Consider the following 72,089-nt stretch of genomic DNA (forward strand, 5'->3'; position numbering starts at 1 on the left):
TCTACTGTGATTTGATAGTTGTATTGTTGCTATCTACTGCAGGGTTCGGCAGGCAGTTGGTGGTCGCGGGCAAAATTTCAAGTTTACAAAGTCTTCGCGAGCCGCAGTTTTAGTTTTAGTTACATTTGATTAATGTATTAGTTTTAGTTTTAGTCACACTAGAGAAAAGTTTTACTTTTGTTCACCTTATCATTTTAAATGACATTTAGCTATGCATAGATGCCTATTTAGATTAATATTTATTAGAATAAAATTTTCTTTGACTAATATACTTAAGTGTTAATAAACTAAGCACTTTCATAAGCACTTAAAAAGTTAAGCTTAAGACTTTTGTAATTTTACTTACAACCTAACTCTCTATAAATTCAAACTTGAAAGACAATTTATGGGTTACTTTTATATATTTGTTATATTATCAACCCCTTTTTCATGTTTCTAAGAGTATTTACTTCAAAAAAAAAGTTTTTGCGTGTTAAATAGTTTACATTTATTAAAAAATTTAGTAATTAGTTAACTTTATAAAATTAATACCTGTTTGTACTCCAGAAAGCTAGAACAAATTATTTAACATAATTATTCCTGGAAAACTTAAATAAATTATCTTATTAGTAACTCTAACTAGTCTTTTACATGGTTGCCACTTAAAAAGCAAATATGTCTGAGTTATATCAAACCAGCCTAATTTTATTTAAAATTGAAAAAGCTAATAAATCGTTTTAATCAAGCGTAAATACCTAATAAAAATATCATCATCATCAAAAAGTACACTAAGTGTAAGAAAACAATAAAAACTACAACTAGTAAATTATACTACAGTCATAAAAACTGTTCTGGAGTTAAAGAATTTCTTTAAAGTGTTTGAAATAAAATTTTCACACACACCTGAGTTTTCAAGCTTTTAAAACAGCTTGTTTATGTAGCAACCCAGTTAAAACAAAGTTCACAACATAAAAAAAATAAAGAAAGTTATTAAAAGTAAATAAATTACATGCCATAAAATAAAAGTCAGCTGGAATGGACAATTAAGTTTCTTAAACAATTTTAACAAAAGTATAAAACTTTATTGAGTCATTAGCGAAATAGAAAAACTTATTTTTTATTTAGCATTATAGCAATTCTTTATCTGCAATAAGAATATTGCATTAAAAAATATTAATCGTAAAATATAAGTAAGTTAGGACTTATTGCGAGAAACGATAAAAAAACAAATCATTTAAGTCAGTTCCAACAAAGTACAAGATTATCTTCAGTTACTACAGAATTATCAGAAAAAATTGTTAAGGCAAGTTATAAGGTAGCAAAATTTATTATTTAAAATGAGATACCATTTATAATTAAAAACTTTTTTTAAAGATTTTATGTTGGCAGTAATGAAAAACTTTTGTTTATTTCTTCAATGACAACAAAAAGTCGTATTTAGGAAATACATTAAGGTTATAAAATCGCATAAATCAAATTAGGACTTTAATCAATATGTTAACATGAGAGCACTGATAGAAAAATTATTGCTCATGTGACAATTTTTATAAGAGATGTTTTTACTAATTTTGACATTTTAGTAGAATTTCTTGGTTTAGTTCCAACACGAAGCACAATAATCGGTGAAATTTTACAAGTAAAGGTGCAATGCACCAATACAAAGTTTTTAGAAGTACAATTCCTTCTTTTATTTTTAGTATAAAGTTTAATTAAAGTTTAAAAAAGTGTCTTAAAATATATCAATATTAAAAAACACTGTTAAGCTACATAAATATATTTTCAAATAAAGAAATGTTTATTTGCTAAATTTTTTGTGTCAAATAGAAATTTCATTACTTTACATGTAAAAATTGTTTGAAGTTCAAAGTTTTTTCAAAAATTCTCGAATTCAAGTTTTTTACCAGAAATTTAAAGCATAAATTTTCAAGTTCAAAGCTTTTCCGGTATTCAATTTTTTTGGCAACACTGATTGTTCACAACTAAATGTACACAATAAAATAAATAATATTTTGAATTAAATCAGCTGCATAACTTAAAATTTAACATATGTTATAACTCAAACTAACACTGTGGATTGAGCAAAACTTACATCATAAGTTTAATTTGCCACTTTTTCAAGCAAAAAAGCCAGCCTGAGTCAACAAAAACATTCCTGATTTTTTGTATACAAAAAACAATTCTAACCAAAATATTATAAAAAGACTTAATTGGCCTGAGATTTGAAGTCTTAAAATAGTGATAGTCTAAGAGTGTGTCAATGTTTAGTTGTTTATTTGCTTGAATTTGAACTATTTTGATTAACAATTTACAAACTTGATAAATTTACCATCCCTAAACCTAGTTTATATTAAACAGCAAATGTGTGTATTAATATGCAAGGCATAAAAGTTAACTTACTTTAAAAACAACGTTTGAAAAATAAAAATGTATACCTAAAAAAAACTACATTATTTTATGTCATATATACTGTTTTTAATGTGTCTGTACAAATTTATATATTACATGTAGAAACAACAATGTCAGAAAACTATGCATAAAATAATCTTAAACTAACTAAAGTATTGAATAAAAAGTGGTTTAAAGTATGAGCATCTTTTTAAGTTGGTGTGCATATAAATTAATTTAAGTGCAAAGAAAACTTCTAAAAAATTAAAATGTGTAAAAACAAAAATTAAATAAACCTTATTTCTTATTACTATGTTATTTTAAATGTTTTTACACTAAAATATAACATTTACAAATAAAAAGTCTATAAAAGAAACTTAGGTTTGAAAAATATTGAAAAAGAATATTTAAGCTATAAAGAAATGACACTTTAGTTAATTACTGTGCATTACTTTTGTACAAAATGAAAAACATTTGCATTTAGTTTATTTAATAAATAAGTATTATAAAATTAATTTATTAAATTAAAGCATTCTTTAAACTCTTTTTTCAAATAATTACTTGCTGTTGTAAAAAAGAAAATTTTATGAAACTCAGAAAAAAATATCCTGTTAAAATTTTAATCTGTCTTTTTCACATTTTAAACTAAAGCAGTAATTTCTTTTAATTATTTTTAAATGTTATACAGAGACTTAAAACCAAACTAATTAAATTAAATTGAATTACCGAAAAAAAATTAATTTGAAATATATTTTTGCTCAGCGGGCCACATTTACATGCTCGCGGGCCACAAAATTTTCTTCCGCGGGCCGTATTCCATTCAAAAAAATAACGTGCTCGCGGGCCGCAGATTTACCCTTCGCGGGCCGCAATTGGCCCGCGGGCCGCAGTTTGCCGATCCCTGATCTACTGTAATGTGATAGTTATAATATTGATGTCTACTGTGATGTGATAGTTGTATTGTTACAATCTACTATGATGTGATAGTTGTATTGTTGCAATCTACTATGATGTGATAGTTGTTTTGTTACAATCTACTGTGATGTGATAGTTTTATTGTTACAATCTACTGTGATGTGATAGTTGTATTATTGCAATCTACTGTGATGTGATATTTGCATTGTTACAATCTACTGTGATGTGATAGTTGCATTGTTGCAATCTACTATGATGTGATAGTTGTATTGTTGTAGTTTACAGTGAAGTGATAGTTGTAGATTTTAATATAGAGGACTGTTATCTGTTGGTTGTAGACACCGTTATGTTGCAGACATCTATTAAGTGACAGTTTTAGACTCCATAATCCTATGAAAAAAATTAAATAAAGATTCTCTTTCAAATCGTTAACATTCTTTTGGATAGTAACAAATGAAGTATTTGACCTTTTTATTAAACTTTTCTACGCAACAGTTGGTTATCAGGTCATTATAAGCAGTGAGAGTACATTAAGCAGTTAATGTTTGTTAGCTTTAATCATTGTTTATAACAGTTCTTATATTAAAAAAATATTTTTGATTTAAAAATAGTTTTTCTATTTTTTCTTGTTTACTAATCTTACAAAATTTTATTTTTGTTTAAGTTTTAGAACTGATTAGTTTTAATATAAAAATTTGAAAATTTTGTCTAATAACAAAATCCTTTTTATTTCAATCTACAGGTTAAAAATAAATAAAAATAATTGAAACATAGTGGGCAATTTAGTACAACAAGTAGTATTTCAAGTAGCCGGCCAACCAGTAGGCAAAGAAGTAGGCCTATGCATAGTTTTGAAAAAGTATAAGTTAAAGATTTTGATAATACAGATAGTTATTGTATGTTACCGACTAAATGAAGAAAAAATCGGTTTATTAAAAAGACTTTAAAAAAAAACAATTAAGTAAGGTTAGAGTTTTTATATTAAACAAAAAATACACAATAGTCTAAATACTAATTTAACAGTTAAGTTTTATTTAAGCAAGATATAGTTTTTTATTATGTTACGTGTTTAGTTAAACTTTTACAAAAGAGTTCGAGAAAACATAAATAGATAATTTTTGTCGCGCGAAAATGACAATTATTGCAAAATGTTATTTGAGTTTAGGCTTTTCGATAGTACCTTGAAATTGCCTAATATCGACCAACGTAAGGAGATATATATATATATATGTAAACTTAAAACAACTGAAGAAAGTACTAAGTCTGTATAGAGTTGCTTTTAAGGTTGATTTCTCAAATTTAATAACAACTGAGATGAGATAGTTGTAGACTTCGTAATATTACGGACAACTGTTGTCATTACTTGGAATCATGTTTGTTTATACTTTTGTGACTTTTTTGACTTTTATCTGTTAAAAATTCTTTAGAACTTTTTTTTTTGAAAATCAAATCTTAGATTTAATAAAAGATTTCTTTAAATCTACTGTTAATAGTCATGCACTATTCAATTAAAATGCCTTAATTTGGTGTAATTAATTACTAATATTAAAAAAGAAACTGCTTCAAACAGTAGGAACCCTTGTATAAGTCAAGTTTATTAGTCTTACTTGCAAATTTTTCAGTGACTACTTTTTTTAGAAAATAATGCAATTTTTATAAATTTAAACTAGGATCTTTTATCCACCTTCATTTCGAACTACAAAGCTTGGTTAATACAACATTGATAAAAAAACCTGTCACAATTGCAGTAAGATAGATAATTCAAATGAAGTTTTTATATTAATGCTTTAATTTAAGAGTAGTTTATTATATTTTTAGAAAGAGTTAAAAAATAACATTTTTTAACGTTTTATTTCAACATATCTATTGCGATCTACTGTGATGTGATTTGTTGTGTCATTGCAAATTGCTGTGATGTGATAGTTGTATCGTTGCTATCTACTGTGATGTGATAATTGTAACATTGCTGTCTACTGTGATGTGATAGTTGTATCGTTGCGATCAACTGTGTTGTGACAGTTGTATCATTGCAATTCACTGTGATGTGATAGTTGTAGTGCTGAAGTCTACTTTGATGTGATAGTTGTAGTGTTGAAGTCTACTGTGATGTGATAGTTGTAGTGTTGCGGTCTACTGTGATGTAAAAGTTGTATTGTTTCAATCTACTGTGATGTGATAGTTGTATCATTACAATCTACTGTGATGTGATAGTTGTATTGTTGCGATCTACTGTGATGTGATAGTTGTATCATTGCAATTCACTGTGATGTGATAGTTGTACCGTTTGGATCTACTGTGATAGTTGTATTGTTGCAATCTACTGTGACTTGATAGTTGCATTGTTGCAATAAGCTGTGATGTTATAGGTGTAGATTCTTAGTGTAGAAAACAACTTTAATGTGTTATTTGTATATACCATTATGTTGCAAACAACTGTTAAGTGATAGTTTTAGATTTCATAGTATTGCGGACAACTGAGATCAAGCATCTGTTTCAAATCGTTAAAATTTTCAATGATTTAATGAACTACTTTTTAAACTGAACAATTTTTTGAATTAGAACTAGGATTTTTTATCTAAATCCATTTCAAACTACAAAGCTTGTTTAGCACAACATTGAAAAAATAAAACCTTCATACAATTACAGTAAGATAAACAATTTTACTGTAGAACACCAACTTAGTATTAATGTTTTAATTCAAAGTTAGTTAATTTTTTTATACAAAAAAGTATTAAATAACTTTGTCTTAAGGTTTCAGTTCAACTTTTATCTCAGTTCAAGCAGTTTACTTATTTCTAGGAAAAATTAGTAATTTGTTAACCTAGAGCAGGATTTACCAAACTTTTTTTTTGAAAAGTCTCCTTCAAGAAAATTAAGAAAGCTAAGGCCCTCTCCAACAGTATTTCTCAAAAAGTTACCATAAAACGGCCTACGACCCTTTTTTTGTGTAAGTTTCAAGATATGTCCTTTTTTCTCCCCCTTTTACGGCTTGTGGTACCATAAATTTCCTAACTTTTTTTTGGGAAGTTTCGAATACAATTTTCAAAACTACTTTTAAAAATGCATAAGATCTGTTTCTGATGTTCGTCATTAACTCCAAATGAATATAGTGTAAGTTTCAAATAATGACCTCATGGCCCCCTCTTTAGCCTTTTGCTGCTTATTTCCCTTTTAATTTCTATAATGGTCCCCAAGGGGGTCATTTGACTTAGTTAGGGAAACCATGATATATAGTAAGAGTTTAAGTAATAATAATCAATTGACTCTGATTGTAATTAGTTTCAATCCAAAATGGTGAGCTTTAAATAATAATAGCAAAAAAAAAATAATGTGTAGTTGTACTATAGATACTTTTTTTTTCAAAAAAATGTATTCTGAAAAGGTTAATCAGTTTTCATTATATTTTATTGAAGTTTAGTTTGATACGGTTGATACATCAATTCATATAAATAAAATATAATAAATTTTTAAAAGATAGTTTTTAAAAACTTTTGAGAAAAGATGTTTAATCTTTATTTGCTAAGGCTATCGATTAAAAAAAGAATTGCTAATTGAAAAAGTTAAAAGTTGTTAACACTTTGTTGTACACTTTGACACTTGAAAAATTTAAGTTTAAATAAAATCTAGCAATAATTTCAATTTTTTATTCAGTTTAGTGTACATATAATTTATTTTTCATTTAATTAAAGTACACATTTTTTGAAAAGGTTTAAGGCCACTGGTTTTATGAATATTAATATATATGTATACACCATTAGCTGATAAATTTAAAACACTGCTGTACTTCGCAGATCTAACAAAATAAAATAATATTCAGAAAGTATTACGAGATTAAAATCAGTTAATCATTCAGTTTAATTGTTAAATATGCTTTTGGTTTTTGTAAACTTTTGTCCGTTTTATGTAAACTTTCAATGACTGAGTAAAAAACCCTGTTTCGTTTTTTAAGTTGTTAGTGTCGTCTTTTTAAGCAAACTAAAAACATAACCTACCTTTTTACATTATAAATTTAACGTCTATCAAACTAATTTAAGAACGAAAAAACTGATCAAGTGATAATAACTCAAAAACTTAGCAAATTCTAAATTTAAAGTTATTTAATCGTACATGTGGAAATAATAACTTCAAGAATTTACCGGAGAAAGCATTGCTAAAAGTTATTTTATTTAACTTACAATTGAGATAGGTAGTATATGAGACTTACTTTTTATTTAACGCCTTGTACAGTTATAAAAATAAAAAGATACCGTAAAACCAAAAAAAAATTGATAAAAAATTAGCTTTTTACTAACTTTCATTCCTACTTAATAAAACAAAATATTTTTTTAAAGTACCATTTGTTGTGAAACTTTTTGTTAATAATAGTTTTCCTGTTAAATTATTTAACTTAAGTTAGACTAAACAAACTTTTTAAACTGTTTATCAATTAGTTTTTAAGTTAAAATTTTTTATTTAACAACTTTGTTGCAACTTATTTATATTTTACAATCTTTAATCTATTTGAATATGCATTTTAAGCTACTTAAATAGTTTATTAAAGATTGAAATAAATTTTTTGTCGCTATATTTTCGTAAGTTTTGTAAATATTTAATGAAAAATATTTTGTAACTTAACTTATTTTATAAAAATTCCGTAGAATCCTGCTAGTTTTAGCTCAGGTAAATTTCATTAGCTTTATAAAATAGGCACTTTTTACTGCATTAATAAAAGTTATCTAAATTATTTTATGATTAAAGTACATTTATAGGTAAGAATGTAAAAACAAATAAATAAATGTATAATGTTTATCTAAGTAATTTTGCTTCAGAAACGAAATTAATTGAAGGTTTACTTATTGATTTTATGTTTTACAGAAAAAAAACAAAAACCTTTAAGCTAAATATGAATAAATATAAGTAAAATATGTTGAGTATTGTTTTAAATTATTCAACTAACATGGCAGATCAAAAATATTTCTGAAGTATGTAAGTCTAAAAGATATTTTTTCTTTAGAGTATTTGTTTTACTAATATATATTTTGAGAATAAAAACATTAAACAATATTAACTGATTTTCTACTAGTAAAAGCACAATTTAAAAATAAATTCATACTTTTAAACATTGCTTCAAAGCTAGTTGCTTTCTTGTTTATATTAACTTTTGTATAAGAAACAGCAGTGAAAAGTTTGTTCACAATGAATTTGCTACAACATGGCTTTTTTCTACAAGACTTGACAAAAAAAATTAAACAAACTAAATTCAGTTCAAAAATACTGCTGTAATAAACTTTTTGGGACTATTCAGACTGCAGCTCCTGTTTGCAGGGACCTATCTAGTTGTGTTAACAAATAAATAGATGTAAAATTATTAACAAATAAGTTGTACTTATATTCTGAACTCTAAACAAAAACTTGGTAAAATTTTACTTTACGATGTAAAAATTTCAAACAAATTTCTTCTACAACGAAAAATAGCTTCTTTTAAGCTTTTAACTAAATCCTTGCTGTTTTGTAAAACTTTTTTTTAATGTTTATCGGGGTTTTGTTAACCTTTATAAAACTTTTCATCTAAAGGTTTCAAAAATTATCAATCAAAAGCTTTTCTAAACTCTTTAACATATTAATATGAATATACATAAATTATTAAATATGTTAAAAATCCAATAAAACGAGTTTTGACATTTTAAACAGCAATTTCTTTAACCATATTGAGTTTCATTAGTACTATGTACATCAATAAACGTTAGCTTTAAAAAAAAAATTAAAAAAATATATTTTTTTAAAGTTTTTGAAAAATATTCTGTGTAGGTTTGTATGACTTTGTTTATTATAAACAGTTTTTTTTTATTTATCGTTTTGCAATTTTCAACAAAATGTTACGACAGCCAAGAAAATTTTATTTGGTTTTCAGAACAAATTTTTTCTAAACAGCCAAATTAGTTAGAATGTTACTTTAAAATACTTCATTTACTTTGATCATTTTCATTTTATGTATGTATTTTAGATTAAAATTAATTGAAAACGGTCGAACTGAAATAGTTGATTAGACTTTTGCTATATAAATACTTAAACAAAAACTTTTGCCTAACAGTTCACATCGACACTTTAGGAATATTATGATAAATAAAATAATTTAGATTACCCTCATTAAATACTGTAATAATTTTACTTAGGTCATTTCACTAATGTAAAGAATTTTTTATTTATACCTCAATTATAGACTAAAGTGTTCTGTCAATAAGTTATTTTATTAACTAAAATTTTTTTAGCTGTACTTATTAAAGGTTTTATATGAATTAAAATTTAAAATTTATAGTTGCTGTTAGTATTATCTTATAAATATTAGGACTACATATACATAACTATTCAGTTTAAGAAGCTGTTCTTAAATATATTAAAAAATTAATATCTTAAGCATATAAAAATAGTAATAAATTGATTTTTCTAGCATCAATCTTATTAGCTAGACCCTCATAAGCTTTTTTTTAGTTTGTTTTACATTATAACAAATGAAATTTTTAATTATTGTAACATTTGAGTTGTCATTTAAGCCATGTTAAGGTATAAACAAACAGGTTACATGACAATTCAAATTCGGACAATTCAAATTCCGACAACTCAAATTCATAAAAAAATAATTAGAAGACTATATCTCAAAAAATAATTGAAATTTTAGAAAAATAAAAAATGCTTATGTAGACCTTATTAATATCTACAAGCCACTTTTTATTTTTTGCAAAATCTTAAATACTTTTTAAGATATTTTAAAGCTACTAAAAATAACTATGTTTTTTTACTTTATTTAAACTATATACCAAAAAATATTCAATGTTTTGCAAAAAGAAAAAAATTGCTTGAAGATATTAATTGGACTTACATATGTATTTTTTATATTTGACAAATATACATTACTTTTTTAGTTGTGGCCCTTTCAATTTTTTTTTAAGAATTTGAATTGTCGGAATTTCAATTGTCCGAATTTGAATAGTCGTGCACCCAAACAAGCATTGTCATTATTTCTAATTTATTTGGTAAAACTGAGTATTTAACTGTTACTACTTTTGTTAGTAAATATTTGTTGTCTAACAAAGTGTAAAATAATTATCTATCTAAACTTTTAAAATATCAATTTTTTATAAATTATATTTTATCTAGTAGGTTGTAAAATTTTTTTAGTTAAAATTTTTTTTTAAATGTTTATAATTTGATACAGTAGGTTGTTTAGTTGACATAAAAAATGGCTCGCACCAAAAAAACTGCAAGGAAATCAACTGGAGGAAAAGCTCCCCGCAGACAAAACGGAGGTGGAAACAGTGCAACAGTGATGAGGGCAGCACGCAAGAGTGCTCCGGGAAGCGTATCAAAGCCTCGCCGTTACCGCCCAGGAACAGTGGCTCTTCGCGAGATCCGTCGTTATTAGAAGTCCACTAAGCTTTTGATCTGCAAGCTGCCGTTCCAACGTCTCGTACGCGAAATCGCTCAAGAATTTAAGACCGATTTGCGCTTCAAAAGCAGCGCGGTCCTTGCTCTTCAAGAAGCTGCTGAAGCTTACTTGGTCGGACTTTGAAGACACTAACTTGTGTGCCACCGATGCCAAGAGAGTGACCGTCATGCCGAAAGACATCCAACTCGCTCGTCGAATCCGTGTGCTTAATGACTTTTAAAGCAGTGGTACTGATCAGTGGCGTAGCGTGGTATTTTGGTCAAGGGGTGCGCAAATTTTTATATCAAAAAATCCCCTAAATCCCCTTTTGGGCCGCAAATTTTTCGGGGTCAATTTTCTTGGAAATTTAAAAAACTACTAAAAATCTATCTCCTACTTCATTTTTCAAGCAATCTTCTTCAAATTTTAGAAAATGTTCCTTGCATTACAAGAAAAAAACGTTACTTATGAATTTAGATAATTAAAATAAATAAACATTTTATAAAAATAATTAAAAAAAAAAGTCTTTTTTTTTTCAAAAAATAAAAAAATATTACCACAGATTTTTAAATTCTTAAGTAATGTATTTTTTTTAATGTATATAGATTAAACTCTTAAAGTTTGACGAAGATTGCTTGAAAAATGTATGAGGAGGTAGATTTTAAACAAATTAGCTTTTTTTCGCTAATTTAGTTTTCCCTTCCATAGGTAACCTACTATGCGGCCCGACTTTGACTGGTCATATTTCAAAAAATAATTCATATTTTTTAAAACAATAAAAAGCATCTTAAAGCTTAAATAAAATCTTAAAAATAAGATCAATTTCTAAAAAAACATGGCTTACCCCCCCTATGGCCCTAAACTACAAATAAATGGTCAACTAAGTATAACAATTAATACCTCAAAACATTTTCTCTTTGCAATTTCTAAATAATGTTCAATATCTATTTTATATCAACAAAAAAGAATTGTATTAAACTCAAAATAACTCATACTTTTAGTTTGTTGCAGCTTTTAATATACTATCTTTATCTTTTATATAAAAGTGTTAAATCTTCAGTATTAAAATTGAAAGTTTTAAATTTTTTAATTTTTTTGTAGAATAAATCTAAAGAGCTAGTTTTTTTTTGACTTCTACATTTTTACCTATATTACAATATAAAACTGTAAAAATAAATCTTAACAAATGAAGAAAATCTGAAATATAAACAAAATTAAAAATAAAAATTTTATACCTTTTGAACTGCAGTCTTGATTAATAGCAATATCTGGTGTTGGTCTGCTATTTTTCAATTAAAGCTATTGAACTTCAAATATTTTTCCTATCTGACAAATTTTTAGACTTGCAACAATCCATACAATATTTTCTAAATAATAATCTAAAAATTAATAAAAACAAACGTTTACTTTTTCATTAGTATTATAAAACATGTTTTACAAAAAAAACAAAAAACAATTAACTTTAAAGATATCAGGATTGCCTTGCCACTCTTTCAGTCAAAATAAATGTCCTGAGTTAGTTTAAAAATATCATGTGTTATCATAAGCATTTTAAATTATTTTAGAGAATTTTTTATTGTTTTTAAACTAATAGAAACTAAGCTTTATAACAAAGCTTTTAAAACCACTAAATCTACCCCAAGTAAATAAAATAACAGTTCTATCCTTAGTCAGCCTGAGCTTAAAAAAACTTAAAACATTCTGAGTTATCCTGATTTTTACTGAGTCATTCTAAAGTTTTCCAAAACTTCATAAAATCCTGAGTTATCCTGAGTGTGTGGAAAGATTTTACTAAATGTTTCTGATACAAAACAAAATGTTTAAAATATAATTTTTTAAGGTCAACTTTTTAAATGCTTTTGAAAATTCACAAGAAATATAACTTTTCACTTATCTTAAAATCAGTTTTTCTAAGATCTTTAGGGAATAGCATTTTTTTAAATACTACAAACAGTTTGTAAAAAGAAAAATTTTTTAAATACCATTTAAAATTTGATTTAAAACTAAATAAATATAAACTTAAAATTAATCAATTATGTCTTTTAGACTATAAATTGATTGTAAAAATTCTGTTTTACAAGTTGCTATAAATTTATTCATGATGTGACTAAATAAATTTTAAAATAACTTGCTACAAAAATTGATTATTTTTTAAACTTTATGGCTGATATAACAACAAAGTTTGATTTGTTTGTTATCTTATTAAAAAAAGAAACTACTTTTAATAACAATTTTAAGTTTAGATCATTTAAACAATACTTTTTGTTTAGTGAGATTAAAACTGTAATCACAGTATGAACTATTTATTTATTATTTATTTTTATTTAATTTTTTCTTTTTCAGTTGTTTGTTTTTTTTAATTATGTTGTTAATATTTTTTATTCTTACTATCAATTTATTTTTATTTATAAGCAGTTGTTTATTGCTATTTTTACAACAATTTGTTTATTCTTGAATCATTATCTTTATAAAACAGGTTTAGCTTCATGGTTTGTTAACAAAATGTTAGCATTTTTCCTTTTAAAATATCTGTCATAAGGTTATACTACTGCGGTGCACTAACAAGTTGCGTACTGTTTGAGTCTAAATTCTTATGAAGTTAATGAAGTTATAAAATTTTTCCTTATGGAGTTTTTCATCAACATTGGTGCGCATTTGAAATTACGCACCGAATCAGTATACTGGGTAATTTTCCTAACTTGTCACTAATTGGTATTAGAAATTTCGTTTTACTTTTCGAATACTAGAAAAATATAGTTGAAAAAAGGCAAATTAAGCAGAAAAATAAAAACAATAAAGGATTAAAATATTGCATTTTTTTTACTTTTTTTTTTTTGGGTGACACGCATGCGCCAGCCTCCCTCCCTACGCTACGCCCCTGGTACTGATGTGTTATAATTTTAAGCAGTTCTTTTTCTATTAATTTTTTTGAACATTTCTAACACTGCATGATTCATGAATACTTTATAAGCTCCTTTAGTTGTACTATAAGCTTGCTGTCTTTTCATAATAAATATGTTCAAAGACTATTTGTGTTTTATTATTTTACTTGTTTTCTAAAATGTTCAGTGATTACCTGAAAACCGTAAACTTTTTTGTTAACGCAGTTTTAAAAGTAAATTTTAGCTAAAGCCTTCTAATATTACCGCTGGGTTCTTCAAATGTAATTTGAAACAAAAATAATAATTTGTATTATTTAATGTTTAATGAAGCTTGTACTTTTGAAAAATTGTTTACAAGTTCACTTTCAAGCATGTTTGTTTTGGCACATACCTTGCACATTAAATTGATTAAAATTTCTCCGACTGGGAGATTAAAATTTTTCATCAGCTATTCAATTCCTTGCCCATCTAAGATCAAGCATAGTTTAAGAATAGGATTTTTACTCTATACTATGCAACACAAGTTAAATCTTGGTTGGCAAGGATCAAATTATAGGAAAAATAAGTTTATACACGTAGACAAATTTTTGTTTAAAAGCCTTTCACATATATTAAAAGCTTAAATGGAAACTTGTTTTGGTGAAAAAAAGTGGGAAAGTGCACAAGCTGATCGAGATTCTGCGCTCTTGTTTGGTTACGCACTCTCGTTTGATCCAAAATAAGAAATCAGCTAATATATTTGCTTCGTCTCTCTTGTTATTTACGCACTTTTAATGTGGACACAATGTGTGTAGATTCGCGAGAGATGACTGAACGTGAAATGTTATTACATTTGAGAAAGTCCTAAAAACGCTTTAAAAAATAATTAGCTTCTAATTTAAATAAGTTATTACATTTGAAACAAAATATTAAAACGCATTGAAAATCATAAAACTTTCGATATATAGGAAATGCTTACAATTATTTAATCTAATATATTTGTTTAAATGTAGTTTTATTTCAAAACATTTATAGAATCAGTCCTACATTATTCAGCTCTTGAACCATATTATGTCTTAATTTGACTTCGTAGCGCAATGTAATCTTTTGAAACGCTTACTTGTGTACTTTGTTTGTTTATAAGTTTCTCCTTACAAACTTTTCCAGTTCAGAAAGACTATAAAGATAAATTAAGCTGTATATCGATCATTTTCATTATTAAAGTTGAAGTAATCTCAAGTTTTTTAGTCGACAAACCAGTTAAATTTTAGTGAATTTTTATTATGTCCACATATTAGTATGCATTTTAAACCATTTGAATAGTTTATAAAATTAAAACAACAAGGATGATTTAGTTTTGCACTTGTTTTAATAATCATTCCTTTATAAATAATCAAAGGTTTTTTTAAATGGTCCTTTAGTTTAAATAACACTGAGTTTTTACTAGTGAGTTTTATACACTATGTAAAAGAATGGTATTTATTTAGCTTGGTAGATATTTTGTTTAATTTAATAAGATAAATGCTAATTGTGTAAGTTTTTATTTGTAAAAGTACAGAAAATTCTGATTAAGTTTTTATTTACTAAAGATTTCTACAGTTGTTTAAAAATTGTAGTGTTTTGAAATGAATGTTTATTATTTAGAACGGCAATCAAAACTCTTTAAACTGATTTTTATAAGAATACAATCTTTGTGTAGTTGATTTAAATTTTTGTGTAAGGTAATTTCCTGATGTGGGTAGATTTTGAGCCACCCCCCGAAACCACGCATCGCCACTGGTTGCAACTAAAAATGTAGTTTCTAGTAGAACATCTACTGAGTGAACCTTGTTAGACTGTTTCAACGTTTTTTATTTTGTTTTATGTCTTAGTGCTGTGTTTGTACAAAAAGTAGTTATAATTTATTTTTAAACTTTGCTACGTTATATTTTATAACCTTTAATTAATAATATTATTATAAAAAATTATCTTTACAATGCTTTGGTGCCAGTAACTGCAATGACACGACGTTTATAAATCTCCGAAGTATAAGTCTCTAAAATTTGTTGTTGAAACGAAATACTTTGTTGTTTTTTTTTGTTTTTAGCTTTAAGTAGAATCTTTAAATTTCCTGTACTTGAGATAAAGTCAAAACGCTTTTTTGGCGCCATCGAACTGAGGTAATTTTATCGAAACAAGTTTTGGATATGATATTTGTCTAAGCAGGGGTCTGTTATGACTTTTTTAAAGTTTCTTGTGCGTCCCCTTAAAAAAACTAAAAGAAATGTAACAAAAAAAGTTATTTGAAATAGATTACATAAAAATGTGCAAATTAAGTATTTTATTCACATCAAGGTTTCGGTGACAAAAATCGTGACCTCTTCAAGTAAAATAAAATAGTAAACTGACTGAAATAGTTTACTTAAAATTTATATCCATTTTAGCTATTTGCTATTAAGTATAGTTTTTTTTTAACTACGTAGTTTATAAAGTATTTTTCTATAAAACAGTATCAAGAATTTTTATAACTTTGTAACGAGTATATTAAAAAATGAAAATTTTGAATCAAAATTACTTAGTAAAAAATAATTTTAATAACTAGTTTTGAATGATTTTACACCTCCACTCGGTTCCTTTTCAAAAAACAAAACCATTCGCATATCATTTCAGTTTTGCAACATTGGAAACACCGTAGTTTTACAGTTATACTTTTTATCAAGTTAAACAAATGTTTACGTCAGCAGCTAGTTTGTTTTCATATTTCAATTTATTAGTTATTTAGAATTTATTTTTGGTTTAAGTATCTTGACTGCGACCGTTTGACTAGGTTATTTGTTTACTTGCATTGTATTTTTTATACTAAAAAGACAAGTTAATAGTTAAGTTTGATTAGTACTTTGTTTTTAGTTAAAACTGCTATTCATGTTCCACAACTTAAGGCAAAATGTTCATGTTAATATTAACAAGACTATACGCTTATGTTTAAATTATTTACTAAAAGTTAAAGAACTGGGTAACTTTTTAAGATTCTTCATTCTGTTTTAAGTCATTTTCAAGTTATTTTGTAGTTTAAAAACTTATATGTTCCTAAAAAAGTTTTTATTATTTATGTAATAGACAGTTATGTATTTTTGCAAAGATTTCTTTATTAAAAGGAACCAAAAAAAACTCTATAGCAGAAAACAAAAATTGTGCAATTTAACTGAAAAATGTCTAGACACGCCCCTGGTTTTAATTAATTAAAATTTGTAAGATACATATTCTACTAGCAACTTTAAGATGTTAAGTTTAAACTTATTTGATAATTTTTAAATATATTTTTATAGAAAAAACAAAAATTAATCTGTGTTAGTATGCATTTTTATTCATACAAATCTAAAATATAGTACAAATTAAATTTCTTTGACAAAAATTCTTATGAAACAAATTAAGCAAATATAAAACTAAAAAACCTAAAAATTTTACCAGTTTATTTTTATACATGCACACCAATGCAGACATGGTATAATCAAGATGGCAGTTAAATACAGCTGTTTTAATTGTAAACACGCGCTTTAAAGCTCTATAGTAAATTGAGAGAAATTTGGAGAAATAAAAGAAAGTAAAGTGAAAAGTGAGTGGTACGCTGGAGCGCGCTCGAGTTATTCTCTTCATTTAAGAACTTTACAAATAGACGCAAAGTTTTAGCGCAAAAGTGAGAGAGCTAGAAGAAAAAAGAAATTTATAAGCCAAAATCGTACGCTTGAGTAATTCACTTAATTTTAAAACTTTAATAATGCATGTTAATTTTTTAAGTTTTAACTAACTTTCACGTCTTGTCTTATATTTCTTAAAGTCAAAATTTTTTTTTGTTCCTGCAAAAATTTTATTAAAGTGAAAAACTACATAAGTGTTTAATTTACAATTTACTTACTTATTTTAACATTTTTTTTTCTTATGAAAATTTTTATCAAAAATTTATTTGTTTATATACCTTAAATTTTTATTAAATGAAAAAAAAAAAGGTCAGTTTAACTGGTTTGTTAAAGATTTAAGCTTAATTTACTTTTTTAAACTAAATTAAAAATATTTTCTGCTATAAGTTTTATAACAATCTAATTATACTAAAGCTTTTGCAGTAAGAATATTCGCAGCTAAAAATGTTAACTTAGTGAAAAGATATTTTATTAGATAATAATGACTATGATATAAAGCAAAGACTGAAATTGTACATTTAAAGGAATTCATGTTAAACTACTTTAATTTGTTTCATAAAATAAAACTTTATTTAAGAGAAAAAAAATCTAAAAGGTTACTAGTATTACTTATTTCATTTATCTTTAAGTTTTAAACCATTTTCAATGTTTAATTTGTAAGTATAGTTAACTAAAAAGTAATTTATTTTTGTAAGTTGCTTATGTACTTCTAGGTTTATTCATTTAATTCAAGTTTCAAAGTTTGTGAAAAAATAAAAACTAGGATATATTGTAATTAAAAAAATTATACAAACCTTCGACACTACAAAATATTATACTAATACAAGCTATATACTCTACATACTTTTTTGATATATATATAAAGAGCTTGGATTAATTTTATATGTTTATTAATAAAAGAACAAGTGCATAACATAAGGGCAGTTTACAGCACTATGACTTAAACTAATTTGTATTGCAATAACTAGCAGTTATGGCAATTAAAAAAAAATCTATATTGGTAAATAAAGAAAATTGTTTAAAAAAAAAGCTGAATTGAAGTAAAAATGTTTTGTTTAAAAACCTAAAATTTTATATAAAAATTTTAAAAAATACAAAAGTTAATACGGAAATTTAAAATAACAATTTTAAGTATTAAAAAATACTTAATAAAAACTAAGAAAATGAGAAATTTTAAAGTTTGTTAGGCAAAAGAAATTTAGCATAATACTCATATGATAAAAAATTAGCGCGATTAACGGTTGGATTATTATTGAACTTATTATTGTTACTACAAAATATGTAAAAAAGTACAAATAGTCTAAAAAATTTTAGCAATTAATGTACAAAACTTTGTAAATAAACAAATTTGAAATTTTTGAATAAAATACAGTCACAACAAATTTAAACAGTAGAATGCTTTAACAGTCACTCAAGTAAAAGTGTTTTTAAAATAGTGAATTGACTTTAAATGAAAAGCATTTTTTTTTTAAATTAACTGCTTTTTAACACGCAAAAATTTTGTTGAAATTTTATATTACATTGTTTGCTGCAAACATTGTCAAGTTTGAAGGTTTAAATTTGCTGTACTCTTCGTTTGTCAAGATTTCATTGACATCTTGGCTTCTTGGTTTGTACAAACTAGACTTACCAACTTCTTCTATCAATGTATCTGAAAGTGTAAATTTGTCACAGCATAACTCCATTCTTTTGCAGGTTGATCTGAGAAAAATAGAAATTATTATAATTTTGGGTAATAATTGGCTTAAGAATGTAAAAAGTAATTGTAGGAATTTTTTATTACTAATGTTTGAATTGAACCTTTGAATGAAAAAGAGTAATTTATAAACCATACATTGAGTTATAATTTTGTACTTTACCAATATTATATTTATGATAAAAATATTCAACAAACAGATTAACACTATACTTTACTTTATCTAAAAAGACAACAACCTATATAATATTTAAATAATAAGCAAACGCCAAGCTTTTTAACCTTGTACAAATAGTTTTAATTAGAATAAAAAATTTAAAAAACTACCTAAACTAAAATTTATTAAAAAAGTTCTAGTAACTTTTACTAGTGATATACATTATTGAATTTTACTGATAATATACCGATAAATTTAGCAAAAAAATGTTTCAATTCTTATTATGCATTTATTCTTCCCTTATATTTAAAATAAAAGAAAAAAAATTATATAAAACAAATCGTTGTAATACAAAATATTAATTTAATTGGATTACATTAAAAAAAAACAAGTTATTAATAGGGCCTTTATGTCTCCTATAATAAAATATGTTTTTTAAAAGTAAAAATCAAAATGATAAGGTTTGTTGAATAATAACAAAACAAAATTCAAAAATTTCTTGTTTCAAGGATCCGGGTACACAAAAAGACCTCTCGGTCATCGAGTTGCATACCCAACTTTAACTAAAATTAAATAATCTAAATAATGATTAAAAACTTTAAAGCTTAAATTACACATTAAAATTTCATTTCTATGAAATAAATAGGTTAAAATAAAAAGACATAAATCCAAATACATTAAATTTTTACTTACCTAATAATCATTAAGGAGTTTAACAAAATATGGCCCATACTGTTACATAGATTGTCTACTGTTTTTCGAGATATTCATCAAGGAAAAGTCTCGCTCGATTTGCGCGTTACTAAAAGGTATCGTTTGTAGTTTCATCATTAACTCCTTAAGTTCTTGGTATTCAACGCGAACACTGCTCCAAAAGTTAACGTTTGTTGATTTATCTGTTAAGAATAAACTGATAACTTTTTATGTACATAATCAATTGTAAGTGTACTCTTATTTGTTTTAAATCATGTTTTTATTTTATCAGAACTTAGTTTTCGGTAGATTTACAATGTTTACTAAATTACAAAACTTGTTTAACATTAACAATGAAAATTTTAATTTATATTTAAGTAGTAGGTTACTATTGTTATTTTCCTTTAGCTAACCGATACTTGTTTGATGACGTCCATGCAAACTTTTGTATTGAAGTGAGATAGTATCTCTGTGGTTTCCTTCAAACAATTTTTTAATTTTTGGATGTTCTAAAAACTTCTCAATATCCGGCATCCGTCTATTTAAGGCCTTTAAAAAATTATAAGTTTTAATGATATTTAAATAAAATATTTTATTTTTTGAAGATATATTTAATACCAACTAACATCGTTTACAACTTCATACTGAGCCATAAATTCAAGATTTTGCAGCATTCTTTTTTCCAATTCAATTATAAACACTACAACAAAACTTTGAAAAATATTTTTTACCTGTATTAAAACAATTAATTATAAAAATGTTGGAATTATAGGAAAATTAGTTACAGATTAGAACCGTAGCGTGTCATTAACAGAAATTTTTTCACGTGTAATACACAACATTAAGTAAATTACTTAAGTAAAGTATGAGAATTTACTGAAAAAAAAAAAACGATTATGTAAAAAAAAAAACACAGTTATTATAATAACTTGAATTTTGACTTAAAATTTTTTCAAGTAAAGTAAAAACAATTTCAGAAATTATTCTCATTAAACAAATCCTATTTAAAAAAAATCAATTAAGTTTAGTTGTTAATAAACCCAATTGACTAAACAACGTGAATTTTAATTAGTTTAACCTCTGCCTTCTTACTAATGGATAAATTTGCATAAACTTCGTTTACTTCTACATGAAAGATAGGTTCTTCCAAAAGGTTAGCTACAAAAAAAAATGTAAATTTTAGTAACTACAACTTAATTTATATAGTAAAATAATAATTTAACAATTAATTTAATAAAAAAATAAAATATTGATAATAATTACTTATATCGTTTACTCTGTATAAAATCCAACCTAAATTTGAATCTACTAAACCTTTAACAAAATGTTAGTAATGTTTTGTTATAAGAACGTTATTGTACGTTTGTTTGCGTTACTAATTAAAAAATAATGTTTATTTACGCCAAAATGTTGTAGATATAAAATCAAACGAAACTTTATTATTAATAGCCTAAAATTAAAAATTATTCTTAGTTGCCTTGTGATCTAAATTAAGCTTACTTGAATTTGGTTGGTAAATGAGGTCTTTTAGATGCTGTATAAGTTTTGTTATTGCTAATCCAAACTTAAAAGGTTCTACTTTACTTTTTTGTAGAAGAATATTAACAGAATTTACCTGATGAATAAAAATAATTAATTATTACACTGTAAAAATTTAGTCTTGCTTTACATTTAATACTTACAGCTAAACTTGGCATGACTACAAAATAAGTAATTAAAAATAAACATTTAAAATCAAATTAGAATGATTGAAATTAGTTATGTTATAGTGCTTAGGGTGTTAATTCATTATTAAGCTGATAATAGGTCTTAGAAACTAACTTTCTCTAAAATTTTGCCCATAAATTTAAAAACAAAATTTAATCTATTGCTATTTAGTATTTTTCGAATACTTTCAGCATGTAAATCGTTTCTTCTTCTTTCTGGCTAATATACAAACAAATGTTATAGGTAAGAATAAAAATTTCGATAACAAACATCATTATAGTTAATAAACACTAATACTTATAAAACAAGGCTCATTAACAAAGAAAGTTTTGTTTAAAAAGATATATATTCTTATTAAATCTATGTTAATTAATTTGTGCTTTTAAACATTTATTATATATCTTCTGATTATATATTTGATTTAATAAAATGTTACCTTAGTAAACATATGATTACTAAGTTTCAGGGCAGATTGAATTTTAAATTTATAGATATTTGTAAAAATATAATTGTAAAAATGCTAAATAATTTAAAACAGGATTGTTTTAAGTTTTATACTAATAATTTTTCTAATTATTAAAGCGTCTTGAAGTTTATAGTAATAGTTTAATACCTACTTCATTAAAAAAAGCTTTGAGTACTTCCCAATTCAATAAAATTCTTTCAATGCATGGAAAGTGTGATATCCATCTAGTTTTGCTTAAGGCTTTAAATTTTAACGGAATTTCACCCGTCATACACACACCTAAATTTTCAAAGTCACTTCTTCTTGTGTTAGATAACTTGAAGTAGTTGAACGTTTTCTTAATAAGCTCCTCAACCTTATTTAATTTAAAAGTATACACACTTTTATTCAACAACAATGGTTTTTTTTAATACAACATATTAAAATATAATAAAATATCATAAATAAATATAAAAAAACAACTTTGTAACTTGAATAAATGCAGCTTACTAAAATTCTCATTCAACAACTGAATTAATAATTTATATAAAATAGTTTTAATACTTACTTCATTAGGTATTGTAGCTTTGGTTGCATTTAAACATGCATTTTGCAAAGCATGATTTGTACAGGATATTGTTATAAGCCTGGGATTATCTTTTTTCAGAATTTGTCCTACTCCATTCTTAACTCCTGTCATGGAAGCAGCTCCGTCTGTACCTAAAAATATATTTACTAAGTTAAAAAAAAAAAAAAAATATTTTTCTTAAATTATAAGACCAGTTTGTGCTTAAATTTATACTTTTCTTAAACAATTGAATAAAATCAAATTAAGTCTATTAATAAAGATAGATCATTGTAAGATATTAAAACTAGTTTATAAAAGTTAGCAAGAATACACAGAGAATAGCTGAAATAAACAAAAATTAACTTACTATTAATATCTAAATTTAAAATTAAAAACACGTTAGTAGTACATATTTAATAAATACATAACTAGAATACAAAAATGAAAAAAACAGTAACAGTTCATATATACTTACATATTGAAACTACATTTTTTAACTGAACATTATACATCTTTAAGACTCTTTTGAATGCGTTAGCAATAGATAACGCTGATTTGTCTCTTCCAAGGTCTTCGAGGTGTAAAAATGTAGATACTGAAGTTTTCTTTATTTTGCTTAGATAACAAATACTAACACCTGCATGGTTGCCACTGATCAAGCTGAGAAAAATTTCCTGACTTTTCCTGACTTTTTCCTGACTTTTTACCAAAATTTTCCTGACTTTTCTAAACAAATTCTTAAATTAAACTTATTCTAAAATACATAATCTAACACTTGAAACTATATAAAGCTTTCAATATAATTTTAATACAGGTTAAAAACAACAGTTTTTTTGCTGAATTCTATCATCAAACTTCTAGTACATCACTTAGACCATATGTGTATGTTTGATGTTTGTAATAAACAGCTCTATCAGCAAAATACTTGTATTATTACCTTAAAACACAGCTTGTCTAAAAAAGGCACAATTTTTTAGCATTTCCTAGCATAAATGTAACTAGATAAACAAACGACATATAAGGAACTTTTAAAATTAAATTTAAAACGAACTTTTACAACTAAAATCTTAAAACAATAACGAACTTTTACAGTTAAAACATTGAAACAATAAAGAACTTAATCAAATACTTTTTATAAATGTATGTACTAAAATTTATTTTCTCAGTTTTTTATTAGCACTTCAATCTCTTCATCTATTGAAGATATGGTTTCCTTTATCTAACTGCATTCCGTTTTATTTTCTTGGCAGTTAAAATAATTTGCCTCATTTTATTTAAATCGCTCTCATCTGCTGCCCCTACACTTGTTGAAGAGAATCTTTTCTCTAAAACAAGCCACAACTTGTGGACTTCATTTCTTATCTTTTCGCACTCATTTATTTTTACTTTCATTTATAAAATATTTCTTCTTATCATTTAGTATAAAATTTGTGACAAATAAATATACTCTTATATACTTTAAAAACTTAAGTTACTCTACAAAAAATACAAATTAACTTAATATTGGCATATACCTCTCTTATAACTTATTTTATAAATTTAAACAATTTTGAAAAAATTATAAAGAGGTAAAGTATACACCTTTAACATGTTACATAAAATACTTAACTAATTGCTTAATTATACAGAACTCAATTATTTACTTAAACAAAAAACACTTTGATTCTAAAATTATTCTAGATTAACTTTTTGTAAATATCACAGTTTCACTATGGAAGTGTCCTTGCTACAGATCATCAATACTAAAAAGCTTACAAAATCTGCTTGTTCAAGTAGGGTACTTGTTCAATATGGTAATAGAAAATTTTTGCAGTTTTGTAAAGGATATTTAACTAATTTATACCAGATGAATGCATTAGAAATAAAATTAAATATTTTTGTAAATTTCTAGGAAAAGTTTGGAATTTTTTTCTGACTTTAAAGGACTTTTAATTAGTTTTTATTATTTTAAGGCTTTGGAAAACAAGAAATTTTATAAATTTTAACTGACAAATCTGACTTATTTTTTTAATTTTATCAAATTTCCTGACTTTTCCTGACTTTTTTTCAAAACCCCCCATTTTTTCCTGACTTTTGTCTTTTTTTTTTATTTTTCCTGACTTTTCCTGATTTCCTGACTTTTCCTGACCGAGTGGCAACCCTGCACCTGTGATTCAAACATAAAGCTTTCTAATTTTTTTTGTTATAAGTTTAATAACTGTAAAATTTTGAATGAAAAGAACTTATAATCTGTATACTTTGGAATAAAAAAAAATACAAATGTTTTAAAATTATCTGTTGGTAACTACTACTCATGCTTTTTTAAATAGATATCTAAGAAAGTTAAAAAATACCAAATATAGTCGAACTTTTAAGTACATAAAATCTGTGAAATTAAAGGACTACCACTTTGTTCTAGTTAAACAACTGAAGGTAGTAGAACAAAAGTTTAAGAAAGTATAGCTTTAATTGTAATTACAACCGCTGTATATAAAAGGAAAACTGTTATAATTATTTGAACATAAACTGCTTCCGGTTAACCACTCGGTATTTTTAAAATTTTTTCCAGGTTTTCTAAATTTCTTCCAAGTTTTTAAAATTACACATATTAAGGTCTGTTTAAAGTTAATAGTTAAGTTTAATGTTAAAACTGTATTAAAGAGTATAAAAACATGGAAAAGGTACACTAAAGCTGCTTTATAAATGGTTCATTAATAAAAAAAAATTGATGATGACAAAAAACTTTGAAAAATAGGGTATAATTTTCTATTCAAATCCAAATTTTATTACTATACAAGTAAAAATTATTGAAAATATCAGGTTTTTCAACGTCTTTTAAAGATTTATGTACAAAATTCCAGGTATTTTTATGCCTAAAATTTTAACTCCATGTTTTTCCTGGTTTCTAGGTGAAGTGGCAACCCTGCTCGTTAAAGCAACAAATTGCTAATTTATTCATTATTTTCTTTATTAATTAAAATTTTTGCTGTTTAATAAATATTATAATAATTAAATCATTCTCCTTACTAGAAAAATAAAATCAACAATATTTTGACATATTTCTTAAACTATTAAATAAAAGTCAACACAAAAATCAAATATATGTTAGAAATGAAACTGACTTAGTTTACTAGAACGAGTTTACTGTATAATTATTAACATAGTAGTTCTAACTTTAATTTTATGTAAATTTTAATTTATTAACCTATTAAATTCTGTAAAATAAAAACTTTTTCCTTTAACTGTCATTAAACCTACTTACATCTGAGTAATCTAAAAATGTCCAACTCATTGCATAACAAAATATTTTCTTTTACAGCTAACGTGTTACAAGAATTAATCTATATTAAAAAAATAAAACAAAGAACAATGTGTTTAAAGCTTATTTCATGTTTGAAATTTAAATTTAATAAGCTTTTAGTATTAAAATATTTTTATATTCAACAGAATGTATGTAAATAAATAACAAATTTAAACTTAATTAAATTAACAAAGCTTAAAAGTTATTTTCTTACCTAGAAAACTTTGTCCAGCAGTATCTGTACTCTCATCCAGATAGAAAGAACCATAAAATCAGTTATGATTAGTCTTCTGCAAATTGGTGCGAGAGTATTGCACAGAATCATTTTTGCTTTCCTCCTTTTAAGCGTTGCTGATTCGTGAGCTGTCCCAAGTGTCTTCATGACATCTATCTGGTGTTCGCCTGCTAGCAAGTTCCCGTGAAGAGCTTGTTGCAATGCTAACCGGACTTCTGTCTGGCGTACGTTTTCTTTAAGGAAATTGTTGAACTGCTGTTTAAAAGATTTTTCCATCCTAAACTGATTTATTGAGTTGTGGTTATTTGTGACTGGAGATGCGCGTTTATGTCGGTCAGAATAAGAATGAACTTTTAAGTTGCTCTTTTTTGCTTGTAGTTCTACATTGCACCACTTGCAATAAGCTTTAGTTTCACAATTTGTTGGAGCAATCCAATCTAATAAGTAAAACAGCATTACACATAGTTGACATAACAGATATAACTAATAAAACATTAAACACTATTTATATTTGTTTATAAATAAGTTGTGTATCTAATATTTATTTTATTAATAAGTGAACAATTGAGATTTCAATGATTTAACAAAAACGTTTCACAATAAACTAAACAGTTTAATAGATGTAACAGTGTTGCCTTGTATTTTCAAATTTTTTTCAAAGTATTCCAAAATTCTTACAGAATTTTAAAAGTTCACAATTTTAATCTTTATTTGGTCGAAAATTAGGTTCAAAGTAAGATACTGTGTTAAACAGTATGACAACATTAAAAAGATACTTTAAACTTACAATAAATGTGTTGGTAGATAAAAAATTTTTAGATGAAGAAAAAAAATCTTATTTATATTATAAATTTTTGTGTCAAATCGAAAATTTAACTACTGACAATGCTTAAAATGTTAAAATTTCCAGGTTTTTTTTTTAATTTGAAGTTTTTCCGATTTTTTTTCAAAAATACAAACATTCCTGGTTTTTTTTTTGGGTTAATTTAACAAATTATAGGCTTCCAGGTAAAGTGGCTAGCCTGATGTAAGCATCACAGTTCAACTTGAGCTAATTAAGTATGTATTTACTTTTAAAACGTGCTTTTTAAAGTTTTGTTTCACTACAAGATCAATAAATAACAATTTTTTTTAAATTTATTTATTCTCAATTAATAAAAGCTTTAGTTAAATCTATCTTATAAATCTAAGCTTACAAATGGGATAATAAATTTGCTTATAATAAAATTGTTATTTATATCACAACATTTATCAAAAATTTATATATAAATTTAATCAATGCAGTGAAAAAATTCTTTTTTGAAATAAAAAAACTAAGTAGATCTGTCTAGTAATTAAATCAGTCAAAGCTAATCTTCTTAGCATTTATAAAATAGTAAATAAAAATTTTCTTTTTGTAATTGAAAGCAATATACTAAAAAATTTTATAAAGAATTCTTGATATTACCACAAACCATTTGTCAGAAAAATGTTTTTAATATTCAAATAAATGTATTTTATGACAAAAATTAAAAATTTTTTTTTTGTTTAACAAACAAAAATCATGATAATTTGTAAGGTGTAAAACCAAAAAATTGTTGTAAATAAATAATTTGCCCATCTCACCGCCTTATGGCCTCTATGAACCATTTTACTTAAATAATAAAATTAGAAATTCAATTTTTGTCTATGAAGCGAACTTTGTTTTATACTAACAAATTTTGGTTTTAATTTTATAATAAAATTAGCAGTTTAATTTGTGTGTTGTTATTATAAAATGTATTTTAAGTATATTTATTTAAATAAAGTAGTCAAAGGTTAGTACTAAAGTAAAAAAAAATGTCATGCTAAAGTATTGTTAATTATTAAATTATTAAAACAAAATGTTAATTTTTAGGTAAAAAGTGAATTGGAATTTTTGACTTTAGATGATAAAATTTTTTGTGCATTATTGAAATAAAATTACAAAAAATACTTTAAAAACAATTTGAAAATTATTTTTTTTTCAAAAATTACAATGGAAAAATTAATTTAATTCAATAAAAACATGAGAACTTTCCTTTATAATATTTAATAAAAAAGCTCAGTATTAAAAAAAAATTGTTGTTGAATTCAAAATTGAAATACTCAAATGTGTATTCTTAAATACTACAAATTGTTAGAGATAAAAAAACCTTTTAACTCATAAACAGATTCCCAAGATTTCTGGTACCTCATCTTTTTAGGTGGTGGAAAATCTAAAGTTGGTAAATCTTCTTGGTCTGGAATTTCATCTAAAATAATTTCAACGGTTGTTACCTACGAAAATGTAACTGCTAAAGTAATGTGTTTAGTGTGTAACTTAATAACTATTTGTAAATCCAAGAAAAAAAAAACCATTAGAGACTTACCTTAACTACTACAGAATAGCATGGTTGCCACAAGTCAAGCTGAGAAATTTTTCCTGACTTTTCCTGACTTTTTCCTGACATTTTACTAAAGTTTTCCTGACTTTTTTCAAGATTTTTCTGACTTTTTACTATAATTTTACTAAAAAAGGCATTGAAAATTAAGTAATTTTGTAAGATTTAAGGAACATTTTGCAATTTTAGTCTGACTTTAAAGAATTTTTAATTAATTTTTCACTAATCGAAGGCTTTGAAATAAAAGGAAATAAATAAATTTGAACTGACAATATCTGAGGTTTTTATAAATTTTTTTCCTGAATTTTTCCTGAATTTTTTCAAAAACCCCCCATTTTGACCTGAATTTTCCTGACTTTTGTCATTTTTCTTAGTTTTTCCTGATTTCCTGAATTTTCCTGACTATGTGGCAACCCTGAGAATAGCCACCTGATTTTTATTTAAATTTTTTACATGATTTCAAAAAATCTTCAAAAATACACATTTTAGAGTCTAGCTTTAGTTTAAAGTTAAATTTATTGTAATAAACTGTTTGGAATAGTACAAGGTTGCCACTCATGTTTATAAATTTTTCCTGGTTTTTCAAATCTCTACAAGGCTTTTAAAATTACATGTATTTTGGTTTATTTTCAGTTTAAAGTTATGTCTAATATAAAAAACTGTGTTAAATAATAAAAAATTAAATTGTGTATGTACTATAAAGTTAATTAAAATGTGTATTATAACTAAAAAATTTTAATTGAAATCTTATTTATATGATAGTTTTTTTGTGTCAAGTTAAAATTGTACTACTTAACATGCTGAAATTGTTAAAAACTGAATGTTTTTCTAAGTCTTTGGTTAAAAATTTCTCAAATTCCAGGTTTTTTTGCCTTAGTTGTTAAGTATCAGGTTTCCAGGTAAAAACAGATTTCCAGGTAAAGTGGCAACCCTGATAGCATAAGCCATTGAAAAATACTTAAGTTTATTGAAATGCGTTTTATGAAAAAAAGTTTTTTTTGTTGATAAAAAAAAACTAATTTATATGAAATATTTTTGAATCAAGTTAAATTTTTTTACCGAACTATGTAAACTTGTTAAGAATTTCAGGTTTTTTAGGTTTATTGTTAAAAAATGTAGGTTTTTTTTAAATTATATCTAATTTCAGCTTTGCTAAGGTTTTAATTGCCTTAATTGTCAAAGTACAGAATTTTTAATTTCTAGGTAAAATAGCAACCCTATAGTTATTATCCACTCTTTAAACAATTTCCTGACTTTTTATTACAATTTTCCTGACTTTTCTAAATCAAATTATCAATTTAAACAAATAATATAATACATATTCAAACACTTGGAATTAATAAAGCCTTCAATTTTATATTTCAGTTTATCAATATTTATAAAATTAGTAGTAAATATTTTACCCTTATTTATGTAAAAAATATTAAAAAACAACTATTCTACAATAAACTATAAATAATTAAACTTAACCATGAAGTTCACCTCTTTTATAATTTATTTTAAAAATTTAAACATTTTTGAAAAAATTATAATGAGGTAAATTATAAACATAAACTTATTACCCAAAACACTAAACCTAGTGTTTAATTAGAATGAAATTATTTATTTACTTAAACAAAAAACAATTCAATTCTAACATATGCTAGATAAACAAACTTATGTGTATTATCATTGTTTTACTAAAAAATGCTACAGATTATCAAACTGCTTACAAAAACTGTTTGTTCTAGTAGGATAGTTTAAAAAAAATTTAATAGAAACATTTTGCAGTTTTATAAAGGATATTCATTTAATTTTACCAGATGAAGGCATTAAGTAATTTTGTAAAATTCTTGGAAATTTTTTCAATTTTAATCACACTTTGAAGAATTTAAATTAATTTTTTACCATTCAAAGACTTGTTTTTGAATATAAGGAATTCAGTGAATTTAAACTGACAAAATCTGGTATTTTTTAATATTTAGTCAAACTTCCTGACTGTTTAAAAAAAAAACCTTACTATTCTTGTTATTTATCTTTTTTTTCTGCTTTTCCTGAGTTTTTTGACTTTTCCTGAACTTGTTTCAACTCTGCTTAATTTACAAAACTAGTTTTAAAAACCTTGAGTTGTACACTAAAACTTTCAAGTATAATATTTTTTTTAGATAAACTACCTAATTATAATAAAAAAAGACTCAATAAATTTGTCACATTAAAATTTTTAAATAGATTTAATCTAAGCAAATAGTAGTTTCAAGTTTGTCAACAAAAATAATAAATTATATTCAAATTACTTTTAAGTGAAATCTATAATAAAATAATTTATAATGAATCTTAAAAAATTATAATAATCAAACTTTATTTTTAAGTTTAAAAATTCAAATAATTTGATAAAAGTAGGATATAAGAAAAAATAATTTGTCTATTGCATCTAATTTTTGGAAAAAAAAATCAAATAATAAATTAATTTAACATCGATTAGTTCCAAAGCTACAATGTTTTTAGTTTATTAACCATTTAAATAAGTGGAAGATACTTTTCTTTAATTTTTATAACCAAACATTACCTACTACTACAAGGTTAATAGGTAGTTATGATTAAATTAACAATAAAGTGAATAAAATTAACCTTATGAAAATAAAAAACATAAACTTACATTTAAGGCATTCATACTTATAAAAACAATATGCTTTTAAATATGTTGGTGTAATTGAATATATGAAACTTTTATGTTCTCAACTTGTAAAATACAGCTTTTGCTTTCATAAGAAATTTTAATTCTATTGCCATGCTTTTTATTTTTTATTCTACTGCGGGGATTTTGTGCTCTGCGATTTAGCATCTCTGCACCAATGTGTTTAAAGTATTAAACAAGGCACTATCTAAACGTAGAACACAAGTGCTTCATTCCTCTTTCATTTCTCCTTTTCTTGAAGTCTTTTTTGGGCTCACTGTAAAAAAGTTAAAATTATTTCAGCAGTTCAAAAAACAAACTTTAGTTTAACGTTTTTGATAAGTTTGTAAGAACACAGTAACTTAAAAATCATTAGCATCGTTTGAATGGTAACAAATTTTTTGAAACCATTTTTAAATGTGCAAAGTACACTGAGAGTGACTAGGGACCGATTTTAAAGCAAGGGTGTCTCCCCTAATATTTGCTAAATCATCAATAAGTTTTTTTTGTTTATCTTTTTATATTATTTATGCCCTTAACCCTAACCCACTTTACCCAAAGTTTTTTTTTATTGTTACCTTAACCCTAACCACCTTACCCAAACATATTTAAAACTAATTAAGGATAAATTTTTAATAATTTATTTATGCTGACTTAGCAAATATTTGGGAATTTCCGTCACACCAACAAAAGGACTCGGGTGACTATGGTGATTTTTGATGTCAGCTGAAATTTGTTTTGTATTTGGCAGTTACTACAAAACACCTTCTGAAAAATATTGGTTGATTTGAAGAAACGTAGATATAGGCAAAATCAATTTCTTTCAAAACAAATTCATCCTAAAAAATAAGACCTTAAAAATTTTGGTTTTAAAATTTCTACATTTAGCAATTACAGCCAAATTAATTTTACAAAACTTAAAACGATTCAAAGAAATTTTTATGGGGATACTTTTAGACTAAAAAAACTAAAAACCGACCAAAAAACACCAGAGAAAGTCAAAAACAAGCCTCCGTGAAACCTTATTTGAACTGTCTCAAGTTCAGCATAACGAGTTTTTGTGATTATTGCTGCATGTAAAAAATAGTTCAAGTAAAATCTTAAAGATCGCTTTTTTAACAGGGCGGCCAAGAGATTTGGGAAATTTTTTTCAGGTTTTAGAAAGTACACATTTTTGGGTCTATTTTTTGTTTAAAATTAAGTTAAAGGTAAAAAAAAAGGTGTTAACTGTAAATCTACTTTAAATTGGTCTTTTAATAATAATAAATATTGATGATGACAAAAAAATTTTATATACATAACAGATTGTTTGTGTCAAATCATGATTTACTTCTTAACATGTAAAAATTGTTTAAAATTCCAGGTTTTTCCAGGATCCAAGGCTTAGTGGCCACCTTATTTTAAGGTCCATTTGCAGTTAGTATTGAATTTGTTTTTGAATGAAAACAATTTCGCCATAAACTACGCAGGGTTGCCACTTGTTTTTTCCAGGTTTTCCAAATTCCTTCCAGGTTTTTAAAAGTACACATTTTTGGGTTTATTTTTAGTTTTAGGTTAATTTCTATATAAGAAACTGTATAAAATAGTATAAAAACATTGAAAAGATACTCTAAAGTTACTGTAATTCTGGTTTATAATAAAAAAATTTTTGATGGTGACAAAAAAATCTTGTTTATATTATAAATTTGTTGTGTCAAATCGAAATTTTACTACTGAAAATGTTAAAACTATTAAAAATTCCAGGTTTTTCAAGGTTTTATGATCAAATTCCATGTTTTTTTTTTAAATTTCTCAAATTCCAGGTTTTTCAAGGTTATTTTTGCCTAAGTTGTCGAAATCCAGGTTTTTCCAGGTTTCCAAGTAAAACGGCAACCCTGCTACGTTTCTTCAAGTCAGCTAAAATGAAGAATGTGTTTTGTGGTAATTGCCAATTGTAAAACTAAACCATCTAAAAACTCAAAGGTCGCATTATTTATAAGCACCCAAAAGTACACTGTAGTATAATCGATAATGTTGCAAAATATAGGAATTAACTTCATTTAAGTGAAGTAATGTTTTATTAAGGTGATTTTCTTTAGTTTAAAATCAAGTAACATATTTGTTAAGTACATTACTAAAGACAAAACAACTTTTTTCTATAAAAAAACGTTATACATTGTTTTGTTTAGACAGTTAGTGAATTAATTACTTTTACAATATAAATCAACAAAATATGAAAACATAAGAACTAAACAAGTTTATTTACAACAATCGAGGAATAATTGCTTAGTATTCGGTTGTAAGGCTAATAATAAATTTTTTTTAAATATACCATTAAAAGATTTTGATTCAAATTATATCTTAAACTAAATTAACTTAAATTTTTCATTAATTTTGCAATGAAAATTTAGCCACATCGTTTGAAAAAAGACTTAACAGAAGCTTTTAAGCAATTAAACTGGTTTCTCAAAATCTAGACTAAGAAATAAAACGCTGTGTTACTTCAAATGGCGTTTACTTGTTTTCAACTGTTAGTGACCACTGGCGGTAAATATTTAAATTTCAAAGAATACAATCGTAAAACGTTTTGATAACTAACTTTTTGTGAGGCAAGCGATTATAGTACATAGCAAAAAGATTGCTATTGGGAACAGTATCATGCCCATGGCTGCATCTGACATTTTAAACTTACTTTAGCTGAAATGATGAGTTTGGACATTAACGAACTAGTTAAAGACTTTAGTACCATTTAAAACAGAGTTTGTAGAAGAAAGCAAGAAAACATTTTGTTTGAATTAAATTACTTCAAAATTACTATAACAGCAATAGTGGATTAAGTTTGTTTCTATTATAGTACGCACATATTTTAAAATAAAGTTTTCCAAAAATCTATAGCATGAATGAAGATTAAATTTAAAAACAAAAGAATTATTTGAATTTACTTGTTTCTCAAATTTTAATTTTCTTATATGATTATAAAAACTCAAATTTTAAAATTAAAAAAAAATTGAGTCAATTAGTTATTTTATTTGATTTAAAAATGACAGGAGCCTTATTTGTAGACTAAAAACAAATTATTTGTCAAACAAATATTGTAAACTTAAATTTCAATAGATATTGTATAGAATATATTTAATTAAACTTACAACTTTATTTTAATGTTCAAACTTTTATATAGTAATCAATGCAAATTTTATAGTGTTTAACTACCCTTTGTTGGCACTAAGTTTGTTTTTACTAAACTAGTAGTAACCAGTTAAAAGATTTTAATCATTTTGCTTCTGAACTGATAAAATTTATTCCATATAATAATAACCTACAGTAACAAGCGAAGTATCCTCATACTATTCAAAATTTATAAATGTACATTTTTTTCAAAAGTTCTAAGAAAATAAAGTTAAGCTTCGAAACTAATAGAGCATTCACACTTTAAAACAAAGTCTATAAAACAAACCGAACAAATCTTACATGACTATGACAGGGAAAGCTTTTGTTTCAAAAAAAACCTTACAGTCCATCACTTTTACCTACTTGTTGGTAGCAAGGTAGCCAAATTCTGTTGTTACTATGCCGATTAAATACTGATTGTTTAATAGACTTTTTGTTTAAGTTAAACGAGCATGAACTTAGCCTGAGTGCGTTTTTTAGGAATTTTATAAAAGTGTACAAACTTAAGACCCAATTATGTCCTTATCTTAATAGCTAACTAACATTTTTTTTATTCTAAAGAACGGTCCTTTTTCTTTAATTAAAAACAAAATCCATTGAATTGGGGTTTGACTCTTTGAATGGGGTTCATTTAAAAGTTTTGTGTTTTTCTCTATATTTAAAAAAAAATAAAAAAATTAGAATTTTTTTTCTTAAACATACTTTTTAAAATGAGTTTAATGATGTTGTAAACTTTTTTTTAATTTTTTTTTATACCATAGGCCTGAACAAACTTTTGAGAAAAATTCCAATTTTGCCTGATTTTCGTTTTTTCAGATATACAACCTTTTATGCAAAAATAAAATATTTTTTTAGTAATTTTTATTTTTACTAGACTTGTATAGTTATGTTTTATAATGTTGTGATATTTTTTTCCAATTTATTATTGTTTTTAAAATATATGACCCATACAAGTTTTACCTAAACTCTTAGCACTTGAGCAAGAAATCCCTCAAGTAGCGTTGCTAAGAACTTAGGTGAAACTTGAATGGGTCATATATTTTAAAAACAATAATAAACTGGGAAAAAGTATCACAACATCATAAAACATAACTATACAAGTCTGTTAGAAATAAAAACTACAAAAAAAATATTTATTTTTGCATAAAAGGTTGTACATCTGAAAAACGAAAATCGTGCAAAATTGGAATTTTTCTCAAAAGTTTGTTTAGGCCTATGGTATGAAAAAAAAATTAAAAAAAAGTTTCCAACATCATTAAACTCATTTTAAAAAGTATGTTTGAGAAAAAAAAATCAAAAATTTTTTTTTTTAAGAAAAGGTTGTATAATTAAAAAACTAGAAAACAACAAATAATTTTTAAATGCACCCCATTCAAAAAGTCAAACACCAATTCAATGGATTTTTTTTTAATTAGAGACAAAGGACCGTTTTTTAGAAAAAAAAAATTATTCAGTTAACAAGATAAGGACATAATTGGGTCTTAAGTTTGTAAGTTATTAAATTTCTAAAAACCGCACTCAAGCTAAGTTCACGCTCGTTTAAATTAAATGTCAGACTAATGTAATATTTCGAATAACTATCAGATAACTTTAAGAAAAAATGGCAGTTCTTATAGTTTGTACAATTCATTTTTCCATCTTTGGTTAATTTAGTTCTCAAAAACTAAGTTATTAACTCATCTGTTATTAGTTTGAAGCTAAATTTAGGATATAAAACTGTAACAAATATTATAAAAACATTAAAAAGATACTTTAAAGCCACTTAAAAAGTTTTTTTTTATAGAAAAAAATTTTGATGATGATAAAAATTTTCGTCAATATTATACATTTTTCGAATCAAATTGAAATTTTACTACTTAACATGTTAAAGTTGTTAAAATTTCCAAGTTTTTCCAGATTTTTTAAAAATTTAATTCTTAAGTATTGGAGGTTTTTTAGCCTAAATTGTCAAACTCCAGGTTTTTTCCAAGTTATTCCAGGTTTTTCAGTTTCAAGGATTTTTGGTAGCCCTGATTAATATAGTTATACACACACACTTATTACATATGTAGTTTATACAGTACAAAATCAAATAAAAATCTTATAATATGAGACATATGTGTTACAAAACTTAAAAAAAAAATTTAAACATTAGAAACAGTAGATAAACTTATTTAAACTAGTTTTAAACACATTGAATTAGAATATGTTAATGTATTAATTGTAGGTAACTCTATTAATTTTCAACTAATTAAAACCTTTATAAAGTTTGTAAAAAATACTTTTAAAAATCTCTGAAGTAACGGGTGTTTTTTTAAAACTCTAGCAAAGGGTTTTTCAAACTTCTTTCATTTGCTTCCCTTTAACAAAATAAACAAAAAAAGTTATTGCCCCTTTATATTTCTCTAAAGACTATCTTTAAATACGTCTAAGACTTTTCTTTTGCTGTTCACTATCAAATCCAGTTTATTAAGTGTAAGTTTTAAAATATGGCAGTGTAGCTCCCCATTTTACAGCCTATGAGCCGTAAATTTCTAGGCTTATCCCATATTATACAGTATAAGTTTCAAAACTACTATGACCTCATTGCCCCCTTATGGCCCCTTTATTACTTACGGCCTTTTCACAGCTTGTGGTCCATTGTGAGAAATCCTGCTATAGGGTATTTAGGAAAACTTTCTACAAAGTTTTGTAATTAATGCATACTTACGGTTAGTGATACAGTGAGCCATTGTTCTGATAGTATTAGAGTCGTTTGTTTAGATAAATAAAATAATTAAATTTATAACTAAAAATTAACGTTTATGATTATGAGTTTAAATACCAATAATATAGTTACTAAAAACTACTGTAATTATTTTCTTTTACTGAGTACTGTTACAGTACTACTGTACGTGTTTAAGGGCTTACAATAAAATTTTATTGTGATTGTCAGGGTGGAGGTAGAAATACGATTTAAACTTTTTGATATAAATTTATCTACTAGAATGCTTGGATTTATTATCAAAGCATATGTTTTTCTGACTTTGTTTACATTATTGTTTTTGATATAGGTTCAAAACTTTATTTATACATAATATTGTTACCAGTACAAAAAAATTTATATGAAATTTTCATGTTCTTTTACCATACATTTTAAACTTTCTTTTATAAGTTATAGTTCGCAGTTTGTTAAAATATTTTTTTTAAACAAACAAGGTCTTTTACTAAACACAATAATAATTTAAAAAATTTTCATCAGTGTGATACAATTTTTACAAAATAAAGAAATTTTAAATTCATATAGCCATATGATTGCATCAGAAATTAGTTAATCAATCAAAACAAAAAAAAAACCAAAATACTAAATAAACATATCATAAGAGCACTTGTTAACTAAACAGAATAAAGAATAATCAAAACCTTTTTGTTTACACAACTTTAATTTATTTATTTCAATGTATACGGCTTCAATTTTGTCACAAGGGTTACTTTGGCTCCATAGGTTTTTTTTGTAATTTTATTTTTAACCAAACTTTAAAACCCATTAATTTCAATTTCTTCAATGCTAACTTGGAAATTATTTTTTATTCTAAAGAACGTTTTTTTTTTTTGCTATCACAATAATTTTTGTCGAATTGGGGTTTGACTTTAGTAGTAGGGCCCCTTAAAAAATTAACTGTTTTTTTTTATTTTTCAACTTGCTTAGCTTTTTGCCAAATATAAAACAATATGTTTGTTTTAATTACTTATTAAACTAAGTTTACTATTAAGATTTTTTTTAATAGCATATCCTAAATATAGTTTTCCAAAATAATCAATTTTATCATGGCTTTACTGTGAATATATAACATTTTTTTAAATAATTTTTATTTTAAATATTATTAATTTAAATAAGTTTTAATTTAAAGAAGTATTTATTTTTCGCAATTTTTTATTTATTTTATGACCTATGCAAGTTTTACATAAGTTCAAAGCACTTGAGCAAGAAATACACTATTTGAGGAATTTTTTGCTCAAGTGCTATGAATTTATTTTAAACTTGCATAGGTAATAAAATAAAAAGAACAAGAACTACGAAAAACCAAAATGAAAGTTTTTTATATTTGCATTTTGTAAAATTTTATTTGGAGATATCTTATAAAAAAAATTCCTTTATAGTAAACTTAGTTAAAAAAGTAAATTAAGATAAAAAAAAAACATTTTTTGAGAAAAACTAAATTAAGTAAAAACACTGAAAATAAAAAGTAAATTTTTAAAGAGGCCCACTACTAAAGTCAAACTCCAATTCGATGGAAATTATTGTGAAAAGCAAAGCAAAAAAAAGTTCATTAGAATAAAAAAAAAAGTTTTAAGTTAACTTAAAAGAAAAAAAATCTGTTATGTTTTAAAGTTTGGTTTAAAATAAAATTACAAAAAAACTGTTCAAGTCAAAGTAACTCTCGTAATTTTGTCCAGGTCAAGAATATTGTTACAGCTTCTTAACGTTTTAAATTTCGTTTCATTATAACTTTCTTTCACAAATAGGACTTTAAATTAAATGTTCTCTTATTTAAGATCTATTCAGTTTTTCAAAATAAGCTTTCGAAGTTGATATACTAAATGTCTGTGGCTGATTGCTAACATGATCACTTATACACTTTGAAATCTGATCTTCTTTACAGGGGCCACAGGAAGGCCATGAGACCATTATTTAAACTTACACAACATATGCAAGAGAAGATCGTAAAGAGCAAAAAAAAATTATCGACGTATTTTGTGGTAGTTTTTTGAAATTTCTTATTTGGTTGTCATTTTATGATGTTAATAACTTCATTTCTCCTCACTCCTAATAGACTATTAACTTACTTTTATTACATTTGTACAAATGTGGTATGTCTTATTATCAATTTTTTTGGAAAACCATTTGTTTGGTTCTACTTTTTTTATGGATGTGCATTAATCTTTTTTTGTATGTTCTAAGTTATCCTATTCTTTATGAAACAAATACATCTAAACTTATTAATTATTTCAAACAAAATTTATTTTGTTTTTAATTTATTTTTTATGTTAGTTTTTTATCTTAAGTTGTTTGAAACAAATTTACTTTATTTTGTTTTTCTTATTGTGTGTCCTATTTAAGTGGCTCAGGTTTTGATGCCTGAGTCAAAAATTGCACAACAAATAACATAATAATAGTAATAATAGTAGCCTTATAAATAAAATATGGGAAAACTTTACACTTTGATTTTTATTGAAAATTAGTTTGTGAGAAAAGGTTAAAAATATTAACAGCATTAAACTAAAAAATTTTACTTTAAACCTTAATTATTCAATTTATTCAATAGTTTTTTTAGTCAACTGCAATAAAACAATCTTATGCACTGTTTGATTATATCATTCAAATTAGAAAACTAATGGTTTTGCTTCAAAATAAATAACCTTATTAATAGAACAGTTTAGTACAGGGTTTACCAAAATTTTTAACATAAGGGCCTCTTGAAGGAAAAAGAAAGACTATGGTCCCTTCTACGACAAGATTTCTCAAAAAGACTACCCTAAAATACGCGTAATCCTTATTTTTCTTGCTCTTCATAATCAACTCCAGAATATCCACAGTAAGTTTCCAATTATGACCTCATGGCACCCTTTTTGGTCCCTAAATTTCTGAAATCGTGGCCTACTTTAGGAATTCCGGGTTTAGTACATAAAAAGTATATTTTAATCATAAATGATATGGTCTACAATAAAAATTAGGCAAAAAGTATAATCCGGGGGTTTCTTGTGATTTTTTCAATTTTGTTCCAGAAAACACCTTCTTCTTCAGATGTGGTTATCAACTAATCCAGGGTAGATCAACCAATCAAAACTAAAATTTATGAGGAAACCTAAACAGTAAGCCAAGCCAGTGATTAATCACATTGATTTTTAAAGCTTAGATAAGAAATAATTTTGGTTATTTCTTGACAACTATAACTTTTATTTGTGTAAGAATTAAACATAAAAACAGAAAATAAAACCCTATAATGATTTTTCTCATATTGAAAATTCAATCAATAATCTTTTGAGTTATAATGAATAATAAAAGTATAATATTCAGCTTATTTAATCATAATAAGAATTACTGAAGTTTTAGTTTAACATTATTTAAACTTAAATAAAAAATATATTGGTTTTTAATTAGGTACATACTGTAAAAGCTTTGCACTGTTTTTAAAAACATTGTTTTCATTTAGTTTTTTACTCACAAATCATTTAAATATTTAGAAAAATCACTCTTCATTACATACACTTAAACTTTTACAGTTGTCAAAAATAATTTAAATACTTCTCAAATTAACATAATAAAAATTATAAGCACTTACTTTTGAAATTATAACACCTGGTGATTATATCAAAGTTTCTTTTTTATCACTTTTTGTACTGTACCAGTCTTAGACTAGGTTTTAAAAGGTTTAACTTTTTTTCTAGCCTTTCTGTAAATGTTTGATGAGGTTAATTAACAGCAAGGTTGATTAAAATAAAATAAAAACAATATTTCTACAACCCCAGCTGAAGTTAAATTAGAAGTTGACAAAAAGATATTAAATACTTTTTCTTTCTAATAAACAACAAAAAAAGCAATAAAGAAGACTTTACAGAAAAAGCATTTAGTTACTTGAAAAACATTTTGTAAAACTAACCTACACCACACGTATAAGGTGATTTCTTTGACATTCAGAATATGAGAGACCTATACTAATTTAAGACAATAAAACTAAAGTGGATATATTTTTTAATGTAAAAAATTATTTAAATAGTATTTTTTCCAAGTATCTACTGTTTTTCTTGTATTACTTTTAAATACAATTGTAAACTAGAACATTAAATATTATTAAAACATTAATGAAACAATGAGTTAAAATTTTATAACGATGTTAACTTAATGTTTGTTTAGTTTATTTTTAAAGTTGTTTTAAAATCTAACTATTTAATATTTTTGAGAAATTTTCAAACTAAGTAAAGCATTGTAATTTTAGTTTTTCGTATAAATATTTTAAATAAATAGAAAATTTTTATGACCTACTTTAAGCAAATCTATCTAATCACGGTTAAAGAAGTTGTTATAATATTTAAAAAAAAATTTTTGGTTTGTAGCTTAGTTTAAAAAAGTATACAATTTGCTTGGGTGGTAATAAGTTAATTAAAAAATGTTCTTCAAGTTTTAAAGACATCAAATATTTCATATAGTTTTACCTTTTAATCTATGTTCACATAATTTATGCATTGCCTTGAAAATCTTCTTGAACTTTATTTCTTTAAGTGCAAAAATAACTTTATTACCAAACGAATAATAAGTTTAACTTCATTTTTGGTACAGTTTGTAAATTATAACTTAAAGAAATTTACCAATTTAAAGATTAAACTTAACAGAAACATATAATTTAAATAACATAACTGTCAGTAGTTTATCGAGGAAGTTTAAAAAAATGAATATTAACTTAATAATTTAATCAACTTCTTTACTTTTTGATGAATTTTATTGACGTATTTAAATTATGAAAACTTTCTAAATTATCCATAAGAAAATTAAAGCTTATGTTTATAGAGTCTTAAATTCTTACTCATTTTCACCACAAAAATCAAAAACATACATTTTATATAACAATAAAAACTTTAAACTTAATAAAAGTCAGCAGTCAGTACGATTCATAAATTTTAAGTAAACCTACTTTGACTATGTACTTTTTTTTTTGTAAATAGGTAAATAATATGTTAATAACTGCAAAATGATGGTAGTACAATTTAGTAAGAAACTGAGCCTAGTCATATTACTTGAAGTTTAACTTGGAAGTTTTTAGTATTTTCTTCATTTTTAATTTTAAACAATCATAATAAGTTTTTAAAAGCTATTAATTTTTATAAGAAATTACGCGATATTATAAAACAATGATCAAAAGCTAAATAAAAAAAGTTCTTAGTTTAGTTGTAAAAGATTCTTTATAGTTTAAGAAACTTTCAGGGTAATACATTACAAAAAATTTTAGTTTAGAGGGTAATGTACTAAAATATAAACTTTTTAATTTTAAAAAAGATTTAATTAAATAAATTCATTTTGTTTTAGTATCATTATTTTGATGTATTTGTATTTGTTAGTACTATAATAATTTTCTTATTAGCTTTTAATTTTGCTACCAGGACCAGACTTTGTTTTTTTTGAACTTGAATTATTCAAGTTAATTACAAAAACTAAATAAACATTCAAGTTTAAATAATTTTTGGAATAAGATTTTTTTATCAAAATAGTTTGTTAATAGGTATACAAAGTAAGTTATAATATATTTTAAAGTCAGTAAATGCACGAGAAGAATTATTAAGGTACTCTTTTAGTAGTTTTTACAAAAAAAAAAGTCTTGATTAAATTAAATTTAAATACTTAATATACAATTAATAAAGCTAAAATTTCAATTTAGCACAGTCTTCCATATGCTGTTTCTAAACTAACAATCATCGATAAAAACAAATAGTTGACTTGGTAAAGTCAAATAAACCGAAACATATCATAGTTTGCATTTATACTGTAAAAAAACGAACAAAAATGTTTTTCGATCTTTTATCAAAGTATAAAAGTGCTTGACGTAGTTGCCTTTGTGGCGATGAGTGTATTGAAAAAAAAATCCTGGACGATAATACAAGTGAGAAAATGAAGCTTGATTAAGTATAATAAAGTTTTCGTGTTGACATTCTAGCAAATATGCGGTTTAGTTTGACTTATTAAATTCTAATAAGAATTAAAGGCGTTAGCATTTTTTTCGATTTCTAAACAAAAAAAACGATAAAAAAAACTAAAACTTAAGGTTAGAAAATAAAACTTTTGAAAATGTTGATTATTACTTTTCTCTGACAACAAACTACTAAATTACACAAAACAAGCACTACGATCTTTAAAATCAAGCTTACATAAGTCTTGATGAGTTTCTCTTCTGGGAAATAAAAATGCAGTACTAACTGTGTTGTTACAACAAACTTGTAGTAAAATTTTGTAAATATGTAAAATAGGCATTTGCATTTTACTGTATACATCTTTAAAACCTTACAAGTTTTATGTTGAAAAATAATATTTAATATATGTATAAATCTGAGTAACATATAAAATATTCTTATAGTTTTTTATTCTAAAACAACATATACCATATAAAACCCAACTATTTACAGCTCTTTTAAAGTTTTATATATTTTTATACTTAGAGCTTCGGATAAAGAAAACGTTTATCGTTGCAAGGGGTAGAGTTTGAGACTGATGTTTTTTACCATAAAAAAAAAAAAAAAAAAAAAAAAAATGCAAAAGTTCATTCTTTTATTTTATGGTAGAAAAACATTGGATTTACTCTTTCTTCTACAACAATAAACATTTTTTGAAGGTCAAGCAAGCAATTTGTTATCACCTGTAATTTTAAATCCTTTAAAAGTAACACTAAACTAACCAAAAAATTAATTAAATACTATCTATATAACTATAAAAAATTTCTGTGGTGACACGTCATTTGGCAAACACTCAAAAGGTTAAAATCTCAACATCAAAAACCACAAAGTGTAGAAAAGTCATAAAGCTCAAATCCCCAAGCTAGTATCTGCCGACTACAACAAAAGCACATCAACAATCCAATCATGTAATCACTGCCACCAGTGTGAAATCACAATCAGCTGTTGCAAACTCAAATAAGTCAATATCTAATTGAAAGTATAAGGTTCTATATATAAAACTAGAATAAGGAAAATATACTTGATTACTTTTTTATGCATACAAACAATTAGTTTAGAGTAACAGTCAGCAGCACCACCCCAAGTAGATATACAATATTGGATGTGCGGTTAAAACAAACTATAATATAGAATTTTAAATGTAATGGTATCAAGATAATATCTCAATTTTGACTTAATATACAACTCCTTGATAATTTTGATTCCAGAAAACTCAATGTTTTCATCCAATTCAGCCTATCATCCAAAACCATACCCAAGTATTTTATACTATCACTCTGCTCAATATGAAAACCTTTATCTTGATCTTAAACTAAAATTACAATTTTTTGAAGTTTTATTGAAAATCAAAAATTTTGTTTATGAACAGATAATAAAAACTTTATTAGTACATCAACTTTATCAAAATTGCTGTTAAACACTTCATTTAAATACTAAAGGTCACAAGTTGCTAGCAAAAGCAGGCATCATCAGCAAGCATTTAATTTTTATCTAAGTAGAGGAATATATATAATTAATAAACACAAGAAACAACAAATGACACAAACAAGAACCTTGTGGTGTTGTTTGTATTTGAAAATTTTAACCAAAATCTAAAAACTTAAATTTTTTTTGTTGTAAATAAAGCAGTTGAGTGTTCCTGAAACCAAAGAAAAAGTTTCCATTTTTTGTTAAAATTTGTGTAATTTTTCTTAGACTTGAGACCATAGGGATATTAAACATTTTTAAAAAGTTAACATTGTCATTTGTATAAAAGCTCTAAGTGTAAACTATAAACCAGTGTTTTTAAACTTCAACTTTTATAGCTTTTGAGATTTTCTAGTTTTAGTTAAAAGTTTCAAATACAAACATATGGACCACAACTTTTTTTTTTCAATTTTCTTGGAAATTTAAAAAATCTTTAAAAGTCTATATTCTTCTTTATTTTGAGCTAGAGATCTCTTAAAAATTCAAGGAACATTCCTTATTTAGTTTAAAACACTTTGAATGTTGCAATTAAAAGCAGTAACAATATAAAAACTTTTTTTTAAAGAAAAAAATTATTTTTTTTTTTTGAAAACAGATTTTGTTAAGTTAAAGTTTATTGAAAAGTTTTACATATTTGCTTTTGACTTACTGAAAAAAACTAAAATTACAATGGTTGAAAAATTTAGGAGAAGACATATTTTTAATTAGTAAAATAATCTTTTTCTAAGGTTCTGGTATGCTTCTTTTATATAGAAACCATGGGCTCACCAACTTATATCTCAGAAACAACTTTCAGTTTTCTTAAAAAGTGTAAATTTGTTTGATAGCTACAACACTTCAAAATAAGACAAACTATTTAAAAACAAGGTTAACTATCCAATTGCCTTGAAACATTATTAGTCATTTTAAGTAGTTTACATGGGAACTGGTCAAAATTGTCCAAAGACAATTTTGCATGGGAGGGTTTTTTGCACAAGAGTTAAAATAATGTATAAAAGTAAACAGAAAAAAAAAACTAAAAGATAAACTTTAAAGAAATAATAATAAGTTACTGACCAATGGTAAGGGTGAGGAGTAACAGTGAAAAAAAAAAACTAATAAAATTTTTCTAAAAATAAAAAGAAAATGAATAAAAACAAACAAATTAATTAAAATATAAATAAAAGCTACACTAAAGATAAGGGTTAAGGGTAACAGTGATATTAAAAAAATAAATTAATTAATTAACAAATAAATAAAAAAAGTTACAGACCAAGGGTTAACGGTAACAGAAATAGTAAAAAAAAAAATTAACAGTAACAAAAAAAAATTATAAAAATAAATAAATTAATAAATATAGATAAATAGACAATTCAGCCCATGCAAAAATGTCCCTTTTTGCAAAAGATTTTTTTAGTATTTTTGTCTTTGTGCAATTTAGTCCCCTTGTGCAAAACTATCTTTGTGCAATTTTGTCCGCTTGTGCAAATTTGACACCTACCCAGCTTACATAAATGCACAATACTTTTTCCTTAATTATAAAATATAGTTGTGTATATTTGATGATTAAGTTCTTCATGCTGTTTAAGATTTTAAAAGAATATTAATACTTTTTTTTTGAGATATTTCTTTATCTTAAGATCTTTTTTGTGAGTAAAATTCTTAGGTAAATTTTCAGAGTAGTTGTTTAACCTGAGAGTCAAGAAAAACTTGTAATTCAGAAAAAAAAAAACATCAAAAGACCTTGTTTTTCAATTTTTGAAATAAAATAGGAATTCTAAACAAAAATCCTGTAAGCACCTAGAACTTTGAGCAACTTATTTATCAAATTGAAAAAACAATATTTAAAACTTGATATGTTAGACACAACTAAAAGTTTATACATTTTAAAAGTTTTATTGTTGTGTAAATCATTTAAACTTTAATAGTAAAAATACCAAAAGTTATAGTTAGTTTAAAGATTCTGCTAAATATAGATGGAAAATAAATTATATTAATATTGGTTGCAGCAAGGCAAAGCTGGTCGCCTGAAGTTTTACTGCAAGTTTTGTATAGATGGTGTTATTTTGTCTATGATAATAGTTTGTGCTTTTAGAAGCTATAGTGTACAAAAAAATATTTTAGTCAAAAACGGCTTTAAAAAGTGTAAAAACATCTACATTTACTTTGCTTCTGAAGTAGCTTCTACTAGTAATAGCAGCACCTTTAAGTTTATAAAGTGTTTAGCATAATTGACCACTCTGAAATAAATTACTTGCAAACAACCATGCACACTAGACAAAAATAAGTTTCTTAATATCACAAACAATTTTCAGGTTATTAAATTACCAACACAGGCCAATTAAGTTTAGTTTTGGGTCACTCTAGTTTTATCACTTCAAAGATTGTAAACCTTAGATTACATGTTTTTTAGTTTAATTTTATATAAAAAAGAGGCAAGAAAACATGTTATTAAAGAAAAAAAATTGGAAAAAAATTTCTCAAAGCAAGTTTGTTGCCTGGCTTTTTGATAATTTGTTTTTTACATATTGTTTATTTTTATTTTAAACCTAAAAAACACAATTTATAGTGTTTAGTTGTTTCATGGACTTTGAGTGGCTGTATCTTATATGAGTAAAATTTATAAAAACCAAAGTAATATTTGTAGTTATAGTTACTGAAACTTATTTTAAAGAAGATAAGCAATTTAATAATATTAACAAGTTTAGATTTTAAAGTAATAACAGTTGTAAAAAACCCTATGAGTTTTATAAAATGTTAAAAGTTCACAAACATAAAAGCTATTTTCAAATAAAGTTAAGTTATTTAAGTAGTAGAGTTTGCTTTTTTGATTTGAAACTCTGGAAACATTTAGCTAAAAAAAAAGAAAAAAGTTAAAAAAGCAAAAAAAGAGTTATAGAACTAAACTTTAATTTTAAGTTATTTTTATGAACTCATTAAGCATAACTTTTCTATAAAATAAATTTTTGAACAAATTAACATCAAGTATTATTTAGTTTTTATCTATTTTTAGGTTTTACTAAATTTGTACCAATAATTAAAGTTTATACACATTGCTGAAGAATGCTTCTTTGAAATGCCAAACAAGAAGTAAGTTTATCTGATTTAATATGTACTTAAAAATTTAGATTTTTTTTTTGGTTGTGTATAACAAACAATAGAACTACAACTAATAAGTACTAATTTATACTCTAGAATTTAGTGATCTCAAGATACTTGTAACCCTTATAAAAGTTATTTGTTTAGTTCGTATAAGTAGCTCTTAATGTCTTATTAACTTTGTAAAAATCATTTTAAAAAATTATTCAAATAGAGAACTAAAGTTGTAATTTTAAATTTTTATATTATCAAGTTTGTATCAATATACATTTACTATTAAAATCAAGTTGGTAGCTAATAAATTTGAAACCCTTTTTAATAAATTGTGATAACAATGAGCAGAAGTAAAATTTTATAAGTTGTCTTATATAGTATTATATTGTTCCTTATTTATAATATAATCTAAAACTAAGTTTGTTATTTCATTTAAAGTAAGATAAGTTTAAAAAATTTCTGATGAAATTTTAAAAATATAAATATAAGACTATTAAGTTTTAAATTAAATTCTGAAGATTAAACTATGTAAGCAATAGATAAAATGTTATCTAAAGTTTAGATAGTTTTAGATTTTTTTTTATATACAATATATTTTAAATTAAATGTAATAAAAGTACCTAAGGTTAATTGTCTTTTTGTTAAAAAAGAACAAACAAACCGAGCAATGTTGATCTGGAAAATGATAGAGTCAAATTGAACGGGTTTTCAAATCAAGTGGGGGGAAGGGCGGGAATTTACAAGTTTGACGAGCAAACTTTGTGCAAGCCGTTTGTTTCCAGAGAGTTGTATTTCTACCTGAACATTCCGTGTTGCCTCCAAAAATTTATTCCAACGTTCAAAGGTACTTTGTTATTTCATTTGAAGGTTTAAAAATTTAAAAACAGAATGCTTGGTTGGAAATGGACCAAAAAAGCAGATACAGTTTTGTATATACAGTTTTGTTATCCTTCTTTCCATTTTTTGCTTGAAAGTATTTGTTGTGAGTTTTTAATATAATGTTATAGTGAGCAGTTTTGTTTTATAAAATAATGGCTATTTTTTTTCTAACATGCATAACTTTAAAGTGCAATGTTCACATAACAATAAACTTTAAGTGTAGTATGGATAAGAAAGTCAAGTTGCATTTGTAAAACATTTTTCTTAAAAATTTTGCAAATATAAGTTTTATATTAAACACTTAAATTATTATGGTGCGTATCTCATTTATTGCAAATTGAAGTTCGTTTGTGCTTCTTAATTATGTAATTTACATTACAGCTAACAGAAAATACATTTAAAAAATACATAAAAGGGTTGTTAAGGTTCAGTTTGAAACTAAATGAATGTCAGTGTTAAAATTTAATGAAGTTATATGACTATTTTCAATAAATATTTTAAAGTTCTTCTTTTGTATATTAACAATTTATCAAACTTAAAAAAATGTTCATATAATAAATTAGTTATTTAAAAATATATGCACTAATTTTAGCATTATATTAAGCTTATTTTTTTAAAAGTTTATTGCTTTTAAAAGTTTTAGTTTTTAAAGTATAGGTTCCTAGCTTCAATAACATAAAGCTTCAAGTTATATTTTCTTATTTATTTTAGATAAAAAAATCTCAACAAGCATATTACTTTATCAATGCTTCTAAAAATAATCTTACAACTAAAACTCACTGAATTGAAGTAAAGATTAAATCTCTAAAAGATATACTCAATCTCTTAACTAATATTTAGGACCTCACACAACTTTAAAGTTACTTGGTTTTGTGTTTATGCCCTCATGTTAAAAATGTAAAAGCTGTAAATACAGGATATAAAAAGTTAACAAAATGAAAACTGAAAATGTAAAAATAAGTTAAATGTAAATTGGATTATTTTATCCAACAATTAACAACAAAAATGTACAGGGCTGGTGACAGTGGAGCTCTTCTACACGGACAAAGGGGTGGAAGCGTACGCGCTCAAGTCGACCATGACGAAGAACATCAGGTCGTTGGACGTGCCCTCCGTCCACTCGAAGAGGTGCATTGGCAGGATGGACGGGCAGCAAACTGACTTCAGGTGTTTTGAAATGTTTCAGAAAGTTATGTATAACCATTTGTGTTGTCTATAAAAGAAATATGCTCAATTTACTGGGTAAAGAGCATATTTGAATAAAAGTGTCAGATTTTTCCCATTAAAACCTGATAATAAATCTAATAGTTAGTTCGCACTTTATTGTTGTTTAAGTTTATGAGGGTAGTGGTTACGGTGCACAGTGAAATTTACTCTTGGTAGGGTGGACAGACAGTAAACAGATTTTAGATAGTTATTTTGATGCACTTGATATAGTTTATTCAATTGTCTATTAAGTAAAAATATTGTTAAATATCGTAAAAAATTTAATTTTGCTTTTTTGTTTATTTCGACAGCTTGGTTTTAAACTCTGGAACATTTCTGAACTCTATTATTCTATAATTTGAACTTTTTTTTAAATATGCAATGGTTATTAATCAAAACAAATAGTTGTAAAGTTTATATAACCTTCTAAAATCAGATTGTTCAACCTTTGTACATGAAAAAATTAATAAAAATAGCAAAACCAATCTGTTCTGTGAGGAGCAAAAAGACAAAATAGAAGAACTGGAAAGCAAATTGTCAGACATCACGTTAGACGAAAAACAAATTAACAGCTCGGATAGGCAACCCTGGTCCAACAAAGTTCTTTTTGATACGTACTGCTCGAACTTGGTTAGTTTTTAATCTTGGTTACTATGTTAAATATCTGTCAAAAAAGTGTATGTGTCAAAAAAGTGTATGTGTCAGAAATGCACGAGCGTCGATTTTGCATGGAGAGATACTTTTGCAGTATAATGAAAATTTTCTAGTTTTAAATGTGTCAGCAAGGTTTTTATTTATTTCTTAGAAAACATTGTTTTATAGAAAAATTATAATTATAAAAATTCGTCATTAGAAAAGTTTAATCTCGTAAAAAAGTGACACTGTGCCTTTGTGACCACTTCCTATTTTAAAAACCATTACAGTTTCTACACAATTTCGCTTGCTGCATAACTTACTTTAAAACCTAAATAAGGTTCAACATGTTTTTTTCATCTTTATGGTAAATCATATAAAAAAGGGTAGGGTATTTTTTGTTTAGTTTTTTTACGTAAAAACTAAGCTACTAGTTGTTTTCTAACGTTTTAAATAGTTTAAAGTAAACTTTAAGATATAAAATGTAAAAGATAAAAAGTTCTCTATGAAAGGCATTGACTATTATTAAAAATATATCTCTTCAGACTGTTTTTTGGCAATTTTTTTAACATTTTCCTAAAATTTTAAAATTTTAGATAAAAAAAAATAAATTTAAATGAGTTAAAAGTTTATTAAATTATTTTTATAAAATAATATTATTGTAGAAAACAACAGTTACTATTTTTTATCCTTGACAAAGACCAAATCAGAACTATAAGTGTTTTTTATTAGAACATAACAACCATACAATTTAAAAATAGTTTTCAAACTCTCACCTTCAGTTCTGTGCTTTCATAAGTTTAAAATAAAAATGTTTATTTTTTTTTTTATTTTAGCAAAAGTTATATGTTAACTTTTCCAGCTTTTATATCGTCTTAAAGTTAATTTTTACAAATAATATTTTATATCGCCTAATGCGCTTAATCATATTAAGACCATGTTTTCATTATTTGAACGTTAATTTTCGTGATTTTTAAACAAACCACACTACCTCAAATAATAACAACAGTCAAAATTGAGCGTGGACACGAACATAAAGCTTTTTGTGTCATTTAGTTTTTATTATTTTAATAAAATGCTGTTTCCTCTAACGCCCTTAATCATGTTAAGATAAAGTTTTGATATTTTGATTTCTAACATTAGTTTTACTTACTAACAAATCACACTATATCAAACTCAACATCAGTCAAAATCGAATATCATCTGTACAGTGCTTTTCTTAAACAAAACATATCTATCTTCATTAAAATGATATATATATGACATTTCAAATACAAAAATCCAACAACAGTCCAAGTCATCGGGGGACTGTGCAGTGCGTTTTTAGTACAAAAATATATATCATTATAATAATATATATAAAAAAATATATATCTTTATATATGACATTTCAACTTCATCAACAGTCCAAGTCATCGGGGGACGCGAACCTAATCGATGTCCTCACTGTGTGTTTCGCAAAACCTCTTACTTTTCATGAATTTTAATAAAATCATTATCATCTCTACCTTTTAAGAACAAAAAAACTATTAACCCAAACTCCAACAACAGTCCAAGTCATCGGGGGACGCGAACCAAGTTGATGACCTCACTGGGTGTATCACAAAATCCCTCTAACTTTTCATGAATTTTAATAAAATCATTATCATCTCTACCTTTTAAGAACAAAAAAACTATTAACCCCAAACTCCAACAACAGTCCAAGTCATCGGGGGACGCGAACGTGCCGAGGACGAAGCAGTACATGCTGCTGGACAACCTGGCGGGCAAGTACGACCACCCCAACGTGCTGGACGTCAAGGTGGGCACGTGCATCAGGTACAGGGAGAAGTTGGACAAGCTGAGCGAGAGCAGCACGAGGATCAACATCGGGCTGAGACTGTCCGGAATGCAGGTAGTTGTTACATGTGTATTTGATAATTTTCATATAATGTTAAATTTTAATGTTAATGTGTTAAATTTTATATATGACATATAAAACATATACATACTTTATTTATATTATACTTAACATGCTTTATGATGTTATTCTTATTTTTTTCAATTTTTATATAAAATTATTATGTGTCAGACTCTGCGGCATGCAGGTCGTGTATATAAAAAGTAATTGAATTTTCGTTAATTTTTGTAATATTCTTTAAACATAAAAGCAAAAACAGTAGGTACGAGCTTTGTTTGTTTGTGTTATGCATAATTTTTTCCTTTTTTTTTTTGAGTTTTCTAATAACCCTGAGACTTTCCGGAATGCAGGTAAAATATCATGTGTGCTTAAAAGTATTAAAAAGTATTAAATGCTTTTTGAATTAAAGCATCTTTTTTTTGGGGTAATTGTGCATGCAGGTAATATTACATGATTGAATATTTAATGATTATTGTGTGTATGTATTTCAAACATCGGCCTAGGCTCTTTGGCATGGGTAGGTGTCAAATTTTCACGAGCGGACGAAATTACGCGAAGGCACTTTTGCACGAGCAGAAATATTTGCACGAGTTGAATTTTTTTTTTTTTAACTTTTTAATTATTTTATCAATTTATTTTTTTTTATTAATTTAGATTTTTTGTTTATTTTATTTTACTATCACTGTTACCTCTTACCCTTAGTCAGTAACTTATTGTTGTTTTTTTATTAATTATTTTTCTAGTTTTTTTTACTATCACTCTTACCCTAACCCTTACCCTCAGTCAGTTACTTTTTTTTCTTTTTGTTTAATTATTAATTTGTCTTTGTTTTTGATTTTTATTGTGTTTTTTACACTCGTGCCAAAATGACCCTTTGTGCAAAATTGTCTTCGTGCAATTTTGATACCTCGTCCTATTTTGTCTTCGTGCAATTTTGACCCGTTTCCATTCGGCATACAGGTATTGTGTGTTTTAGTAAAATATTTTGATTATTAATTTTTGTTGTACATACTTATTCACCCTTCTTTTAACTTTTAACACTTCTTTTTGTATGTTTAATGTAATTTGTATATATTTTAAAACGAACCTTCCAATTATTAACATTTGTTTTAGTATTTGCAAACGTTATCAGCAACTTTTTATTAATTTTTTTTTGTTTTTTTAAGTTACTTCACTTATAGTATTTATTTTTAGATATAAGTAGCGTTATGTGTATATAAATTTGAATTAAAATTATAAAAAACGGACTAAATTGCACGAGGGGACTAAATTGCAAGAAGATAATTTTGCACGAGCAGAAAGTTTTGCACGAGTTGAGTTTTTTATTATTTTTTAATTAATTAAATTATATTAAATAATTAAATATTAAATTTTATAATTGTACTTTGATTACTTTGATTTGATTGTACTTTATTAGCTTTATCTTAAAATATATCAAAAATATAAAAAAAAGTACATGATTTTAGTATTTTTGTCCTGAAACTGGTAAATTTTAATTTGAAACAATAGTAAAATTTGGTTCAAACTTCCCACAGTGAGTGCAATGCATTCTCAAGCATTGATTTTACAATTCTCAAAAAGTTATTTTAATTGCAGCTTTACAATTCTAATGACAAATGTTATGCTCGCAACGACAATTTGATTTCAATAACATACTAGTTTTTAGAAATTTAAGCTGTGTTTTTTTTTGTTATAAAACGCATAAATTTTATTCTTTGAAAATTTTATTAAAATTGCTGCTTTACAAGTGTGATGACAAATGTTACGCTCAAACAACAATTTTTATAATACTATGATTACTTTATGACTTATACTATGACTACTTTGGTATTAGTAAAATGCATTTTATAAAATTCTAGAACATATGTTTCATAAAGACAAAAAGAATTGTGTTAATCTACAGCAAGTTCAAATTTATAATCAAAAGTGTTTTGGTAAACAGAGATAAAAATTGTACAAAAAACTAAAAAATAATCTTTTTTGTCTTTATGAAACATATGCTCTAGAATTTTTAAAACTGCAAATTATTTAAAAGCCCTTTAAAAGGGCTCTGTAGAAAGAAATTAAGTTTAAACAATCACCTCACTTTATATATAAAATTATATTTAAAATATACAAATTTTATAGTTTTTGAAGAAGTATTTTAATTGCAGCTTTACAATTCTGATGAAAAATGCTACACTCACTACAACAAATACGACGGTGACAAAATGAACTCGCACCAGTTTGCTTCGGCAGTTGAGAAATACTTTCAAATCGATGACGGGTTTGTTAAAACTATCATTTTATACTAAAATTCATAAACTTTTATATTTTTTTAAGTAGCGTGAGTAGTTGAGACTTGTTTTCGCTGTTTAAAAAAAATATTAAAGATATAATTAGTTACTTATGGGTTTTAAAATTTAGCTAATGATAATTGTTTAATTATCATACTTTTTATATCATTAGTATCATTTTATCCTGAAAACTTTAAACTATTACCATGAATTTATTTTTAGTTTCACAGTGATTATAACATCGGTTGACAACCTAGTTAATTGTTTAAGGTTTTTTTTATTTAGATGTTTTGTATCTACCAAAATAGTTTATGTAAGTTTGATTACATTTGAGATTTATCAATGTAATAAATTATAGTAATAACAAATTATATATAATCCTTCTTTTATTACACAGACATATGTTTATGTGTGTTAATGGATTTAACTTCAACTGAGCTCTGTAGAAAATAAATACTGTAAAGAAAGAATAGAAGCTAAAGTAGGTGTATACATGTGTCCAGTAAAATTAAAATTAATTGCTATAGATTTTAAGTGGTTAATGGTTAATAATAAATAAAATACTTTATGTTATATCCGACTGTTTAAAACTATATAATATTTGTAATTTTTTAGTCTAACTTAAATTAATTAAACTAAAATACAAAATAAAATAAGAAATCATAATATAAACTACTTACATGAAAATGAAGGAAGTACTATTTTCAAATATTTACTGGTTACTAATCATTGAAAAAAACATACCTAAATATAATTTTTTTGCAGCATTTTGCACTAGTTAAACCAGAGCTACAATTTTTTTCTGACTAAAATATTTCAAAATCAAACCACAGGTACAGTTCTTGAGCATTTCTTATGCGCATTAAGAAAATACTGTTTGGAAAAATAGCTTTTATTTTTGCAAACATGCATACTTTCAGTGCAACTCGAATACAAATTACAATCTAAATAAATAAATCCTGTCATGGTGTACAACGTTATAATGAAAATATCAAAAGTCTAGCAAAAATATCTTATTTTTTTTTAAAACATTGCTTCTAATATCTTTTAACATTATAATGATTTTTTTTTGACTAACTGTGTATAAATGTTTATAGATTACAGATAAACTTTTTTATTTTAAGAGACAAAAAGAGTTTAATTCATTAATTACTCGGGTGAAACCAAAAGAATAAATAAACAAAGTCATTTATTTAATTTATATTAGCTTGGTCAATTTACAACAAAGCTGTTTGAGGAAAAAAGAGCAATCTTTTCTTCTATATTTTCATAGCAGAAAATCGTATAAGTTTGCCCAATAACAGTTTAAAAATAAAATTTTAAGCAAGAACTGTATTCAGTTTCTGCTATATATCTAAGTGTATTAGTATATTTTTTAACAAAGTTTTATTTGCCTAAAATAAATGTTTATTAAAGTAAAGTGTTATATTACTACACAATATTATCATCAACTGTCTACATCGTAAAGCCTCTGATTTTTCCACTCCATCTCAACTCTCATTTCAAACACAGGGAACGAAAAAATCCTAATGAAGTAGAGTGTTTAAGTATAAAATTTAACATTTTTGCTTCTTACAAATGTTTATTAGAACAGTTTTTTTCCGGTGCATTACTTATTTAAAAAATATAACAGAATACATTTCATTTTCTTTAAATTTATTTTAGTACTTTCGTAGTAAGGCTCATCAGAAACAGTTTCTTACTAAATTGGAATGAATACAAATTAAAATAAAAACATACTGAAGTTTAAAGTTTTAAGAAATAAAATGACGTAATAATCAAATGTTAAAAATTAAATAAGTTCTTATGCTAAACACATTTGGTATACTAATAAAACTCGTTAGAATTAAAACAATCTACATAAACAAGCGATAAAAATTAAAATTAAAACTATACTTAAAAATGAAATATAAAAAGAAACTAATTACTTTAAAATTACTAATATATTAGTAATTATATTAGTAATTTTAAAGTAATTAGTTTCTTGTAAGTTTTATTTTTAAATATAGTTTTAATTTTAATTTTTATCGCTTGTTTATGTAGATTGTTTTAAACAGAGTTTGAATTGTCATGCACCCACACAAGTTTACCCAATAAGTATTTTAAAATGTTCTTCTAAATTGGAATCTAAAACTCTGTTCAGTTTCTGTTGTATATCATTCTTGAGTTTCGATAAAGTACTAAAGTATATATATTTGTAAAAACTTAATTATTTGTTTTCTACAAAAAAGTGTATAATGGTATACAGTTTCATTATCAAATGATATTTTTTATCAACCCTCAACATCATTATTTTTTATTTATTACCAATGTCTATAGATAAATAGTCTTTCAATGGTATGCAGCAGTATAATATCAACTCTTAACAATCATCGTAAAAATTTCTAATTTCATTTGAAACACAGGGAAAGGAGAAAATTGTTGGTGAGCAAAACCATTGAAGCGCTGGAGAAAATAGAATACAGTTTCAAATCTCTCGTAAACAGGCGGTTCTACTCGTGCTCCGTGTTGCTGCTGAGGGAGGGATCATGTGGTACTGATGAGATCGAAGTGAAGATAATCGACTTCGCGCACTACTGCCTCCGAGATCACGAAGTTCACCCGGGTGTAGATACTGGAATCCTGTTCGGGATCGGCAACCTGGTCAGGATACTGAAACGCTTGTGAGTTATTCATCGTCGGTTTGAGGTTTCTAAAAAAAAAATTAAATGAATGTTTTACCCTTGAAAAAATTTTGAACCAAGACAAATTTTTGAAATTTAAAGTAATTGGTCAAAATATTCAAACATTTGTGAGGTTTTCCGTATGAGCTAAAGCTTTGTTTGTAAGTAAAATAAAAGTCTAAAGGTTTTACAAAATAATTTAGTTTGAACTTTAGTTCCTTGAATACCTTAAAGTAAATTTTGATGTTTAAATTTGTTTTTGAACTCAGATAAATTATTTTAATTTTTAGTTTAGATATTTTACTCCCATACGAGAGACATCTTATGCTTTTTTTTTCTACCTATAAACAATCCTTAGCTTAGTAGTAACTTATAATCAAGTAGGATTTTAATCTGTTAATTTGCTTTTTTTTTTTACAAACTGAAATTGTAGTTTTTTTATAATTCAATCTTTTTTTTATTATTTTAAAGTACTCATTGATAAAGTTATTTTCATTTTTGAAATACTTCAACAAGTTTTGATAAAAACTTTAGCTTATCAATGACTCAGTTACACATTTTTGAAAAACTCAAGTAATTTCAAAGAGTAAATTTCTGTTTAGTCTAACCTTAACTGATAAGCTTAGTTCTTTCAACGTATTTTTTTAAACTTGAAGAGCTTACTTGAGATCTTTTGCAACAAAATTGCGTTTATTTGTGCAGTAACAGTTCTGAGATACAACCTCATTTAAAAATCACTTTCTTTTATGCAATTTAATATTTTTTTAAATGACTGAAAGAGATTTTTTTACCTGCCAAGATTTTAACATCATAAGTAGATTGATATTATTTCATTGTCAACTATAAAGTTATTATTTCAAAAGTGTCTATTCGAATTATTTTTCAATTACTTCAGTTGATGTTTATAAAATTTGATAACAGTTATAAAAAAGTTCATATTACAACTAAAACAAATTGAGTTGAAAAAATTCAACTTCTGTTATCATTGTTTTAAAATATTTTTCTGGCTTTGACTGTATTTTGTTTTCGACTGTAAATTTTTTAAACATGTAATTGGTTTCATTTTGTATTTGTCATCAAGTTAAATATGATAAAATGTATTTGGTTTTTTGTAATAGAAGTACCTAATTTTTTTAATGTACTTTATCAATTTAAGTAATTTAAGGTTATTTAGACTTAATCAAACTGTTTATTGAGTGTAAAAGTTTTTAGTTGTGTAGGATACATTTGAAAACTAAACTGTTGTTATATTACACTTTAAAGTAAAATTTGTTGTATACTTTTTTTGTTACCAAGAAAATACAATAAAATTTGAATTTTTTTAGTTTACTACGTTATGTTAGTATTACAGTAAAAGTTAATTCACTCAAATATAACTGTTAGAATTTTGTAAGCTTATATATATATATATATATATATATATGCAAAATGTACATATTTTATTAAAAAACGTCATTCATTTCAAATTATTAAAAAATATCTTGTGCTTTTAAATATTTGAGATTTATAAATATGAGTAATTACATAATCTACAAATTCAGTATTTATAAAAAAAAATTTAACAAAATTAAATTAATTTTATATTACAGAGCTGTCAAAAAAATCTGAAATTTAGAACAAAAGTACTAAAAAATTTGGAAAAACCAACCTAAAATTTAAACAATTTTTATATACGAGATATATAAATATAGATTATGTACGAAAAATCTATCATACACGATAATCTTTTTGTGTTACTTAGATCTGGGTTTCCCAAACTTTTTTCTCAAGGGCACCTTTTGAAGAAGTTGAAAAATGTAACGTCCTCTTAGCATTCCTCAAAAAACTACAAATAGACTTTTTTTGGCTCTTCATTGCCAACTCCAGAACATCAAGTTTAAGTTTCGAATGATATAGTGCTTGTAGCCATCATATGCTACATTATGCTTGTAGCCAACTTTGGTAAGACCTGATCTAGTTTCAACACTTTTGCACGACATCACTTTTGCATGGATTGAAGTTTTTTTTCCGTTTATTACCATTAATGTTTTTGTTTAATTTATTTATTTTTATTATTTACCATCACTCTTATTCCTTACCCTTGGTCGGTAACTTTTTCCAATCTTTTTTTCATCTATTTTTACTATCACTGTTATAGCTTACCCTTGGTCGGTATTTTATTATTTTTCCACTCTTGTGAAAAATTGTCACTCGTAAAAATTGACTCTTCGTGCAAAATTGTCTCTTCGTGCATGTATGACCCTTAGTGCATATTAAACCTCTTCCCGCTATAAAATACGCCTAAGACTTTTTTTGCTTTTAATCATGAACTGAAGAATATCAAGTGTAAATTATAAATCTTGATTTTTCTATGGCCCATTTTCTAATCACGCCCCTCCCCCCCTTTGCAACTTGAGGTCCCTAAACTTCTGAAATGGCTATAAGCGGGCAATATGGCACACTTTGGGAAACACTAACCTAGATTTAAAAATTTAGAACTTTAATAGTTTTAGTCAATATAAGTTACATTCAAATTAGCATTACAGTATCATTTTAATAAATTTATACTATTTAAGAAATGCTTTAAAATTAACTTTATACCAAAAATGGACAAAAAACTTCCAATTTTAATAACCTGGAAAAAATTTTCAAAAACCTTCAGCAAACCTCAGAATAGTGTATAAGATAACTTTAGTTAACTAATAACTTTGTAGCGAATAAGCGATGCTAACTATTTAAACTGAAAAAAAATATTAATAGAAGAAATATATAATAGAAATTTGCCTTTTTTTAGTAAAGTAATAAGTTTTGTCTAAGTTTTTATTTGCGTCTTTAAAGTTTTGTAAACGGATATAAGTTGTTGTTAAAATGATATTGTTTGTTAAACAGCAAAAATAAACGCTCAAACATTTGGTCCAAGGCAAGGTGCAAGAAAAAACTTTCCGGTTGTCAAGTAGTACACCAGAATAGCTTAGTGTCATGTCCAGTACAAAATAAGTAGGTCTGCCTTGTATAAAAGAAAAAATTTCTTTGCATTCAGTATAAAATAAGTAACGTTTTAAAAGCAGAGGTATTCGTCAGTTGAAAAGGTGGTGATGATGTATGTCATTACTCATAAGTATGTAAGATTAAAATAAAATATGTTTCGTTAAGTTCTAAGATAATTATTAGTATACTTAATGTCTATTTGTATTGTTAGTAGTTTTGTAGCAGTTCTGTAGTGTACATTTATCTTCCGTGTTTTTTTAGTTCGTGTAAATAAAAACTAGTTTTCTTTTGTTTTTTATATTAATCTTTTATATCCTTAATATTCTTTATCGTACACAGCTATGATAGCACCCCTATATACGTTACAACTTCAATCAGTTTAATTCTTGATAGTAATATAGCTTAAGTAGATTATTTACTATTTGACAAAAAATTATATTTACTCTATAACTTATAGTATTTATGAAAATTGAACTTGTTTTAGTAATGTACCAAATATTTTCAATAAATTATATACGAATTACTCATTAAATTTACGTGTACTAGTAAAACATTTTATCTTAAATAAATTACTCATTCAAAACTTGACTAATGCTTTTTATATTTTCAAGCTAAAAATAGAGAATTGCTATCAAATGCAACAATTTAAACTGTAATGTATATCAAGTATATTTATACTAATATTCTTCTGATTGAATTTTTAATGTCTTATTTCACTTTTAAAACTGAAAGAGTTTTATTATTGTATATTTAGTACACCAAGTTGAAGATTTTAAAATTCTCACGCATCATTTTGTGTTGAGGAGATTTAATCATGGAAAAAACATGATTCTATAGGGTACTTTCGCTTTGTGCTCTTTCAAAAGCCTTAATCTGGATGAACTTGAAAGAAGTAAACCTAGATAATTAGCTTCAGTAGTCTTTGTCAATGATGATAGGTCTACCTTGCATTCCGAACCCAACTTTGAGTTTCTATCAGGAGTTTTCATTGAGCCCTAGCTGCTAAACTTGCTTTCTTTAAATAAAACACCATTTATTTTATTCAAAAATTTTCTATAAATTAAGACAACTTCACCTAACAAAAAGGGTTTAGAGATGATTATAGACAAGTCATCAATTTTTTCTTTCAAACAGTATAAATAAGGCTCACTTTTTCAGAACAAAATATATTTCATGCTTTTTTCGTCAGTTTTATACTAAGCAATAAAAATAAAGTTTAAAGTCTAGCTTATATAGTGAAAATGCAATCAACGTAATTAATAATAAAGCAAAGAGTAATCAATAATACATAATCAATTTTTTAGCAATTTTGCTAGACTATTGTAAAATTTTTTGCATGAGTTTATGTTTTATCTTTTATTAATCAGAGTAGGGATAGGCAACATTTTTAATCGGTGGGTGATTTGGAAAAATTTGGTCTTTGGCGGGCCAGAGCATTTTGAATTAGTTATCTACCAGGTCCGGTATTCGGATACAAACAGATAAAGCTTCTCTAGATCCTGTTTCGAAAATATTAACCGGATACTAATTTTAAAACAAAATCCGGATCCAGCCGGATACTAATTCTATGGATCCGGTTGATCTTTTTTTGGATCTGTTTAATTCACAGAAGTTTCTCAATATGAAACTTAGATGCATATTCAGGCATATCAGATGTTTATATAATGTCTTTAAACAGAATTGACATGGTAGATTGACGGAGTTAGGTATTTTTACAAAATCATAGCCCAACTGAGTATATACAAAACAAAATGTTGAGACAAAATGGTGTATTTTATCAGTACACAAGCCCACGAGCCGCACGAAGCCCACCTCTACTCCAGAGCTACTGTAACTAACTTGACCTGAAACTTGTAAAAACGCTTTAAAAAAGTGTAGTTTTCGGCTGAAAAATGCATCGAGGCCCACTTACTTTGGTTTTACAGTTTACCGAACCGGGACTGATCTTAACTTTGAAATTATTTATTTTGGGTGTATTCCCACAGTGAGTGCAATGCATTATCAAGCATTGATTTTACAATTCTCAAAAAGTAATTTTAATTGCAGCTTTACAATTCTAATGACAACTGTGATACTCACTACGACAATTTAATTTCAATAACATACTAGTTTTTAGAAATTTAAGCTTTTTTTTTTCTTATAAAACGCATAAATTTTTTTCTTTGAAAATTTTATTAAAATTGCTGCTTTACAAGTATGACAACAAATGTTACGCTCAAACAACATTTTTTATAATACTATGATTACTTTATGACTTATACTATGACTAATTTGGTATTAGTAAAATGCAATTTTTTAAATTCTAGAACATGTGTTTCATAAAGACAAAAAGAATTGTCTTAATCTACAGCAAGTTCAAATTTAAAATCAAAAGTGTTTTGGTGAACAGAGATGCAAAAGTTGTAAAAAAAAATAAAAAATAAACTTTTTTGTCTTAATGAAACATATGCTCTAGAATTTTTAGAATTGCAAATTATATAAAAACCCTTTAAGTGGGCTTTGAAGAAAGAGATTAAGTTTAAACAATCACCTTACTTTATATATATATAACATTATATTTAAAATATACAAATTTTATAGCTTTTGAAGAAGTGTTTTAATTGCAGCTTTACAACTCTGGTGAAAAATGCTACACTCACTACAACAAATACGACGGAGACAAAATGAACTCGCACCAGTTTGCTTCGGCAGTTGAGAAATACTTTCAAATCGATGACGGGTTTGTTGAAACTATCATTTTATACTAAAAATTCTTAAACTTTTATATTTTTTAGGTAGCGTGAGTAGTTGAGACTTGTTTTCGCTGTTTAAAAAAAATTGTTAAAGATGCAATCAGTTAGTTCTGATTTTGAAAATTTAGCTACTGATGATTGTTTAATTGTCATACTTTATATATCATTAACATAATTTTATCCTGAAAACTTTAAACTATTACCATGAATTGATTTTTAGTTTCCCAGTGATTATAACATCGGTTGACAACCTAGTTAGTTGTTTAAGAATTTTTTTATTTGGATTTTTGTATCTATTTAAAGTAGTATATGTAAATTTCACCACATTTGAGAGTTATCAATGTAATAAATTATATTGATTTTCATTTTGCTAGCAAATTCAATTATTTCATTTCTTTGCATTATTTTGCATTGAAAATTGAACTAAAACTACAATTTTTTCTCACTAAAATATTTCCATCACGGACCACAGGTACACTTCTTTATCATTTATGTAGATTTAAAAAAAAAAATATGGAAAAATAACTTTTCTTTTGCAAACTTTCATACATTTAGTTTAACTTAAGTACAAATTAAAATTAAATTAAATCAGCATAACAGAAACGTTTTGATACACTAAAAAGTATTTTAGAATATACATAAATAAATAAAAGTTCTTAAAACATACGTTTATTAAAGTATTATGTTTTACTTCTACACAATGTATTCATTAACTGACCACCATCGTAAAACTTCTTGTATTTTCACTAAATCTCGACCCTCTTTTTAAACACAGGGATAGAAGGAGATTGTTGGTGAGCAAAACCATCGAAGCGCTGGAGAAAATAGAATACAGTTTCAAATCTCTCGTAAACAGGCGGTTCTACTCGTGCTCTATATTGTTGCTGAGGGAGGGATCATGTGGTACTGATGAGATCGAAGTGAAGATAATCGACTTCGCGCACTACTGCCTCCGAGATCACGAAGTTCACCCGGGTGTAGATACTGGGATCCTGTTCGGGATCGGGAACCTGGTCAGGATACTGAAACGCTTGTGAGTTATTCATCGTCGGTTTGAGGTTTCTAAAAAAAAAATTAAATGAATGTTTTACCCTTGAAAAAATTTTGAACCAAGACAAATTTTTGAAATTTAAAGTAATTGGTCAAAATATTCAAACATTTGTGAGGTTTTCCGTATGAGCTAAAGCTTTTTTAGAAGTAAAATAAAAGGCTAAAGGTTTTACAAAATAATTTAGTTTGAACTTTAGTTCCTTGAATACCTTAAAGTAAATTTTGATGTTTAAATTTGTTTTTGAACTCAGATAAATTATTTTAATTTTTAGTTTAGATATTTTACTCCCATACGAGAGACATCTTATGCTTTTTTTTTCTACCTATAAACAATCCTTAGCTTAGTAGTAACTTATAATCAAGTAGGATTTTAATCTGTTAATTTGCTTTTTTTTCATAAACTGAAATTGTAGTATTTATTTTGATTAATTTTTTTTTTTTTAAGTACTTATCGAAAAATTTATTTTCATTTTTGAAATACTTCAACAAGTTTTGATAAAAACTTTAGCTTATCAATGACTCAGTTACACATTTTTGAAAAACTCAAGTAATTTCAAAGAGTAAATTTCTGTTTAGTCTAACCTTAACTGATAAGCTTAATTCTTTCAACGTATCTTTTAAACTTGAAGAGCTTACTTGAGATCTTTCACAACAAAATTGCGTTTCTTTTGTGCAGTAACAATTCTGAGATACAACCTCATTTGAAAAACACTTTCTTTTATGCAATTTCATATGTTTAAAATGACTGAAAGAGATTTTTGACCTGCCAAGATTTTAACATCATAAGTAGATTAACATTATTTCATTGTCAACTATAAAGTTATTATTTTAAATATGTCTACTTGAATTATTTTTCAATTACTTCAGTTGATGAATTATAAAACTTATTAAACAGTTATAAAAAAGTTTATATTTTACTACAACTAAACAACTTGACTAAAAAAATAATTCAGTTTTACTTAATATTGTTTTAAAACATTTTCCTGGCACTAACTGTATTTTGTTTTCGACTAATTTTTTTTTTTTTTTGGTTTCATTTTGTACTTGTCATCGATTGAAAAATATTATGATAAAATGTGTTTTATTTTTATGTAATAGAAGTACCTAATTTTTCGGATTTTCTTTATAAATTTAAGGTTAATTAGACTTAATAAAACTTTTTATTAAGTGTAAAAGTTTTAAGTTGTCTAGGATACATTTGAAAACTAATACTGTTGTTATTTAACAATTTAAAAAAATTTTTTTTTTTTTTGTTACCAAGAAAATACATTAAATTTTTAAATATGTTTACTATACTGCGTTATGTTAGTATGACAGTCACAAATTAATTCATTCAAATATAGTTGTTAGTTTTCTGTTTGCTTATGGATATATATGTGTACAAGTACATTTCTTATTGAAAAAACGACATTCATTTCAAATAAGTAAATAAAATTTATGCTTTTAAATATTTGAGATATATAAATATGGGTAACGACATAATCTACAAATTCAGTATTTTTAAAAGAAATTATTTAACAAAATTCTGTTAATTTTGTATTACATAGCTACCAAAAAACTAGAAAAACCTGAAATTTTGAACAAAAATACTAAAAAATCTGGAAAAACCAACCTAAAATTTAAACAATTTTTTTATACGAGGTATTTAAATATAGACTAAGTACGAAAAATTTATCATATACGATAATATTTTTGTGTTACTTAGGTTTCCCAATTTTTTTTTTCACAAGGGCCCCTTTTGAAGAAATTAAAAACTGTAACGGCTCCTCTAAAAACATTCCTCAAAAACTGAGACTTTTTTTTTTGCTCTTCATTACCAAATCCAAAACATCGAGTTTAAGTTGCGAGTTTAAGCATTATGCTTCCCGCTTGTAGCCCTGACCTAGTGCAATTTTCAAAACTACCCTTTAAGGTTTCAAAAAAGCACAAGGAAACTTTTGCACGACGCAAATTTAGCATGGGTTGAAATTTTTTTTTTGTCTATCACCATTGATATATTTTTTTTTTTTTATTTTTACTGACACTCTTATTCCTTATCCCTTGGTCGGTAACTTTTTTATATTTTTTTTTCATCTATTTTTAATATCACTGTAAAATCTCCTTGGTCGGTATTTTTAGTTTTTTTTTTTACTTTCGTGCAAAATTGTCACTTGTAAAAATTGAATCTTCGTGCAATACTGTCTCCGTGCAAACGTAACCCCCCGTGCAAAAGTGAACCTTTATGCAAAATTGTCTCTTCGTGCATTTATGACCCTTAGTGCATATTTAACCTCTCCCCAACATAAAATACGCCTAAGACCTTATTTGCGCTTAATCATCAATAAATGAATATCTAGAGTAAGTTACAAATCTTGGCTTCCCATTTACGGACCATGTTTTTTAATCACGCCCACCTTTGCAGTTTAAGAACCCTTAATTTTCTTATATGGCTCCAAAGGATTACACACTTTGGAAAACACTGACCTAGATTTTGAAATTTAGAACTTAGATAGTTTTAGTTAATATAAGTTACATTCAAAATAGTATTACAGTATATTTTTAATAAAGTAATACTATTTAAGAAATTGTTTCAAATTAAATTTTATACTAAAAACGGACAAAAAAACTTCTGATTTTAAAAACCTAGAAAAAAAGTCTAAAAATCTTTAGCAAATTTCACAATAATTTATTACTTTAGTGTTAGATAATTTTAGTTAACTAGTAACTTCGAAGCGAATATGCGATGCTATTTTTTTTTTTAATCTAACAGAAAAACCAAATTTAATAACGGAAATATATGTTAGAAAATCGCCTTTTATTTTAGACAGTAGTAAAGTAATGTGCTCTATCTAATTTTTATTTGCGTCTTTAAAGTTTCGATAACGTATATAAGAAATAGGAAAATGTTCTTTGCTTTCTGTATAAAATAGACAACGTTTTTAAAGCAGAGGTATTTGGTGGTTGAATTAGTAGTGATGGTGTATGTATTTACTCATAACTATATAATATTTAAATAAAACATGCTTCGTTAAGTTCTAAGATATTTATTAGTATTCTTAATGTCCATTTGTAATGTTAGTAGTTTTGTAGTAGTTCTGTAGTGTACATTTATCTTCTGTGTTTTTTAGTTCTTGTAAAAAAAACTAGTTTTCTTTCGTTCTTATATTAAATTAATTTAATTCTTAATAATGATATAGCTTATGTTGATACTTTTAGTAAAACTGAATAAACACTTTTTGACGAAAAATATTTTACTTCTAATACTAATAAAAGTTTTAAAAATGGAACTTATTGTACCAAATAATTCTAACAAAAGTTAATTCGAATTCTTTGTTAGATTTACAGATTTTAGTAAAACATTTGGTTTTAATTCAATAATTTATTTTAAATTTTCTTATTCTTTTTTATATTTGTAAGCTAGATACAGGGACTTAATATCAAATGCAAAAATATAAACTGTAATGTATATCAAGTATTTTTGTACTAATATTCTTCTGATTTATTTTCAAGTATCTTATTTCACTTGCAAAACTGAAAGAGTTTTATTGTCGTATTTTGACGTAAATTAAAGTTTTAAAACTTTAACGTATCATTTTGTGTTGAGGTAAGTATATCATGGAAAGAATATTGACCTATAAGGTACTTTCGCTTTATATCTTTATATTGATCTGCATGAACTGAAGGACGTATACCTTCATAACTAGTAGCTTCAGTAGTTTTTTTTCAATGATGAAAGGACTACCTTGCATTACAAACCAAACTTTTAGTTTCTATCAGCAGTTTTTATTGAGCCCTAGCTGATAAATTTGCTTTCATTAAATAAAACATAATTTATTTCATCTCAAAATTTTATTTTAATTAATACAACTGCACCTTACTTAAAGGGTTTAGAGATGATTGTATTCAGACAAATCATAAATTTTTTAGCGATTTTGCTTAACTATTGTAAAATTTTTTGCATGAGCTTATGTGTTATTTTTTCATTAGTTAGTGTAGGGATAGGCGACATTTTTAATCGGTTGGTGATTTGAAAAATTTTGTCCTTGGCGGGCCAAAGCATTTTGAATTAAAGATCTACCGAATCCGGTATCCGGATACAAACAGATAAAGCTTTTTTAGATTCGGATCCTGGTTCGAAAATATTAACCGGATACTTATTTTAAATTAAAATCCGGATCCAGTCGGACACTAATTTTATGAATCCGGTTGATCATTTTTTCGAATCTGTTTAATTTACAAAAATTTCTCAATGTAAAACTTAAAATGTAGATTGAGACATGTCAGATGTTTATATAATGTCTATAAATAGAATTGACATTGTAATTGACGGAATTAGGTATTTTTACAAAATCATAGCCCAACTGAGTATAAACAAAACAAAATGTTGAGACAAAATGGTGTTTTTATCAGCCCACCTCTACTCCAGAGCTACTGTAACCAATTTGACCTGAAAATTTTAAAAACGTTTTAAAAGGTATGGTTTTTGTTTGAAAAATGCATCGAGGCCCACTTACTTTAGCTTTACAGTTTACCGACCCGGGACTAATCTTAACTTTATAACTTTTTTTTTTTTGGATTTTACATTCAATCTAAATAGAAAGTTTTAAAGCTTCAAAGGTGTATCAATAAGTATGGTTGTTTGGTTTTTAACAACTTTTTTTGTACGTGCAATCAAGAAAACAAATAAGCTCCATTCTATGGTTTAAAAAAAAGTTTGTTCAAACTTCCTAAAAAATCTAATTAAAATCTTGAGAACAAAATAACTCTTAAGACCGCCTAAAATGTTTTTTTGTTAAATCTCAGAATAATCGTAACTTCAATTGATCAATTAAAAAACTCGGCAAAGTATTAATAAAGAGCTTATTCAAATATTTAAAATTGAAGTATTTTTTTGAATATCAAAGAAACTTTAGCTTACTAGAGTGTTTTCTTTAACTAAAAGTCAAGATAAACTTAATACATTTTTACACCTGAAATATATGTTTTAATACTTTTTAAATACATGTTTTTTTAAATTAATACTTTCTAATAAAAACCATATTTGATTTTACAGAGTTTATTTATAACTGTGTTTTTCATATACAAAAACCTGCCACTTTTACGTTTCAATACAGTTTATATCAAGTACTACGGGTTTAAATGAAATACTTTAATATATTAATTAGTATTATTGTCAAGAATCTTGAACTTGAAAATAAAAATTTGCATGTTTTTTTTGTAAAAGTTTTATTAGTTTTGTTTTATCTAAATGGATGTTAAAAATGATAGATAAACTAGTCGTTGGATTACGATAGTACAATAAGCTAAAAGCAATTAAAGCATTTATAGCAAAAATTTTCAATAATTCTGATTGACTTTTTTTTCATTAGGTTACTAATTACTCTTATGGTTTTAGATAAAATTTAAAAATATTTCGTAATTGAAATGCTTTGTGATTGTCTGTTTACCATAAAATAAAGTATTTTTTCTTACACAAGGTATAAACTTTATGTTTTCTTTTGAAAATTACTTAACATGTACTTTTGGCTTAAACTTCTATATATTACTTATTTAAAGATTTTTTTTGCAATTTTTGTAACAATGTACTGAATTGATGTTGTTTTGAGCATGAATAATATTAGCTTGGTTGTATTAAAAAGCTGTTAAAATTTATAATTTTAGCAGAATCTAATCAACTTATAAAATATGTCACTAGGGAAATAATAATATGGTTAACATACGTACTTACTATTTTCTTTTTCACTATTACTCTAATTTTAATTTCATTTATCTAAAAAGCCTTCACAAAACTAAATATAAATATGTTAAGCCTTAAAAACAAATCCAAACTCAGTCTGTTTAAAAGTTTGTCAATCAAAAAAAATGTCAATTCTGTTCCTGTCATCCCGTCACCCGATCCTCGAAGCTCCCACCTTTATATCCAACCCTCGCGGGCCGGACATACCAGATGAGGTGAGAGAAGGACGAACCGGTATAACTTGGGAAAACCCGAACACGTCCAGCGACTATCCCAAGCAGGTGGTGGAAAAACTAGAGAGGATCGGGTACTTGTGTTGGGGACGCGACGGCAGCAATGTCCACCGTGTGTGGATCCTGAGCAAGGGACCAGTCATCACTATGACGCTGAAAGATGATTGGTTCAAGGCTCCGGAGGATTGCCCCGAGGACGACGTTAATTGGGCGCCGGCGGAGATGCAGCAGATAATAGACAAAAGAAACAACCGCCAGAGGGCTCTGCAACCATTTGACACGAATAGAAACTGACTTCGGGCAGCACTGGTGATTTCGATGATTGGAGATTTTGTGTGTTGTGGTCATAGTGTTTTTAAATATGTAAAATGTATAAGTTTTTTGTGACAACTGACATAAAAACTCTGCATAAGTATAAATTTAACTAGTTCATGTATTAGACTTAAATCCTACACTTAAATAGTTTCGAACGTTATTTAAGCACAAGTTAAGCTCTTATATTAACGTTTTTGATTATATTTTGTTTAACAGTCTACTCTTTTATATGTTTGTGGGTATTAGTTTGTTGTCAATAAATTAAATAAACATGCTTTTTATAAGTTGTGTAGAATACTTAAATATTAAACGACAAAAAAAGCGCTCAAAATATTAAATTCTAGGACTTGTTGACTCGATAAACGAAAAGTTTTGTGCTCCAATTCCTAGGATTTTGAGATCATTTCATAATTTTAAACTTAAAACCATTATGTCTTGTTCATGACAATGAATAAATTTTAAATGGATGTAAAACTATGTTACCAGTAAAATTTACAATGGTAAATAAAAACTTAAAGTATTCTTAAATAATAAAATAAATTAGAATGGAAAGTTTTAATGCATGTTTTTTAATTTCGTTGACCAAGTAAGCATAAAATAAGCATAATTTCTATAAAATTAGATCGTACAAACATCTTTAAATTTTCTGTAAGGTTAAAAACTTATTTTCTAAACACAATATAAGCAAAACATTTTGCATCTTAAATTTTTTAGAATGATAAAGTACTATTAAATTGTCTTGAATTTAAAATTTTGTAATATTTTTTAATCATTAATGAAGTGAGAAAAGTGTCTTTTATATAAAATTTAAATTTATTTTGAGGAGGTACCTACTATAATATAAGTTATGATATTATAAAAAGTATATTATTTACTAAATATTATATAGTATAGTTTCTCAGAGGTGGAGGTGTCAAATTTGGAAGAGTGAACAAAATTGCACGAATATACTTTTGCACGAAGACAATTTTCACGAGGAAATTAAATTGCACGGAGATATTTTTGCAGGAGTTAATTTGTCTTTTTATTAAATTATTTGCTATTTGTTTATTTGTTTGTTTATTTTTTTTTACTATCACTGTTACCCATAACTTTTACCCTCGTGTAACGCTATTCCTAGTTTCTTATTGGGGATTTCCGTAACATAAACAAAAGGACTCGTTTCAATAGTAAAAAGGCAGGTTTCAAAAAAGCACGAAGAATTTTTTGCACGACGTCAAGTTTTGCGTGGGTTGAAGTTTCTTTTTAGTTTTAATTATCATTAATATTTTTGTTTGATTTATTTTTATTATTGCTCTTGTTCTCTACCCTTGATCGCTAACTTTTTTCTTTTATTTTTCAATTTTTACTCTCACTGTTACCTCGTACCCTTGGTCGTTATTTTATTTATTTTTCTTTACCTTTGCAAAAATGTCACTCGTAAAAATTGACTCTTCGTGCAATAGTGTCTCCGTGCAAAAGTAACCCCTCGTGCAAAAAAAACTTTTTTTTTTGCTCTTATTCATGATCTCCAGAATATCTAGTGTAAGTTACAAATCTTGGCTTCCCTACGGCTCATTTTCTAATCTCCAACCCCCCTTAGTAGCTTATCGCCAACTAAACTTCTGAAATGGCCCCAAGAAGGAATACACTTTGGGAAACACTGACTTAGATTTTAAATTTTCAAACTTTAATAGCTTAAATTACCTTCAAAATAGCATTACAAAATCTTTTTAATAAATTTATACTATTGTATAAGCTGTTTTAAATTTAACTTTATACTAAAAATGGACAAAAAATAAATCCGATTTTAAAATCCTAAATTTTTTTTTAAACCTTTAGTAAACCTCAGAATAAATTATTATTTTAGTATCAGATAATTTTAGTTAATTAATAACTTTGTAGCGAATAGACAATGCTAATTCTTTAAATTGTAAAGAAAAACCAAGTCTATAGCGGAAATATATTGTAGAAAATCACTTTTTATTTTGAACGGAGGTAAACTAATGTGTTTTGTCTAAGTTTTTTTTAACGTCTTTAAAATTTCGTTAGCGGTAAGTTGTTGTTAAAATAATATTGTTTTTTGAAATGAAAAAAAAAAACGTTCAAAAATTTGGTCCAAGGAGCTGGTGCACGAAAAAACC

General features: G+C 25.5%; 3 protein-coding genes and 1 pseudogene across 4 annotated transcripts; 3 read left to right on the top strand and 1 right to left on the bottom strand.

Moving 5' to 3' along the window:
* The first annotated feature begins 10,495 nt into the window (after window positions 1-10,495).
* LOC145841036 (histone H3-like) lies at window positions 10,496-10,922 on the top strand (annotated as a pseudogene).
* A 7,813-nt stretch (window positions 10,923-18,735) lies between these two features.
* Window positions 18,736-26,098, bottom strand: LOC145831227 (uncharacterized). Of its 2 annotated transcripts, none has more exons than XM_082938387.1 (9): window positions 25,977-26,098; window positions 22,483-22,634; window positions 22,087-22,290; window positions 21,263-21,377; window positions 20,841-20,920; window positions 20,389-20,493; window positions 20,176-20,311; window positions 19,763-19,965; window positions 18,736-18,917 (listed from the first exon to the last, which is right to left on the bottom strand). In XM_082938387.1, the coding sequence occupies exons 2-8, from the start codon at window positions 22,612-22,614 to the stop codon at window positions 19,805-19,807; spliced, it is 933 nt and encodes a 310-aa protein (XP_082794513.1). In that variant the 5' UTR covers window positions 22,615-22,634; window positions 25,977-26,098; the 3' UTR covers window positions 18,736-18,917; window positions 19,763-19,804. The 2 variants fall into 2 exon arrangements, with proteins under 2 accessions (XP_082794513.1, XP_082794504.1); XM_082938378.1 differs by lacking the exon at window positions 25,977-26,098 and adding an exon at window positions 22,958-23,090.
* Window positions 26,099-47,379: 21,281 nt separating this feature from the next.
* On the top strand, window positions 47,380-58,034 carry LOC145841046 (inositol hexakisphosphate kinase 3-like). Its single transcript, XM_082948407.1, has 7 exons — window positions 47,380-47,393; window positions 48,047-48,240; window positions 49,289-49,442; window positions 49,958-50,111; window positions 51,814-52,008; window positions 54,168-54,280; window positions 56,696-58,034. The coding sequence occupies exons 1-7, from the start codon at window positions 47,380-47,382 to the stop codon at window positions 56,955-56,957; spliced, it is 1,086 nt and encodes a 361-aa protein (XP_082804533.1). The 3' UTR covers window positions 56,958-58,034.
* A 3,650-nt stretch (window positions 58,035-61,684) lies between these two features.
* LOC145841051 (inositol hexakisphosphate kinase 3-like) lies at window positions 61,685-63,689 on the top strand. Its single transcript, XM_082948419.1, has 3 exons — window positions 61,685-61,750; window positions 62,527-62,639; window positions 63,428-63,689. The coding sequence occupies exons 1-3, from the start codon at window positions 61,685-61,687 to the stop codon at window positions 63,687-63,689; spliced, it is 441 nt and encodes a 146-aa protein (XP_082804545.1).
* The last annotated feature ends 8,400 nt before the right edge of the window (window positions 63,690-72,089 follow it).

The sequence above is a fragment of the Thalia democratica genome, chromosome 1 (assembly GCF_965202585.1).
Source record: "Thalia democratica chromosome 1, ktThaDemo2.hap1.1, whole genome shotgun sequence".
NCBI classification, from domain to species: Eukaryota; Metazoa; Chordata; class Thaliacea; order Salpida; family Salpidae; genus Thalia; species Thalia democratica.

Excerpts from the sequence above, each read along its gene's own strand:
- LOC145841051 (XM_082948419.1), top strand. The coding sequence starts at position 61,685 with ATGGTGTATTTTATCAGTACACAAGCCCACGAGCCGCACGAAGCCCAC. Across the intron at positions 61,751-62,526 it reads ACCTCTACTCCAGAGCTACT|CTTTACAACTCTGGTGAAAA; the intron begins GTAACTAACTTG and ends TTTTAATTGCAG. Across the intron at positions 62,640-63,427 it reads TACTTTCAAATCGATGACGG|GGATAGAAGGAGATTGTTGG; the intron begins GTTTGTTGAAAC and ends TTTTAAACACAG.
- LOC145841046 (XM_082948407.1), top strand. Across the intron at positions 50,112-51,813 it reads ATACGTACTGCTCGAACTTG|TCCAAGTCATCGGGGGACGC; the intron begins GTTAGTTTTTAA and ends CTCCAACAACAG. Across the intron at positions 52,009-54,167 it reads TGAGACTGTCCGGAATGCAG|CTTTACAATTCTGATGAAAA; the intron begins GTAGTTGTTACA and ends TTTTAATTGCAG.
- LOC145831227 (XM_082938378.1), bottom strand. The coding sequence starts at position 22,994 with ATGTATAATGTTCAGTTAAAAAATGTAGTTTCAATAT. Across the intron at positions 21,378-22,086 it reads TCAAAGCTTTTTTTAATGAA|GTAAATTCTGTTAATATTCT; the intron begins GTAGGTATTAAA and ends TTTATTCATCAG. Across the intron at positions 20,921-21,262 it reads CATTTACCAACCAAATTCAA|CTAACCTTTTGGAAGAACCT; the intron begins GTAAGCTTAATT and ends TTTTTTTTGTAG.